This window comes from Magnolia sinica, chromosome 13 (assembly GCF_029962835.1).
Source record: "Magnolia sinica isolate HGM2019 chromosome 13, MsV1, whole genome shotgun sequence".
In the NCBI taxonomy this organism is placed as follows: domain Eukaryota; kingdom Viridiplantae; phylum Streptophyta; class Magnoliopsida; order Magnoliales; family Magnoliaceae; genus Magnolia; species Magnolia sinica.
In genome coordinates, this window is record NC_080585.1 from 15,909,179 (window position 1) to 15,963,942 (window position 54,764).

Consider the following 54,764-nt stretch of genomic DNA (forward strand, 5'->3'; position numbering starts at 1 on the left):
GTCAAAATTGTTAGTGAGAGTTTAAGCATTTGTGGAGTAGTTGAATTCCACTTTTATTTAAGTAGCAGCTATGACCTTGCCATCTTCATCTCTAATGATGCCGGTAACATAACCCTGAATTCGAACACTAATTGAAGAATTCATTTTATACGATTTTATTATATAAGCTACATGTAAAAGGAAAAAGATTATGAGGATCCAATGCAGAAAGAAATAAAGGTGTTAGGTACACAGAGAAATAGTTTTTTTTTTTTTTTTTTCAAAGAAGAGGGGTATAAGCTTTTTATAGGTAAAATTTAGGCCATTAACATAAGATTCTATTAACATGCATTTTTCATTTAAAATCTAAATCATAAATGCTTAATTAGTTATATATTTTCAAATTACTTAAATATCCTTAGCATTATTTGAAATGCCTTTTCATGTACTTTTCTTATGCTCTTGTAAAATTAACTGCAGATGTAAAATCATGCATCTTTACAAATAATAGAGACACAGGTCCCAAGGTTTGTACAATGTGGCTGAACATCAAGAAATCACCATCTAGGATGCATCAAATAGCTGGCATGAGAGCCGTACACTTTATTGCATTGATATGAGCAAAATGCACGTCGTAGTGCATGTAATATATAACAGAATGCTTGACATGACATCTATTGTATTCTTGGGTTTATACCAAAACCTTCATCTATATGATGGGCTAAACCATGGATGCCTGCACCCCATGGTTCATTACATTCTCACGACTAATAGTCATTTTACCCATCCAATCCACATTCAAATCCACGTTTTGATTGATCACAATAACCCATTCATTCTCATTCATTTTCACCCATCTAAAACCCTAGATGATGTGATAATCCTAGGGTTGACAATTGAAGCCAAGATAATGAATTATTATCTAAAACTCATATGGCATCACACCCGAATCCAAACACTCATTTGCAATAATATCATAGCATGATTCAACCGTTGTGACACTTATACTATGATTTTTTTTCCTAATTTTCTTTTTTACCCGAAAATTCCTTACCGTTATAAAGCACTTCCCTCCTTTAACCTGCTGTATAACATTACTACTAACCATTGATTCCATATCTTTCTGTTTTTTCTTTTATCTTTTTTGCAGTCCCCATATATTATAGGGCTGGACCCAGGCATTGAAGCTGAGTAAATCATACTGAATGGGGGCCATGGTTTTGAAAATTTTCTATCGAGGCCCTACCTTAGCCCAATGTGACCCATTTATGGTTTGATCCGTGGGCTTCGGCCTGAAATTAAAGGACTGACTACCAAACAATTCAGGGCCAGGGCCAGAATATCAGCCCAGCTGTTAATAGCACCGGTTTGAGCTGACCCTGACCCTGACGCAGGGCGAACTGAACCATGGTCACTCATATTGCTTCAACAAGTATGCATTTTTATTTTATTTTTTAATTCATTAACTTAGCATTGTTATAGACTAAAATACAGTTAATAAAGAGTCAAAAGGAGGTGAATTTAGAGAAGGGCTCTTGCCAACCATGCCCAGCCACAACCTTTCTCGTGACCCACCTCTCCTTCTAAGCTTGCATGATGATGTCTACTGCCTTTCATTGATTCCTTCCTAGCAATGATGGTTGTGACTACTGACAGCAACCCTTCCCTTTTCTTTCAATTGCAAAACTCCTTCCTTTTACATGCATAGGAAGATTCCATTGCCCGAGGAGGTTAGAGAGAGAGAGAGCCACTTGATTCCATGTCCAAGCAGGATATTCCATCCACATGTCCCTGGACACTGCACACGTGTCAGCATCTTTTTGCCTCAATCCAAAACATCCAAATAGTGGAGAACATCACGGATCGGCTATAGCCCAAAAACCACACCAAACGGATAACCCTAACCGTCCGATCGGTGGCATAAAATGGACGGTCAAAAGTATAAGTTCCAATGATCCAAATTCAGTGAGAATCTTTCAGTTGATCTGGCTTGATGGGTGTGCCCCATATCCAGTTCCAGCCTCGATTGCAACTATTCAGATCGATTTACAAGTCTGCTGCACACATAACACCCGTGCGCATGAGTATGGATAGCCAAAGTAGACCAGAGTAACCTTAATCTTCACCTAAAAATGTACACTAGTTGACCTAAAAGAACCCCAAAAACCAGCTCAGTTTTGCTGGCATGGGTTGATGGTGTTTTGATATTGGAAAGCTCAAGGAGTGTATGGAGGTTTGAATGATAGTCCTTGGAGACCATGCAAAAGGCTCCTTTCTTCTATTCAAAAAGACCCTTTCTTTTGGGTTTTTTTGAAAGGAGAGTCTTGGGTCTGTGAGAGACTGAGAAGGTTTTAAAAGGTGTAGTAGATATCTTTTCAATTTCTTTTTCCTTTGTTTGTAGAGCAAATGACGAACATTCTACGTGTATGTTTCACTAATTTCAGACAATGCCTGATTATTGAATTCGATTATAATGTTTCTGTACACGTGCATCGCATTACACATCACCAACCCACTATACACACAATCCAAGGGTGGGGATTGGTCGGTAAAAGTATTATCCTTGTTGGTTTGACTAGTATTCTTGTCTATTTTTCAAATGCTAGAGGCTATTTTCGTCTTGTAAGTGGGACCAAGTCCACTTCTTCAACTGAGGTGTGCAGCAGACGAGCTATGTGGGGCACATCATGTTGGTTTTTTGATATCCAGCCCGTCCATCAGGTGTGTTGCCTCCTTTTACCCATATATATAAAATATTAGAATGAGATAAAACTAACGTGGGCCACGCCATGTGGAAACATTTGAAATTAATCCTAAAAGCTCTTAAGTACGAACGCTGGATGGCCCGCTTGTGTTCCGGTCAGGGTCTTATTCGGAGTCTCCCTTCATCCTTGTGAGACCCACCTAATGAACGGATGGATGAAATGTGCACACAATGGTGGAGCCCACATACAAACCTATGGTTGGCGTATCTTACCCATAATTCCCTGTCGTGTGGTCCACTTGGGTTGTAGATAATTCTGCACTTTTCTCTCTTCGAACTAACACAAATAAATACACCTGATGGATGGAGCAGATGTCACAAATACGACGCCATGGGACCCACAGAGCTCGGGTGTTATACCTACTGTATGCAGTAGGTGTAGGGGAGGATTCCATTTCCAGTTCATCGCATCTCACGCTTGTGTGGGTGCACGTGCATGTCCACCGACGAGTCGGTCGTTCTTGTGTGGACACAGACATCCAGCACACATACACGTATCATTCTTGTGCGGTACTGAATAGCCAACATACATGCATGAGCATGCACACATGCGGACGCACGTGCATACGCGGACAGACGTACATTTGTGCTAAATGATTAGAGGCCATGAGAGGAAGAGAATAAAAATTCCAGTACACGTTCTGATATTATTAAAGCAAGATAGGATCCTTCTCCAATCAGATCATGTAAATTCAAGAGTAAGTATTGCCTTGGGCCCACTGGATCACGATAGATTTTTTTTTCTTTTTGCATTAAGTGACACGTGGCAGATGTTGCAATTAATCCAGACTGCCCATCCAACCGTTCCTTAGCATGAATTGACCCTATTGAAAATCAAACGAAATAAACAACCCTATCCATTTAGACAGTTGCCTTCAAATGGACGACTTAGATCAAAATGGATTCGACGGGTGACTTTTAATGAACAGGATGATCCTTTCAATGCGATTTCCAGGCAAGGGCCGAAAACAAGCTAGTACCAATCAGATGGACGGACCGGATCAACAACCCAACTTGCCACGTGTGCACTGGCCGACTTCCTTTCCCGATCTGGTCTGAGGCCTTACATTCGTTGATTTAGTCAGAGGAGATGGATGACTCTTGTTAGAAATGGTAGCTGAAATGTTTTGACTCGGCAACCCATACTGACTCGTTCCAGTCCTGAGTTGAGTCCGAGTCAACTCAGACGAGTCAGATGATCCGTGGATCGAATCTCCTCTAATTGCTGCATCCATCTTAAAATAAAGAGACCTAGCTTGCCATGGAATCACCTACTACAAGTAGGGGTGTACACGGGTCGGGCCGAGTCGAACTGGGCTCAACCCGGCCAGGCCCGTTCAACAGCCACACCAGGCCCGAACCCGGCCCAGCCTGGTCACCGGGCCAACATCTCCAGCCCGAACCCGGCCCAGCAGCAATCGGGCCAAGTACGGGCCAATCAGATATTCAAATAAATTTGTTTATTCATGGGTTTCGTGTGTTTGACGGTTCTCAAGACGCGAAGTACACAATTTTCAACTGAGTTTTAAGTACCTGCGTAGCATCCATCATTCTGTACAGAGTATCAAAGTTCTCGTTTTTAAAGCTTCATGTCACACATCGACCATCAAGACACCTTTTCGCAGGGGAGTTATTTGATGCTCTGGCAAAGTATAACACTCTATACAAAGGCACTCAAAAAGTGTAAACATACCGTGCTTTAATTAAAATCAAATTATGAAACTCATCCTCTAATATCTGGGCTCAAAATCAGATGGTTTAAATAATCCCCACCTTTGATTCGTAGACAGATGCCTGTAAAGAAGTACAATTGGACATTTTAATTTTTAACAGTCCAATAAATGCTTACAATTCCAATAGTTTGAAAATAAAGAAAAGCTGTAACTTTTTATACTAATAAATCTAAACTAAATTCTATAATTTGAACAGTTTGATTTTAATTATTTATGTGAAAAGTATGTAATTCTAACTGCCTGTGTATCATACATCACACTACACTAGAGTATCGTAGTTTTTCTCTTTCCACAATTACACGCAAAGGGCCTAGCCTCATTGTCGAGTACAGGCCAAGTCGGGTCGGGTTTCGGACCGAGTCGGGCCGAACTGGGACCTATCCGAACTCGGCCCAAACTCAATTCGGGCTGAGAAAATTGGCCCGTCCTGACCCGAACTTAGTTCCGGGTCGGGCCGAGTCGAGCTTTTTCGGGCCGAGTCGAGCGAGCTAACCGGGCTAGCCCGGTTTGTGTACACCCCTAACTACAAGCTTGTAAATGACTTGAACCCAAGCCCATCACATGGGCCAAGCTAATAGGTCCAAGCCCAGTCCAAAATCTGATCCGGATAACCAGACCTTACATGTATATGTATTATGCCATTCCAATCCTTGGTTAATCTAAAGCATGCATCTTGAACACAAATGATTGGTTGTCTTTTTCATCATGCATGTGGGGCCCATTTGATCAACAGATGGATTAGGAACATTCAAGTGGGAATTAGTGATTTTATCAATTTTTAAGCCGTATCAGATAAGGCATTGGCCAAACCAATTTTTAAAGCTCAAGGTTGAGCCTGATGTACTAGGTTGATGTTGATGCACTCAAGGTAGGCTTCTGCCTCGGGCCTTATCCTAATCCGGCCCATTACCATCATAATCATCATAGATAAAATTCCATTCTTAGTAACTTGATTCTATTCAGGAAATTTTACAAAGAATGATGCAGGACAATTAACCACTTATTCTAAAAATTCGAATTGATAGAGCATGACGAATTAATCCCTTTATCTCATAGTAAAGTCTCAAATTCATGGGTTAAGTCTTTGGTCGAACCCTCCTCATGGGCCCCAAATCCATGAGATCCACCTCACACAGGCCCTAAATCCATAGGTTATATGGGCCACCCACCCCGAGTGTACCCCTGCATCCCAAGGGCCACCCCACTTAAGCCCGGTGTGAAAATGCCCCTGCATTAAAGAACTATCTAGCTAATATAGAATTTATACTCTGGTGCCAATTTCATAAAGGTTTTCAAACCTCATTAATCGATATTATTATTATTCCACTACCGTCGTTACATTTTTTCAATGGTCAGTTGGGTGAAAGTGCATGCAGGGGGCATAGGTGTGCAGGATAACAATCACTCTCAAAACTATTTCCCTTGACATGGCGCACCTGATCACGAATTATCCTGAATTAATTCCCAAGCCAAAAACTTTGTATGACAGCTAATGGTCTTACATAAACATCTCAGTGGGCCCTGTCAAAATCAAGAGCAACATCCCATTTCATTCCTTTTTTTACTATCTACACTTAGCGTTGGATGCCCTGTCTTATTTTTGAAGTGGCCCACCATGATATTCATGTAAGATCTTAACCATGCAACCAATGGTTCAATGAATCTCTCAAAAGCAACAATAAGATATTGACCTTGGCTCAAGGGCAACTAACAAAGTTCCCAAAGCTTTTAAGTAACACGTGGGATGCCCAACTATCAATTTGGACCGTTCATTCAACAGTACCATTAGGAGAAAGCCATAGTGATCCCGGCCCTACGAAATAGGCCAAACTGTTTCAACGGTCCATTTTTACAATCCATAGATTGCATGTTTAGAATTGTCAAACCAATGTACTGTTTGGAATTGTAAGCAATACAAAGTGGGATCTATTAAATAGAGGGTTCAAGAAGAAGATTGAACCCATTCTATTCTTTTTTCCTCCGCTCAATCTTGACCGTCCATTTTCTATGTTATTGATTGGATGCTTAGAATCATAAGATTGGCATGATTTGCAACATAGCCAATTATGGTATATAATTGTGTGAAAGAATGGGTAGTCAAGATTGATGATTGGATATCCCACATGTCACTTTATTTACACACACACACACACACACACACACACACGGAAACACTCACTTGCGAACCAGTTCGTACATACTATATACGAACTTTTTTGAGAACCCATCATACGTGATGTGGATCTAAATCTGAACCGTTCATGTGAAGCAGCACCTCGTGAAACCCCCCGGGACCAAGTTTTAATTTGATCTAAAACTTTGATGGGCCATAAAAATGAAAACAGTTTCCTCCCTTGATTTACATTTCTCTTTGCTAAGGCCCACCAGAATGTTAGATCAGGGTGAAAATTTTTCATATAGGGTTTCATGGGATTCCGCATCACATGGACCGTTCAAATTAGACACCCATGACACGTGTGCAAAGGTGCGCACGTGCGTAGGTGCGCAGGGGAGCATGACTCATATATATATATATATATAGAGAGGAAAAGGTACTATGCTCGACCTCACCATAAGCTCCTATGAGGTCAAGCTGTGTGGGCCCCACCGTGATGCGTGTTGACCATCAACACCGTGCATTTGATGAATCCCCTCTAAATTATAGGATATCCCAAAAATCAACCGTATACGGAACTCAGGTGGGCCATGCCATCTAAAAACATGTGAAGACACCGTTAAAACATATAAAAGCACTTGGTGAGGCTTGCCGGATTTTTAAATGCTACTGAAACTTGGTCTGAACCCTCATCCAAGTGGGACACACATAATGGATGGGCTAGATTTTCAAATCACATCTCGGTGGGCCCAAAAAATGATTATGAATGTTTTAATGGTGCACGGCCCCTCCCCACATCTGTATGTGGTGTGGCCCACACAAGTCACGGATTGACTCCGTCCCATGAGGTCGAGCTGTGTGGGCCCCACTGTGATGCATTTCGACATCTACCCCATCAATCAGATGCACCATTCCATCGTGGGCCTAGGTCTTAAAAATCAAGTCAATCCGTGACTTGTGTGGGCCACACCACATACAGAAGTGGGGAGGGGCCGTGCACCATTTAAACATTCATAATATTTTTTGGGCCCACCAAGATGTGGTTTGCAAATCCAGCCCATCCATTATGTGTGTCCCACTTGCATGAGGGTTCAGACCAAGTTTCAGCAGCATTCAAAACTCATGTGGTCTCACCAAGTGCTTTTATATGTTTTAACGGTTTCTTCACATGATTTTAGATGGTGTGGCCCACCTGAGTTCTGTATACGGCTGATTTTTGGGATATCCCATAATTCAGAGGGGACTCATCAAATGCACGGTGTTGATGGTCGACACGTATCACGGTGGAGCCCACACAGCTCGACCTCACGGGAGCTTATCGTGAGGTTGAGAGCATAGTACCTTTTCCCTCTATATATATATATATATATATATATATATATATAAGTCATAGTCCATCCATGACTTAGGTGGCCCACATCCATGACTTAGGTGGGCCACATCACAGAAAACAAATGAGAGTGGATACCTAACCATTGAAACTTTCATGATTGTTTGTAAGGGCCCACTGAGATGTGGTTCGGACATCATTCCTTCTATTACACATGTTTCCCTTGGACAAGGGGTCATACCAAGTTTCAGCCGCATCCAAAAATCATGTTTTAACAGTGAGCGTAAGATGGTGTAACCCACCTGAATTCCGGATACAGCTGATTTTTGGGATATCCCATAACTTGGAGTGGACCCACCAAATACACAGTGTAGATGTCTAACATAGATCACAGTGGGGCCCACCAAGCTCAACATGTAGTACCATTTCCCATAAACCCATATATAGTGAACAATCGATTGGGCCGTAGAGCCCCATGTATTGTGTTTCTCATATCCATTCCGACCATTGGCTTCATCACCCCATGTTAGACCTACAACTCAAAAATCAGATGAATCCGTACTTCAAATGAGCCACACAAAGGGAAACAATTGATAGAGAGACGCACCACTATGATTCCTCTCTTCTTAGAAGAAAGACAATCAAAGAACTCCTAATCAAGGTCCCTGACAATTAGATTATATCTTTTGATAGAGATAGAGATTAGATTTTGCAACCTATCAATGCATGGTTACATCAGCCTCAAGCACTGTCATCCCTCATAAGAAAGGAAGAAAAGAACAAAAGAAAAGAAAAGAAACTGAAAATGACATACATTTGTAGTGTATGCATTAATATGGAGAAAGTAAATAGAGATGAATGAATGTGTGAGGATTAAACACAATCATGAGATTCCCATTAGTAAAGAGATGTTAAAACCACATCTTTCAACCCTATAAAACAAACCCCAACATTTGGTTGTGGCCGTCTCACCATTGATTGGTTGTCACTCAAATTTTCTTCTTCTTCTTCTTTTTCTTTTTCTTTTCTTTTTTAAAGTTAAGTCTATTACACCTTCTTTTTTTTCTTTTTCTTTTTTTCAATTTTTACACCATTAGAGTATAAAGAAAGTTTTCCATATTAAGCTATGAGACATGACATGGTTGTATTATTAGCTCTATAATAAAAGCTGATTGAAAGTGAATTATGATTAATGGGTCAGGTCCAGCTTAGGAAATGCAATATTTTGAATAGGCCCGTAATCTGGCTCAGCCCAAACAGTTTAAAATCTAGGCTAAACAACCATCAACCAACCCGAGCAACTGAATCAAATTACGATACACGTTTGGTTAAAATCTTGTAAACTTTGGACTGTATATTTGAGATTTTGGTTCATATGACTGTGGCCCATGCTTCCATATGGGAAAACCTTAGTGTATGTTAGGATCTACTGTGGGTGGCCCATGCACGAAAAATCGTCGGATTTTAAGATCGTAGCCATAAAATATTTGTCCTTTGATTGGAAGAATGCAAATTGTCATGCTTAACTTTATTTGTGAGCTTTGCTCATCACATGGGCGTGCAGTTAAGCTCATGTACCCAGCCCGTCAAACATGTGCCAGCATGGTATATAGGTGTGAGATCAAATCCATCCATCAGGCTGCTCCAACCTCCCGTGTGTTTTCCCAAAAATAAATCCAGTTCCCTCAGCATGTGGATTGTAATATTTAAAACAGGTGAATGTGTTAGAAAATTTTAGTTGTGTTTTTTAAAACTATGCGTTTGTTTTGCAAACTGCAGCTCATATGACCAATGGATCAACCTAATTCTTAGATTAAGGCATTAAGATGGTGGCTTCTTTTGGACAGTCGAATTGGATTGAAAAAACTAATAAAAAAAATGTGAACCAAATTTTTTTTATAATAAAATTTTTGGAGAATTACCAAGTCAAGAAATATAAAAACCAACAACCAAACACTCCCAAAACATAATCGATTCAAATTCTTATCATGTGATTGACTCTAACTTCCATGTCATGATTGTTGTGGAAAAACACTCTCACACAACTGATGCAGAGAAAAGAAAACTACAAAAGGAGAAAAGAATAAAAAATATAGAAAAAAAACTCAATTATCAAAACATAAAAAAGAGATAAAAGGCACAAAGGTATACATGGTTTAACAATATGCTTATATTCATGGGCCAACAGCACAGCACAGAGGTTTCTTCTTCACTAAATAAGAGAAAACAAAAATATAAATCCCACATCTCCTACACTACCAATGTACAAGAAATCTTTCGCCTAAAATTTTGCAAAAGATAATGCAACTTTACTTATATTCCTCCTTACACACACACACACATGGGGGTTCCTTTTCTTAGGCATCATCAATATTCTCATGCTTGAAAACTAACTTTTTTATTAGTATGAGTACTTTCAATAATAGCTACTCAAATATTACCATTAACTAGCTAGGTAACGAGAGTTCCAAGAGAAATTTTACACAAAATAAATTTCTCCCTTGCAATAGACTCCGTAGCATATCTATTGTATTGTCTTCGGTGTGAATTTTTTGTCATGAGATTTGTTAACGTTCCATCACATCATGAACAAAGTAATAATAAACATTAATGTGTCATAGTTCCTGCAGGGTGGAAACAATGAACGTAGTCCATAGATTTTTCTTCCTTCGCTACATTTCGCTCAAATGATTAAAGGGAGATAGTGCATCAAGAAGTTGTTTGTAATGAACAATTTGATCCTCTTCTTAGGGATCCCAAATGAGGGAACCCTTGGAGAGTTGTCAACTCCAACTATTAAGCCCTTACTCAATTCCTCGTCGAATCTGGAATTGCAGGCGGGAGATGATGGAAGTCTTTAATGGTTAGATTCTCCTCAGCATGAAGCTCTCACTAGAGTTCCTCATTTTGGGTTACTCAATTATTCTTAATATTTTCTAAATAGCTCGAGTGTGAATACCAATTTCTTAACCAAATGTACCTAACTGTCACAATGTATCACCACCACTTTCTAATGAATTTTCAATTCTTCCATCAACCTCTTTAATCAAGTACCTTCCTTACATGCTTATATAGTTTACATGTTTTCTACTTTTGTAGTAAGTAAATTCCACCACCAACTACAATCTTGACATCCAATTAGTAACAATGCTAGTTAAAAAGAAAACATAATTTGTAATAGATCTTTTATCATAATTTTTTGCATAATTTGCATTCACGAACTCAATCAACTTTAAGTCTATAATAAATAAACGTTTCGAAAGTACTATTTAAGTAACGAAGAATTCACTTCGCAATAGTCCAATGATCTTTTACCCGCAGTCCAATGATCTTTACTCAAATTCATTGTATATTTATTGAATGCCTCCATTGCTTATGCAATGTCTAGTCTAATCCATGATATGCCAAACATAAAGTTTACCACCACCGATAAATATAATACTTGAAACATAGTCTTCTTCACTTCTATGTTAAGATTGATTTGAAAATAACTTGCAACTAATTAAAAAAATGCAGTGCTAACTGGATTGAATTTTTTTAAATTGAAGCGGCAAATAACACTTTCAACATAACCCTCCTAAGATTTCAAGACTTTCTTATTCCCCATATTTCTAAATATGCTCATTTTGAGAATTTGATTAAAGATATCCAAATACTTGGTATCGAATTTCTTAACCAAACATGGTTTTAATGTTATAATAATCTCTACTAATCATGATTCATATCTTTAATATGTTTGTCCTAAGATCGACTTTAGTTTGCATTTGAATTCATTGAGTTGGGCTGCTAGCTGAGCATATCATTAAAATGTTGATTTTCCTTGGCCTTGCTGGTCCCATTGACAGTCTATATGTGCTGTGGACAGTTGCAAAAATAGGATTTCAGGTAGGTCCATCTAATGAGCTCTGTACCGCACATGTACAGCATGTGCAGTGCTATTTTTGCTGGATGTGCAGATGCAAATAGCATTCTGCTTAAAACAGTCATTGGAAACTTCTTAATTACGGTGGACCGGCCAGTTGGGCTGTCAGGTGGGGCCTATCTCGGACAGTCTGCGACATCAGTTGTAGCCTATCTCTCCCGTGCTTGGATAAAATCTGGGTGTTTATGAGATTCACAGTTATATTGAGGCCCAGTTGAAAAACGAGCTGGAGAAGGACCATTATCTATTGGGAAGGCTATCGTTCCAATCAGGCTATTGTGGGCCCATTGCAATCCCAACTTCAATCCATAAACAATACTTGTTGTGACCACACAAACAGCTGTGGAGACCGTTGTACTGCAGCCCCCAACTTGCAGATACTGTGGGTTCAGCTGTCCCACCCGTGTATGAGGCCTCAATTCTCAGGTGGTGTGAGAAGTGGCCGTTTTCATGGACGATTCATATTTCAAGGGATGGATGACATGGCTAATCGTAATTGTTGGAGGGTCCCCTTGGGTCCCATCCTGATTTTTCCATACCCCCTAAATTACCCTTGAAAACGGACCTTTGACCGATCATTACTCAAATGGGGATTTATGTGATACTGGTGAATAAGATGGTTGGCACGTGGCATACATCAATTCAAATCCAACCATCCAAATGATTAACGGTCATTTGTCTGTAAAAATTGAACTGTTGAGCAACCGTCCATTAAATGCCCATCAATCAACCAGCTATAAACTCAAATGTGTGAATTTTCAGTTCACAAGCCATCTAAATTGGGACCCATGATTTGAACGGTTTGATTTGAGTTACCAATATAAGACGTGTACAATTTCTCAGCGCCTGATTATCAAGCATTACGTGCTGTCAAGGGTTCGAGTACCCATAGGTGGTGAAATCCCACCGGCGTGAGTGTGTGGGGTTGAGTGTGCGTGGGTTAAAAAAAAAAAAAAGACGAAGGGCATTGCGTGCTGTCATAATCACGTACAGTTGCAGCCAAAGTGATGTTTGGATCGGCATGATTTTCATTCCGGTGATCTTCACCCTTGGATCGGACTTTTGAACGGATTTGATGGATTGGATGCATTACACTGTATATCTCTTCTATGGTAGAGATTTGCTAAGCCCACGCGTGTGTAAGGCGAACCATCCACACGCCACCATACGTGCCAGCGTGCCAGACTCGTGCAACATGGAAGCTGTCCATCAGGAGGGTTTGATATTGTAGATGCCCTCCATTGGATATCAACTTGGTCATCTCATTCGGTGGCCCACTGTCAGAAACCAAAGTTTTTCAGCCACACGTTTGTATTGTAAATTGTGCCCAACTGAGCAACGCACTAACCTAATTCTTGGTCCATGATAATAATAATTTTAAAAAAAAAAAAAATTAGTGGGACCCTCATGATGGATGGATCAGATCTTCTTCGTATGTGCCGCGCCAGCACAGTAGGTTCAACACACATGAACTGCCTTGTGCACCTGTGCGGGCATGGCACTCTAGATGGTTGGATGATCAGAACCGTGCACGTTCTGGATTCTATGCCGTACATGCGACTGTAGGAAACTGACGCTGAACAGATGACTCTGAAATAAGGTATTCAATGGTCATATTCGACTTGAGAAATCAAAGGTCACGATCATCACGGATGCATGATGGTGTCTATGGTTTCTTTGTAATATTAGCAACGGACAATGGACGTTTTAAATCATCGAATCATCTCCGCATGTGAATAAACAACACATGCTCTGAGTCGACAGACGCAAAACCATCCTTCTTCCAGTACTCTTTTCCACCCCATTTTCTTGCGCGAAAATGGGAGCTTTTAACACTGTATCGTTACAAGAACATGCAGCGACTGAGCGAAGATGAATCAGAAGCCGGATGCAGATATCGAGATCAAAGAAGGGAAGAGATTAATCTTCTACAGCTGGGTCCTAACACACCTAACACACTCAACTAAAGTCACTATTAACTGTCATTTTCTATGTCGGCCATGGATTGAAAATCGGTTTGCACCCATCGTATCAGTCACCACCGAAATTAGATCATATTGACCCATTCACCCCATATTAGACAATTTGGAGCCAGTACAGCTATTTTTGGTCGTAGCGGTGGGCAATACATGCCAATTAGACCATATTCAACGCCTTGATGTCAGCCATGTGACAATGTAACATCTCCGTTGCATTTTGAAACCAGCTATCTCCTCTAAGAGCCCATTGGGACCCACACGCTGGTATGGTCGGATTATCTGATAGTACCCGGAAGACACATTTCCAATGATCAATCAGATAATTTCTGCATTTGGATGCAGACGGCGGCCCCATGGGATGACACGACCGATTTTGTTTTCTTGTTTTCAAGTGAATCATACTCAGGATGGCATGTAGGAATGCCCAAAATCACTTAGTGGAACCCATGGCCTACCTCAACTGTTCAACGTGTCGATTACAATACAAATGAAAACACAAGCACCCACCAGTCTTTAGGGTGATCAATAGTGGTTGGAAGAGAACCTTGCGCCCGCCACCATTATTCAACAGACAAGGATGGGACTACACATTCATGATTTTCGGGCTTAAACCTATCCATAGTGGAGCCCACAAATGCAGTGGACTGATTTAACACACTACCACACATATGATAGAAGCATTTGTAAGCACAGTCAATCAAGGCATCCTTTCTTAACTAAATGGATATTATATAGAAGATCCAAGTGTTTCAGTGCACCCTCCTAAGAAAATGGCAATGCATGTCTCTTAAGGCAAATTGAATGGTGCAATGTTGTACATGGGTGGGGTCCATATAAGTCAGGTGATCAGCCAGGATTACATTGACAGTTTCTACAACCATGAATACATTTTCATACGGAAACCCCTGGGCAATCCAATACATTGACAGTTTCTAAGGCCACTAATACATTTGATTCTTCACAAACTATGTCAATAAATGCTCAGTGAGATTGTTCAGTATATTCAGGCAATTGGTTTGTGTAAGGACCCACAGTCCAGTGATCTAAAACATTGCTACAACCGATTTGTGATGGCCCATGCAGCAAACATCCCCTGGAACATCATAGCCATAGATTACTTGGAAAGGAAATGCTGCTGAATCTTCTTTCTTAACCTATTTTTGTTGGACACCTATTGAGAAGTCAGGGAGTTCTCCATCTAAAAGAATTTTGGTGATTTTTAAAAAAAAAAAAAAATTTTACGCGCACACACTCACACCGTAGGGGGATTTCACCACCTATGGATACTCGAACCCTTGGCCAGGTGTCACTCAGTGGGTCCATAATAACAACAGTTTGGATCACTAAATAATGGGGCCCACTAGTACAAAATGAAACCAAATCATTAGCATAAAATCTCTCTGAACAATTTTAGAGCCCTCTTTAAGGGTGTTTGGTTGCACCAAATATCACGACTCTTAAATGAACTTCCAAAAGATATAAAATATAGTACTTAATGCATGATTTGCTTTTATTAGTTGTAAAATAGTGAGAGGATGGTGTATCAATGTTATCCCATTCATCCATGCACTCAAGAGGATTTTACTTCTAATAAAATGGTAAAAGATGTCTACACTCCACGCATTACTACTTGCTAGCAAATAGATTTGCTAGGGATCCGCACCACATGCATCCTACACTATTTCATAGAGCTAGATTCCCTTAGCAACAACTCGACAATAGTGGTGATTCATCCTCTTCACATGTGGCAATGGTGTGTACAGTTGTCCAGACAATCCAAAATGTGGGTCCTGCGGCAGATGTATCATATATCTAAAATCACACTCCTCACGTAATCCTAACCATCCAATTAATGCCCTATCAAATGGATGGTTAAAAGCAAAATAGAGTGATCCGCATTCAAAGGGAAATATCAAACAGTTAACATTACCTTCTCAATGTCATGGTCATCATCCTCATCATCTAAGCATCATCCCAATTACTTGGGGCTGGCTGCATGAATCCTCCTCCCCCATTCCACTCTAGCAAGGGCCATACTGTCGGTTAGACCATAGGTCATCAAGTCCTTTCCTACTGCCTCCATCAACATCCTTTCGGTCCTTCCCAGCCCTTTTAGAACCTTCAACTTGTACCAACTCACTCCTAACTAGCACAGTTTTTGGTCTCCATTGCACATGACTGAACCATCCAAGTCTACTTTCCCTGATCTCATTACCTATTGGTGCTAGTCCTAAGCTCCCTTGAATCCATTCATTTCTAATTCTATCCTTCCCGGGCTTGTCACTCATCCATCTCAACATCCTCATTTATGCTTTACTCAGTTCTATGAACATATTCTTCCTTAACTGCCCAACATTGTCCCACAAAGCATGGCTAGTCTTATAGCCATCCTACAAAACTTCCATTTCAGTTTGAGAACATTATCTTTTCCATGTCCTGTTCAATTACCCAGTTCAATGTTTCATTATGCTCCATTCACAGCTGGGTCAGCGATTTGGAATGTCTGGATCGTGGTACAACTATTATGCCAAGTGTGCAGTTGAAAAGTCAGCACCACCTTTTATAGGTTGCAAGACTGACACAGGAGTCTAGCCCTACTTCATAACATAGACACGAGATTCATACACACAACAGACAAATACCAGATTTCAGAATGAAAGCAACCTTGTATTTCAACCCAAAGAAATCCAGTGCAGGCATCAAAAGTAGAAGAAGGCATTTCAAGGGGTTCCCATTTTCAAAAGCATAAGAGAAAGTGAAAGGTTTTAGAAATTTTGTTTTACTTGTCTCTGTTTCAGGGTAGGTGCGTCTCAGACAAAAGACCAGTTGACGAACATGAAAGCAATGCAGTGGGCATTGTCTTCCTCGTTCAACACTTTCCAAGCCACAGCTCTCTCATATGAGATAGGCCTTCCCATGCTTGATACACAGATTCCTCCTTGAAGACATGTGAAACCCTGCCACAGCAAATCAAACAAAACAAAAAACCAACATTAAGAGGTCTGTTGAAAAATGATTTTCAAAAATTTTTCACAGGTTGGAGGATTCTGACTTTGAACAGAGAAAAAAGAGAGCCCTGCCAGATACCTACTCAATAGTAGTCTGAATCCAGCTTCATGTGTGAGATCCGGGCCATTCAACAGGCAATTTTCACCGTGCAGGTGATGTGGCATGGCGGAGGGCCACACATGCATGTCAAAATTGGTGCTCCAGTGATCACTCCTTTTCAGGCATCCATATTTTTTTATATGCATATGGTGCACCAGATTACAGGACTGCTTGTTTTAGGCCAGGACGTGATGGGTCCAAATTCCATGTGTCACCCAAAAGATCAGGGCTCTAAATCATACTTCCACAAGGAGCCATTGCATTTCATTGATGTTGGCTTTGCTGGTTGGGAGCCACACAGTCCCAACATTTTGGAGAATGGATCATGGGTCCCATGAGAAAGGTGAACTGCTTCATCCAAAAGAAATATTTTTCCTCTGCATCTAGAGGAAGAGCAGAGCACAGAACCATTGTGATTTCATTGGATCAGGTGCCAAATGCCAACACCATTTGAATAAATGGTAAAACGAAAAAAAAAAAAATCCAACTTTCCCTCAGTGGGGGGATGAATTTGACTTTAGTGGGGGATATACAAGATACTAATCATCTTATTTAAGTTATCTATATCTCTCCTTTTTTTGTTTTTCACATACTTCTTTTTCTTAATTTATCAAGAGCAGTGGAGATTGACCTGCTGCATTATCTGCGGGAACTCAGTGTAGAGAGCTTTTCGTCCATGGTCGTCAAATATCTTATCGAGGGTTATGTCTTGCAGGGCAACCAAGGTCGTCTCAAGCATGTCAAGACCCGCCTGATTTGCAAATATGAAAACGGGCAATGCCTGCATGAATTTTAAAAAGAAATTAAGATTATCAGGGAGAATAAAATCAAGAGCCAGCTGGGTCCCAGCCTGGGTAAATGAGGGCTGATGTCAGGCAGGCATACAGTTTGCAACTTTCTCCATGCTACCTTGGAGGCCAGCCACAAAAACTGGACAAGGGTACGATCAGTGTTTGAATAGCAAATAGCATGTAGCATTCACCCTTCTGAATCACCCTTTCAAAGCATGAGGGGTAAGCTGCATAGTGTGTAGCTTGCTTGCACTTTGTTGCACAAATATCATGAAATTTCATGATACTTTGCACAAATTACTGATTAATAATGAAATTTCATGACATTTGGTGCAACCAAACATAGCCTAAAATAATTGGGAAAATAGAGCAAAGATTAAGTATAAAGATGAAGGAAGATCAAAGAACTGATTTGAAATCAGTATTGAAATTAAGATTATCAGGGAGAATAAAATCAAGAGCCAGCTGGGTCCCAGCCTGGGTAAAGGAGGGCTGATGTCAGGCAGGCATACAGTTTGCAACTTTCTCCATGCTACCTTGGAGGCCAACCACAAAAGCTGGACAAGGGTACGATCAGTATTTGAATAGCAAATAGCAAGTAGCATTCACCCTTCTGAATCACCCTTTCGAAGCATGAGGGGTAAGCCGCATAGCGTGTAGCTTACTTGTGCTTTGTTGCACAAATATCATGAAATTTCATGATATTTTGCACAAATTACTGATTAAGAATGAAATTTCATGACATTTGGTGCAACCAAACATAGCCTAAAATAATTGGGAAAATGGAGCAAAGATTAAAGATAAAGATGAAGGAAAGGTCAAAGAACTGATTTGAAAATCAGTGTTTGAATAGCAAATAGCATGTAGCATTCACCCTTCTGAATCACCCTTTCAAAGCGTGAGGTGTGAGCTGCATGGTGTGTAGCTTTCTTGTGCCTTGTTGCACAGATATCATGAAATTTCATGATATTTAGCACAAATTACAGATAAATAATGAAATTTCATGATATTTTTGAACAAATTACTGATTAATAATGAAATTTCATGACATTTGGTACAACCAAACATAGCCTAAAATAATTGGAAAAATAGAGCAAAGATGAAGTATAAAGATAAAGGAAAGACAGATTTGATTTGAAACTATTAGTTGTATTATTTTTTACTAAAATCAATGAAAAGAATTACTAATTTTAATTGAAAATAGACAAATGTCAAAAACATTAAAAACACTAATTGAATTTAATATTTTATCAAAAAATATCTTCTAGTGTAAGCTAAGTAGCGTTTAGGTAGGTTGTGTTGCGTGTAGCATAGGTTTCTTGGCAACTTAAGCTATTTTCATAAGCTACATAGCCTTAAGGCTATCCTACACTATGTAATAGCATAAGCTGCACTCTAAATGCCATAAGCTATTTAAAACACTGGGTACAATGATATACGAAAATCAAGTACAATGTGTAATTAAGGAGACTGCCTGGGCAGGCACAGGTGTTTTCCTCACATGGTTGCACACCATATTTAACACAGGTAGGGGAATGTCTTTTATACAAGAAATTTTATTGAAAACAGCTGTGCAAACCTTCAAAGAGCAGCACATGATTGCATCTGAGTGATGCCAAAGTTCTTTTAGAACAGATTCACTCCCATCTCTACCAGGCTTGAGTAGTTCCACTCCCAGATGGCACCTAAGTAACAAGAATCCAGATCAGCATAAACGCAAGAAAATAAATTAGTGAAGCAATTATTTTGGCATAGATTTTCTCTAGCAATGTCCAGTACAGTTGGATTTCAGAAAAGACATAGGTGATGCATGCATGTTAGGATCAAAATGCAACCAGGTCACCCCCACACCAATACAAGATTCCACCATACAACAGCATTGAATGACACATGACTATATAAATGAATAATCCTACAATCCTTTAGTCAAGGAAATGCAAAATATCGTCAGTTATCAGTCTACACAATTGATGTATATAGTTCAATGATCATGAGTATAGTCTGATGGGCACCACCATGGATGGACCATGTTCAAAAATCACCAAGTTAGGACGATATGCAATTTGTGGCCTTCAGATAGAAGTTTTGGAAAAGGAATAACACAATGGTCCACATTCAGCTGAAAAAAATGTCCACCCATAGGTGGCTAGGATCTTCAAATCTGAGAGATTATTGGGTCATTGAGCACCTAGAAGTTTTAGAAGTTAATTAGTGAATGGTCCAAATTCGGAGGGAAAAATTGGATGGTTAATATTATCTTCTCAGTACAAATTTTCATTCATGCTCCATCCAAAGTTGGGTCAGCAATTTGGACTGGCTGGATCACTGTGCAATTATGCAGTGTATCTTGCAAGATTCACCACCATTTTTTAAATGGTGCAAAACTAGCATACGAATCTGCCTCTATAAATAATTATTTGCCATTAGAGTTGTCTAAGGAGGTAGAGTCGGTATCACAAGGGTGGAGGGGGCTCCTACACCTCATCATTGTCCTCATTGGTGGACACCTCATCATTGTCCTCATTGGTGGATAGCTTTAGGCCTCATTTGGCAGACGCTGAAAAATGAGTTCATCTCATTTTAGTTAATAGTGGATCTCCAAACACAATGAGTTCGTCTCATTTTATTTATCAGTACTTGTCTATTGGAGATCAAGATCTCTAATGCATCATCACTGTTAACTAAAATAAGATGAACTCATTTTTAGGTGTCTACCAAACAGGACCTCAGAGTCTCAAGGTTTTTTAAGTTCAAAATCAATTAATGTAAAAGATTGTGTACTTGTATGTAAAGTGAAGCACATGTAACTATATACTACAAACCTACAAATTATACAACTTTACGGGAGAAAAGAAAACCTGTCTCCTACGCAAAGAGAAAAGGCAATTTGGGAATGTATCAAGAGTGAATTTTAGTTATGACCGGTTCTTATTAAAATAATGTATCAGCATCCAACGATACCCGATATGCTTGCGCTGATATGCTATACACATGGTTTGTACAAGTGAGCAATGTTCCAGTGATCCACACCATGGATATTTCCCAGATGTTTTTATTTGTCCTTTTTCCCCAATGGATGTGGACTATTCTTCTTTTTTTCGTTCTCTAGTCTTAACCATCTATTTGCAGGCCACCAACTTATGGGTTAGGATTGTCCCGTTGATGAGACTTTTGGGGCATGTTCCATCCATGGCGCAGGGACCATTGGACAGGCAGTCCCACTTGTACATACCAAAAACTCAAGAGGATACAATTCATATCTTTGGGTCAAGGATAATAGAGTTCTTTGAGTTTAGAATACAGATAAGAGGAGTTCAGACAACATACCTGTAGCTCCGACAGATCCAACGAGCAAGTGTGAGTGCTTCAGGTGTTCCCGGTGGTGGACGGAGACTGCCATGAGAGCCCAGGCGAGAGGGTGATAGTGCCAGTGCAACCCTTTGAACAGATGATATGATGCTACGAACATATTGCCGAGCCATGGCTGCCACATTTTCTTGCAGATGGTTCTCAAATGCAAATTGAAATGCTATTGTCATCACAGATCTCATGCCGCCAGAATTGCCAGAATAATCACCAGATACTCTATTTCCAGCAGGTCCAACCTCCAGAGCAGAAGCGAGATCCAATGTGCGATTTGGACTGGAGGAATCCTGCATCATTTTCACAGCAACGTGATTGAGGATCTCTGCACGAACAACAGGGAAAAAAGACTGCCAGCATTTTCTTGACAAATCATTGTTACATCACAAGCTCTAGACTTCTTCTTTTTTAAGGTACAAGATCTAGACATTCACATATATCACCAACCAAATATGCTATGATACTAGTGAATTCTAACTAAAGTATACTTACCACACCAGAGTCAAGAGGGATGATGCGGAAACCAGAAGGTAGCAGTGGCGCATCATCAGCAAAAGATGCATCTATGGGTGCAAAGACAAGTTCGGCACAGGTGCCAACAGCATTCTCATCCATCCCGCTGCACAGCTGCCAAAGGCCCAAAGCAGTAAACACAAGGGAACTAAGCCATTTGAATGATACAAATATTTGCAAGTTAGAACCTAACCATTAACCAATCAAAAGTGTTTAAAAACAAGTACGCACTAAAGCCAACTGTTACCGCCATCAATAGAGATGCTAACAAGTAGCTAAAGAAAGTAGGTAGCCTGAAGAACCCCAGGTGTTTCAGTAACAGAAAACAAAGACCAGCTTGGGATGTCCCGATCAAGGACATGTTTCATCAAGCGTTTTCATTTGTAAATTTTATTCAAAGCGTATTTATGCTGTTAAGGGGCTCTTTAATCTGTGAAAGGGTAAGACCTCATCTTCTAAGTTCCTCCATAATGGTTCTTACACATAGATTTCTTATTTAGCTATTCTATGTTTACAATGTTTAGTCCGGTTTTTCGAGTAACTCTCAACATGATTCAGGTTTTAGAAAAGAAACCAGGTTATCCCCCTTCAACTCCACCAGAGTTTCGGACCAACTCAAATTGTGGGCGATTTTTGAAGTAATTGAATGAGTATGTAATAGGACATTTTGGATAGACAAAGCATCCAACTTCTAAGGTTCCCCCCAACAAATAAATAAATAACAAAAAAAGGAGGGAAAAAAAAAAAAACAGGTAAGTGTTTATCTCGTCCAAACAGACCTAAAAACTGCATTTAGAAGAGCACGGCACAAGCTAAGAACACTTACTTGCAGGAGAAAAATGTCTCGAGGCATTATGGCTTCCTCCTGGCTATGTACAACATTTTCCAACTTAATGACCTCCAGTACCTGTTTACAGCAAAAACAGCAACAGTAAATATGTTTGTGTACATCAAATTGGAAGGATTTCAGTTGCACATCTCATATAAAAATGCTTACGAATGCCAGGGGCCATAAACTAGGAATAAGCAATCACATGGATGAGCATAACTAGAAACAAAAATAGCTTGCCTCTTCATGCTCAATCGTGTGAGCCAGTGGAAGGATAACCTGGCCTCCAAAACCACCAACTCGAGACCCGACTAAACCACAGGGGCCAGCTTTAACAGCCGCAGCCGAGTAAACATCAATGTTGTTATCAGCCCATTCAGATCGGTGCTCCCGCAAAAATCGGAGGAGCACAGCAGGGGGTACATTCTGCAAGAAAAGAACAAGGCAGATGAAAGTAACAAAATAAGAGCGGTCTGAAAGATAGGAAATGGAAACATAGCAAGCAAGGAAATACGAAGAAAAAAGATAAGAGAACCATACAAGAACTTTAATGCTGAACATTTTATGAAAGTGAATATATAGAAGGTTAATAGAAAAGTAGGTGACTAATTTAAGAGATGTCAGTTGTTAGGTTTATTGCACGTGCAGATAGCTTTATAACTCTGCGCAAGCCCATTAAAGAGTATCCTAAGGAATGGAATGCATCTCATATCCTAAAACAAGCAGACTTTGTAAAGCCCTGCCTAATTGGCATTTAGCGGCACCAATTAGATAAAACCTCCAATTTTTTGGAAAACACATCTTTGAACCATTACATTTTGAGAGACCTCTGAGGAAAAGGGCAGCTGTCATCATGTAAAGAAACAGAACAGATATATTGGTTTGGCTAAAAATGCAATAAGTAACAACTATTATCCATGAAAGCAATGGAAATTGGCGTGGATCAGCCAGAAAAGTTACCCTTCTAGCCAATCAGACATTAAATTAGTTCTGGATTAGATCAATGATTCGACTATGTTTCAGCCTGGCTAAATAACAGCAACCGACAGAAAGAAAGAGAGACATTTCCATATCATGTATTGCACAGCCTTCAAAACCATCTGGTATCGAGAAAAAAGAAAAGAGCAAGTCACGGAAACTGAATTTCAAGCTTTCTTTGATTGAAGAAAACTTGCTTTATTTTTCAAGTTTTTTTTAATTATTAGATGGGTATAAACATCACTTCAAATTATCAAATACATCCCATCTGGTTGGTTTCTGTTGATTTCAGGCAGCTTTTGTCAATTAAAAAATGCAGAAATTTCCTTTAAGCATTCACCAATTTGCATTTTCGTACTCTATGAGACTACATCCAACAACATGTGACGACTTAGGTATCCCGACCTGCAAAAGCATTGATGCCTTGGCGCACAGGACAGCATTACTCATGGCTGGAAATCCATTTGCGAAGCCAACATTTACACCCATCATCTTGGCAGGAGAAGAGGAGTTCACAAGGATGGTGACATCATCCATTCCATCGGTTCCCATCATCGACCATCCCTCATCAGTAAACCCATTATGTGCTTCATTGAAGCCCCTGCAAGCTCTCACCTATCAGGCTCCAAAATCAGAACATCCACAAATAAAATTCAATACAAAATGGTCACCTGCTCAGCCTCTGACTAAGTGCTCTCAGAGCTGCAGGTCGCCTGCCCCAGCTGGTGACAGTGGAAGGAGAAACCTCTTGTGAGATTTGCCTAAGCTGGCGTAAAGCCTGAACAAAACATCCAGAAACAGAAGAGCAGTTGGGTTATGAGACATTAATAGTCTCCAACTCTATCCTATCATTCCAATAGCCTCCTTGTGCTTGTAATAATCCTCTTCTGATGAACCCAAATGAAATAAGAATAGAAGGCCCATGGTGAAAGGAAATTTTCAAATTTTAGGAAATGGAAGATTGGTTCTAACCGCCATTGTCATCTTCTGAGCAAGCACCGTAGATGATTCATAAAGTGGGCGTAACACTTCAGGTACACTCCATGGCTGGTTCACAACATCAACAACTAAAATTCTAAGCATCGGTGGGTAGAATTTTTTACTCGCTTTTTTTTTTGTGATAATTAATAAGCATCATTCAATTAAGACACCAATACAGGTTAAATACCTCCAAATCCATATGATCGACAATGTGTATCATTGACCCGCCTCCTTCACAAGGCCTTATGAGGTACCCACTCGGCAGCATTTCTGCTCTCACAAAAGGATGCACAGGTTGCATGCTTGGACCACCCTGAGTGCTGCTAAGAGATCTCTCACAGACCTAACAAGTTCACAGTAAACATGAGACTATCAATTCAAATTCATAGCAAAGCTGCATGATTAAGAACTTTGAAAATGGATCCAAATCTGTTCTCCTATAGCATGGAGACTCACAAGAAACGTACCACAAGGCTGCCATCTTCCAAAACCGAAGTGTAGCGCAGCAACCAGAAGTCGCGCGCTGGTGCCAACGTTGTCGGGGCATAGAGCTGCAATTCAGTAACCAAAGATTGAGACCCACACTAATTAGATGTTTCACAAGTATTCCACTACATATGGTAAGCCCACAGAAACCACTACCTACCTGCATATAGAGCAGCTCAATGGTTCCACCATTGCTGGTGGGCAGCACGTTTATAACATCCACAGATCGGCAATCTCGAAACCATGATGGGCGATCTTTGAGGATTTCTGCAACCTGAAATCAACTTAAAAGTAAGCCTTGCATCTAGCTCAACAATTAGCATTCAGTATACAAAAAAGGAAGGAAGGGATGCACAGAATTGAGAAGAACTTACCCTTGTAGGCTCCAGACCTACTAGGCCACAAGCACGTGCTGCCACTCCAGTGCAACCATGTGAAATAGCAACGATTCCAATGGAATCCGGACCAGGCTAAAGAACCCAAGTTACAGAAGAATTAAGATGGCATCATTCAATTCGTGTCAAGAACAAGAAAATCAAATGAAAATACTTCCATTTAAATATTTCAAGACAAAGGAATATCATTTTCGGTGCTTCCTTTCCTTTTTTATATTTTCAAACAGAACTAAACAGTCAACACATTGATTAACAGGCAAGAAACAGAGATGGATAACCTTCATCCCAGGCATTTGGACCCACTCCACAGCAGTTCCAGTCGCCTTTGATAGAAACTCTGTTAAAGTTTCCTCCGCAATGGACAAAAGTCTACAGAAAATGCAACACAACCTCATAAGCAATTCAGCAAAACCCATGTAAGTAAGGAAAACACTGGCTATTTTGACATACCCTGCAGGACTAGCATCCCTTGGCGGATGCTGCGGCGTCAAATGGTGCTGAGTGCTCGTCACCACCGACTCGCAGCTGGTGTCAGTAGTAGCCAGCGTAGTCTGCAAGTGGACAAACCAATTTCAAAAACAACAAACAAGATAAGAAGGAGATGCTAAATAAATAAATAAATAAATAAATTCCCATACATTCTGAGTCTGTTGGCGAAAATAGCCATTCTCGTATACCAGCTGTGACACCTGCTTTTGCAACCGATCATTCTCCTCCATTAAAAGCTTGTTCATTGCAGTCAGCTTCCTATTTACAGCCTGGAGGCGTGATGCCTCTTTTCGCTGCTTCTCTCTGCATCTGAAGAGTTTTACAAGCAGATACTTCAAACATCAGAATCTATTGACAACAAGAGAAAGAGGGGGGAAAAAAAGTGATCTTGTTTTTACAATACCTTCGGTTCTGAAACCAGACTTTTATCTGCTTTGGCTCTATATTGGAGAGAATAGGGCACTCTCTGATCAGCTGCTGTCGGCGGATCGAGCTCGGTTTCGGGCATTCGTGATAGAGCCTCTCAAGGGCCTCGACCTGTTCAGGGGTATATCGGACATATTTCCCAGGGTCCATTCCCGCTTTCAGTTCCTTACACGGAGTTACAGCCATCATTCCGTCCCTATTGAAGAAGCTCAAATATCAGAATAAAAAACCACCAACTTTCACCTCTGCTCTTCAAAGATTCAAATTTCAACTTGCAACAGCTCGAATTCATGACTTGCCTCCATTGAAATCGATATAAAAGCTCTCTCAACCCAGGAAACGAAACCGCAGGCTTCAGACAAGAGGATAGAAACACGGGGACTGCGATTTTCTCTATCAGAAATTAAAGGCAGCATTGAAGATTGCAATATTCACTGATATTCCTATCAAACAACTCTTCAATTTTAATTCCTTTGGGGAAAAAAGAGTTCCGAAATTCCAACTCGTTCTCTCCTACTCTTGAGCTGAGAAACAAAAGATGAATGAGATTTTTATCACGAAATTTGAAGATTTGAAGTTTTTTTATCCTTGCTTTTTTTCTACTGGAGATGCAGGATCACAGGCCCGAAAGAGCAGAATCGGTGTCTCTTTTCCTCCTTTAACCCCAAAACAAAGCCGAAAAGCATCCGCAGCTGCTATTTCCCGATCTCCAAAGCGATACGGATGGAAAAAAATAAAGCGAGAAAAGGAAAAGCAAAGGAGAGGAGGTTTTCACACCAGAGTTTTCTCGATATTTGAAGCTTTTCTCTGACACGGACGAACCGGACGATTCGACTCGGCGATTCTCCGATACCTTCCAAATCTATTACCAGGACTGAAAAATGCGTCCTACGCTCGCATTTTCGATAATCCAAGCTCGATGCCAAGATTTCTCAAGATCGATAGCTCTTTATTCGTCCCAGCCTCATCCATCCCTACGACAGATCTTAGTCTTTTCAGGTATATTCGCGGGGATTTTTTTTCTAGGGCTCCGGAAACGAAAAGGAGATTCTCAGTAAAGGATAGAAGAGGAATCGGAATGGAATATGCATGGAATGAGAGAAGAAAATGCTCGATTCAAGACGAGATTTCGGCCACCACGATTCTTTGCAACTCGAATCGATTATCGATCTTCGATTTGTATAGAATCGACGGAAGATGCATGAATTCAAGTAAAAATCTCCGCCGAACAGCCGAATTTGAAGCGAAAGTAAAACCCCTTTTCTGTTCTCTTCTACTACTCTGCTCTTGCTGTTGCCGCTCTCGTTTTCTTTGATTTTTTTTCCGCTCAGCTCACACTACTGTTTAAAAACGCCGTAAGGGAGTTTATATAGATATTTACTTTGAGACGAAAATGCCCTCCATATGGCTCGTTATTAACATGAATGCCCTGGATCGGTGCATTGAAGGTCCGGAATGATGCTCTCGGGTTTGTTTCGCCTCCTCCGCGACAAACCATCCAGCGTGTATCGCCCAAATGGAGTGATAGAACCGTCCGTACTGCCGATTATAAAGCTATACAGTCCACGTTAAGAAACTTTTAGGGCCCGTTTAGCCGGGTGATTGGAAGGGATTGAATGGTATCAGGGTGGATGGCATGGATTTCAAGGTAATGATGGTATTGACAGTAGATTGTCAGTGGATTACTATATCGAGTCTGTTTGGCACGCCTAAACCTTCCCATCCCTTCCCATCCTGGGGTTAAGCCTTCCCATCCCTTTCAATCCCACGAACCAAACATGTCCCGGGCATATTTGAACGGATCAGGGTGGATTGGATGGGATTTAAAGGTAATGCTGGTGTTGACAGTGGATTGTCTTAAGATCCATGGGATTGCTATATCCCGGGATCAGGTCACCCAGTCCGTTTGGCACGCCCGGTGAATCCTCGAATTTAACTTCCAATCCCTTCCAATCCGCCCGGCCAAACGAGCCCTTACGCTAAGCCGATGGTTGCGACCATCACTCTCTGTATTAGATCCTATGCCTGGGCATTCAACTCAAAAAGGAAGGTCCCCCGTTCTTAGTCCTGGATTTGAAATCTTGTTTGGAGCTTAAGCCATATAGAATTGTATTTGGTCCAATTTAAAATTCACCATGGGTTTAGAATCAAGGGAAGAACGGGATTAACTGGGGTATCATATCATCGAGTTCAAGTAAGAGATTAGCCAGTATTATTATTTTTAAATTCAAAACCCACGGTATGGATGGCCAATGCTGATGCATGTGTTTTATCTAAGTTGACCATCCATATGCGGCCTTTCCACGTGAGTTGCATATAATATAAGTCATCAATTGTGAAATTTGATTTATTGATTACATTTGTAGGGTACTTATATAATTATTATATAATAAGTGTTAATTTCACTTAATGCAGCTTAATACCACCTAATCCCACATTCTTTCAAATAGGCCCTAAATTTATCTAAGATTTTCAACTTTATTATGTAGTATATGAGTTTTAAGAATTGTATTTAGAGGCCTTGCATGAGACTCCAAAGCTTTTTCCAATTTTTAAGCCTAACATGAGACTCTAAAGCTATTTTGAAATATATTGATAAGATAATGAATGCGATTAATTAAATGTTTTCTAAACATAATATAAACACATAAGGCATTACATCGAGCTCATTGTAAGATAGTCATGGTCCAAAATTAAATTAATTTTAAATATTTTTTAACTTATAAAAATAAATTTCTTTATTTCTTTTTTAGTGGTTTTCAATTTTGTTTAACGCATGACTTAGATGATAATTACGTGGAGGTTAATTTTTGTGATATTTTATTATCATATAATGAATACGAATGTCCAATTATATGAATGAATATGAATACCTTAAGAGATAAGGATATGGGCATAATAATTTGATAAAACTTTAAAATCCTAGATTTTGTAGGGAGGAACAACTCTTTATGGGAAAATAAATTATTTATAATGATAATGGGAATGTGTGTCACGCCCCGAATTCGGAAACCGGGCTCACAAAATTTTCGATTACCGAATCCGGTGCTGACAGCCTCCGTAGTACCCCATTCTTGGCTGCTAGCGTCCATACACCAGATTTCGATCCTATGATCCTAGAAGGAGGATTTTTTTTGTACATTTATCTCTTAATAAGCACAACCACAAGTATACCCAAATCATAAAGGCAACATCATCATAACATATCTATTAATATAATCATTTGAATAAATGCTGAAAGAAAAATACATATATCGAAAATCAAAGCTTCAGAGGTCCGCTACATGCTCCAAGCTCAACGCTACTGCAACCTAACGCCACCTGTACGCATTTATCGTGCATAAGCTTATAGAAAGCTTAGAGGGTGGTGTTGGTGTGTGCACAAAATAAGTGTCAGGTATTCAATAAAATGCCATAATCATACAATGTCGGAAATAAGCGGAAATACTGACAAGATCATGAATCATACGACATCAGAGTAATGCGAAAACATACTGATAGACGCATAAATACCATCGGCCTTATCCAGGCTATGCGATACAGAAATATAATAAAAAAAATATCATAAACTGATGAAGCAATGCAGATCAGTTATGCAATGCTGAGACAGCAAGCCAAATATCAGATGCTGATGATGCGATGCAATATGCAAATCCTGATGAGTCCACGAATACCGTCAGTCGTATCTAAGCCATATAAATACAGAAACATAGCAACCTAAAATGTCATATGTTGCGGATGTAATGCGTTATGCGGTGCGAATGTAATGGCCCTATTGGAGTGTGAAGTCGGGATGATGGTACGTAGTATCGCAGGCTATGGGGTCCATCACAAGGGACTTCTATCCAAACCAGTCTCATACTTAAATTTGAATAGTCAGACTCAATGTAGTAAACTCCTGATCTCAGGTTAATCGTGCGCCCAACCGAAATCCTGACCATGCGAAGGTACATAACAATTAGTTGCGCACTACCAGCCCGAGTGGATAGTGAATGAAACAAATACATGAGTATGCACTCCTACTCAATAAGTCCACATATCAGCAGGGTTCCTCTCTGAAAAATCACCGAGGTCTATTACACTCCAAACCAGATTATCGTCCCATCGCGCGCAACAAGATGAGTGGAAGAGACCTCATTATCCACCTACCAATATCGGGCCCGGCTCGTCGATAGCGGACCCATTCCTCGAGCTGGTCAGACTCAGCCTAGCATTGCCCCCTCCTCTTGGGCAGGTAAGGCCGTACCCCCTTCCAACAGACCACGACACAGTAGGAGACGCGGCCTAATGGTATATGGCCCTCATGCACTCATGCATCCACTCGGTCTAGACGTTGGAGCAACCTCTGGAACCAAGAGGATTCTGGAACTTTCACCCAAAGATATCTATAACACACCATGTAGAACAGATTTTCGGTGTCCCATCTGCCATCCACGAAATACCTGTGGAGGTTATGGCCCTAATGTCGCTAGGGCGTATGGTAGTTATGTCACATAAATGCGAGATGCATGTGTCACACAGTCCAATCATGCATCAATCTTATGCATGTCATGCTCTCATATAGGGCAACTCCGCCTATCAGGGAGCCCTATGAACAACCTGCCCTATGGCATATGCAATGGTCAATCACATCTCATAACAAACATGCAGATGATGCATATGGGCATGTATTCTGATGTTATGCTGTCACATACTCATAATCAGTATCAATAACTGGCATCAACAATCGGCCTCAACAATGTGGACATTTAACCAACATTGCCTCCATGGAATAGCCACATAGAGCCAAACATATAATGGGCCCACGGCCTCACACAAAGGCCTAATATACAACACGATGAGCCTTACTCAAGGGCCACATATGTCACGCCCCGAACTCGGAAACCGGGCTCACAAAATTCCCGATCGCCGAATCCGGCGCCGACAGCCTCCGTAGAACCCCATTTTCGGATCCCGGCACCCATTCACCAGGTTCCGATCCTGGGATACTACAAGGAGGATTTCAAGTCATCAGTCTGATTCATAATGAGCATAACAAAAGCATAACCCACAAACAATAACCACAAGAACACCACCACAAAATCCACTATGATCAAAAACTTTTGAGTACAATGCGGCAGAAAGGGGAAATACAATGCAACAAAAGAAACAAAACTCCAGAAGCTCGGCTGCACGCTCCAACTGTGGCTAGACTATGGCTGCGACTGCGTCCTGGCGTCACCTGCACGCATCAATCGTGCATAAGCTTATGGAAAGCTTAGAGGGTGGTGTAAGTGTGTGCGCAATATAAACGTACTCAAAATGCAAGGTCAGAGTGATGTGGAAACATGGTAATGAGCACATGAATGCAATCAGCCGTACCAAGGCTATGCGGTGCAAGATATGAATGCCATCGGCCAAAAACACGGCCATGCGATGTGAAATGCAACTCAAGCATGCCAATCCTCAACATGTATCGATAGTTCTCATTCGGGATAATCAGGGTTCAATACACTCCAAATGGCACTGTCGCTCTCCTAGCCGCACAGTCCAAATGAGCGTAAGAAACCTCACTATCCGCCTGACCAATAGTCTGCCAATACCTATCCGGCACGTCGATAGCGGACCCATTCGCGAGCTGGTCAAACTCAGCCTAGTATTGCCCCCTACCCTCGGGCGAGTAAGGCCACACTCCTTCCCAACCGACCACGACACAGTGGGAGACACGGCCTCCTGGTATTCGGCCTTCGTGCGCTCGTATATCCACTCGGTCTCGACGTTGGAGTCATCCTCTGGTACCATCGGGTTTAGGGACTTTCACCCAGGGACATCTATAGTGCCCGTATGCTAGAACCAAACATTTTCCGGTATCCAACCCAGCCATCCACGATGTGTCTGTGGAGGCTATGGCCCTGATGTCGCTAGGGCATATAGTAACTACAATCACACAAATGCAAGTGCATGAGTCACACTATCAGTCATGCAACAATCTCGTATATACCATGCACTTATATGAGGCAACTCCGCCTATCAGGGAGCCCATAAACAGTCTATCCAAAGGTGTATGCTATGATCAGTCATCCTCACATCAGGCATACATATGATGCGAATGATCATGAACCATGGATCTATACTAAACATGCATATAGGGATGGGCTCTGCGTATCACAGAAATGGGCAGACGGCCTGCAGAGTATAAGTATGAACCTATCAGTGGCCTTAAGGAGTGTGACAATGCGGACATTTAACCAACATTGTCCTTACAATGTGGACGTCAAACCAACATTGTTCCCAAGGCATAGCCCGCCATAAAGTACCATTACACAACCATAGGAAATCACACATTGCAATGGACTAATATACATCTCATTGGGCCTCGACCCATAGTTCTCAGATACATCAAATGGGCCATCTCATATGGGCCTTATATAAGTCAAGTGGGCCGCATTAGTGGGCCTTATGTACATTGCAATGGGCCATAACCCATGAGCCTTTGAAAACATCACAATGGGTCTCGTAACATGGCCCTTATATATATCAGAGTGGGCCTCGACATCGGGCCACCAATACGTCGAATGGGCCTAACCTCATGGGCCTTATATATATATCAAGGTGGGCCTCCCCAACGGCCAGAAATACATCAATATGGCTCCACCACATGGGCCAGGGCCCACCATAATATTTATTTGAAATCCAACCTATTCATAAGGTCACTTGGACCTTGGGTAAGGCCCACTGAAATGTTCATTTGAAATCCAACTTATTCATAAGGTCACACGGGCAAGGGAGGAGGGGAACAACAAAATTTTCAGCTTGATCTGAAAACTTCTGTGGACCATAAAGGGTTTCCAATGGTAGAGTTCAATTCACACTGTTTCTTGTGATGTGGGCCGCCCGAGCGCTGGATTGGCCTGATTTTTGAGGGGGGTCCATATCAAATAATGGCCCACCAAATGGACGATGTGGATACAAAATATACATCATGGTGGGGCCCACGGATGGAGCCGTGGGTCCCTGCCTCTTGGCCGCCCGTCGCTGCTGCTGCTGCTGTTTTAAAATATTTTTTTTTTTTTTTTTTTTTTTTTTTTTGTTTTGGGGCCCACCGAGATGTGATTCACAATCCAGCCCATCCATTATGTGGGTCCCATTCAAATGACCGTACAGACCAAGTTTCAACGACATCCAAAACTCAGGTAGGCCCCACCAAGTGCTTTTATATGTTTAGACATGTCTTCATATTATTTCGGATGGTGTGGCCCACCTAAGTTCCATTTACTGCTGATTTTTGGGGTGGACGTGTATACTGAGGGGACCCGTCAAATGCACGGTGTTGATGTCCGAAACGCATCACGTGGGGCCCATAGCTGGGGCCGTGAGCCCCAGCCCGGTCGCCCGTCCGTCACCCGCTGGCAGGGCCTGCTGCATGCGCTGACAGCAGCAGCAGCTGCTAAGTGTGGTTTTTTTTTTTTTTTTTTGAAAACCAATTTTGCACGGTTTTCCTAGGGTAGGGCCCTCATCAGGTTGATCCGATCCCGCCACTGGTCCCTGTAAGTTGTTACCATCACTTAGAGTCCAATATTGGGATATTTCAGATATACAGGAGCTTCAGGGAGTAAATCAAGGGTAAAAACACTGGTTCCTATACCATGGCCCGCCAGGACACCAGATCAACCTCATTTTTCGGTTCAACGCCTTAAATTACCTTAGGGAGAGAATGGACGGCTTTGATTGTATAAAAACATCAAGGTGGGGCCTGCATGAGTGGCCCACCTCTCCCTTCCCTTTTTTTTTTTTTTTTTTATAATGCACACCCATTGCCTGTGCACACTCCCTTTACCAACGTCCAGCGTCCAGGGACGCTGGACGGCATACATAAGTGTATTATTGGGGTGGGTCCCACGTAGATGTGGCCCACCAACCTATATACATATAATATATATATATTATATTATATATATAATACATAATATATTATATAAAATATAACATATATATATTTATATATAAAGCATTTAGCCCACCTAGATAGTGGATGGTGTGGATCATCACCTGTAATAGAGTGGACCACACCGTCTGGTGTAGATGGACGGGGGAGATGTAACACATATTGGTGGGATCCACACCATTACAAAGAAAGAAAGAGGGAGAGATAGAGAGAGAGATACACGGTGAGATAGAGGAACCCCGCCACTATGGGCCCTCTTGATTAAATCACATACATCCAAATGGGTCCCACCAACAAGTGGGCCCTAAAATTTAAATTAATGGAAAAACACCCACCTTATCTTCCTTCTCCTAGCTCCCTTGGACTCCTTAGCTCCTTACCTTCACTTTTAATGGAGATTGATGAAGGATGAATGGTTGAGATTGGAGATGAGAGGGTGGGCCACACTTGAAGTTGAGAGAGGAGTGTTGGATGAGTGAAATTTCTCATGGGATTTGGAAAATTTGCTAGAGAATGAGAGGGAGAGATAGAAATAATGGGTGGAGGGATGGGTGGAGTGATGGTTGTAAGAAAGAAGTGATGAGGGGTATGGTTTAGTTTGAAATTGGTGGAGAAGAGGGATGGTTGAAGTTGAAAATGAGAAAAAGAGGAATGGTGAGGTGGAAAGATGGTGGACTTTTGGAAAAAGAGGGAATGGGTGAAGTACTTTGAGGTATGGTTGTTGCACTTGAGATAAGGTTGCATTTAATGATGATTGATGGGACTAATTGTGTAGAGATTCCCTCGAAATCCGCAACGCGCGGTATTTCTTCGGAATAAACGCTGATCGGCATCTTCTTACCTGGGTATCGGTTCGGTGCGCAAGTCACGGCGTTGGAACCGCGGCGACGACGCGGTCGCTATGATACAACTTTCGGATCAAGCCGACGTCGGTGCGCGGGACCTGGCTTAGAATCGTGCGCAAACACCGAATACGGTGCGAAGGTTGCCGGAATTTGACCGGAAGGACCGCGGAAGTTAATGAAATGGTACGGATTAGGACACGGGTCTTACAACATATATATAACAGGTGGACCCTGCTCATGGCCTAATACATATCACAATAGGCCTTGCCCATTGGCCATAAATACATCATAATGAGCCTTACCCATGGGCCATGAATACATTACAATGGGCCTTGCCCATGGGCCTCAAATACATGACATGTGGGCCCTACACATGGGTCTTGAATACATCAAATGGGCTATGCATCATGGGCCTAATACGTGTTACAATGGGCCTCAACTACGAGTCGCCTAAGTTCACAATCTCATAATGAAAAGAACATACTCAAAGCTATTGCAGATCTACTGTAATTTGAGTCACAATAAACCATTAAAAACTAAAAGTATTCCTTAATAATCAAACTAAAATTCACAAGAATTCAATAACCATGAATCAAAGCAAAGCTAACAACCCAATCACACTACAAGCTTCACCTCTTAGCCCTAGCTAAGAGTTTTAGCCTAGCAACATGATTAGGCTACACCTTAAAAGAAAGAAAAAATAAAATAGAAAAATAAAAATAAAAACCTTACAAACTCTACTCTCCCTCTTGTGCACGTCCAAGGATTTCCCTAGATCTGAATGCCTTCTCCCCACGTCCAAAACCTTCTTTTATAGCTGCTGAAGGCGGTGGAGGGTTGTCGCAGCCATAGCGAAAGCTTTTTCGCAGTCAAGTTCGGAGCTTCAAAACTTCCTACTTTCCTCGCTCAATTTCTAAAGAAACACCGTCCCTTAAGACGTTTTTGAGCCCTCTACATGATAGACAGTTCATATCTGCCATATGATAAAAGATGGTGGGCCACAACCGCCTGGAAAAGTCAGTTTTCGCGGATCTGCGAAAGCTTTCGCACTGCTTCGCTGTCGTGACCGGTGGGCCCCACAGAGGTGTTTCCAGGAAAATTCACCCCATCCATTGCATTCATGACGAAATTTCAGTTAAGAACGGATGGTTTTGAACGTCCATTGACACGGCCCAAAGAAGAAATCACAATAAAAATAATTTTGAACGTCACAGAACCACCTGTTTGTGGCCTCTGTATCACACACGTGTGCATGCATGGGTGTAAAATTTCAGTAAGGTTTTGTATTATTCGAGCCAATCTACAAGATGGACGGCTCGAATTTTCCGTACGGGTGACGTGTGGGTCCCACAGAGGTCCGCAAAAACGGCCAGTGGCCGTTCATTACGCAGCTGAAAACAACAAGTGCCATTTCTATTTTGGAAACTGGTCAGGCGCAGGCGGGCGCTGTTTGGATTTGGAAGGCGGCATGGTGCTCAGCGTACATACAATGTACATGATATACGTGCACCATATGCAGGGCCCACTATGATGCTTATCAGAAATCTGCACCATCCATCCTTTTTCTCATATTCTTGAAGTCGTCAAGGACAATTTTGAAGCATATCCAAATAGCAAGTGAGCCCCATTTAGTGAATTAAGGGGTTGATCTGTCCGTTGGCCCACTTCCAGAGATCTTCAATTGTTAAAATTTAATATGTACGGTTAATTTATGGCTCTCATCATATGTATGAAGTCTTCTGTCAATCGGATGGTGGGAACCATGTGATCTTACATTCTGGACCAATTTCGGGCCAGTTGAGCTTCAGTTTCTCTATTTTCCTGGATATCTGGCGTGCACTTCCGTCGATCTCGGTCCCCTGGAGTCCGTCCCTTGCCTTGGTGATTCTAGAACATCAATTCTATGCATTTAACATCTTTTTCAGTCCAAGCTCGTAAATACACCCTGCATCACAAATACGATTAAAATGAATCATTAAGTAATGTCATGTTCGTAAATCCAGGTAGTAACTGGGGTCTAATATGCAATATTTGACCCTCAACACATGTACATCATATAGGTCACGATAATTGGCCTTGACAATTGAAATCGGCCTCGACAATCGATGTCGGCCTTAACAATCGGAATCAGCCTATACAATCGGCCTTTGACAAATCAGAGTCGGCCTCGATAATCAGAATTAGAATCGCCTCGACAATCGGAGTCGGAATTAACAATCAGCATCGACATCGATAATTGAAATCGGCAAATCGTCCACGACAATCGAAATCAACAATCGGCCACGACAATCGGAATTGGCAAATCGGTTAATCGGAATCGATCGATAATCGAAATCGGCAAATCGATTACATCAATCGAAAATTGGCAATCGATCATGATAATCAGCCTCGATCGCTAATCGACAATCAACCACGATAATCGGGATCGATCAATAATTGAAATCGGCAAAACGGTCACGTCAATCGGAATCGGCAATCGGTCATGATAAACTGCCTTGATCGTTAATCAGCAATCGACCACGACAATCGGAATCGATCAATAATTGGAATCGGCAAATCGGTCACGTCAATCGAAATCGGCAATCTGCCACGATAATCGGAATCAATCGATAATCAGAATCCGCAAATCGGTCACATCAATCGGAATCGGTAATCGGCCACGACAATCGGAATCGATTGATAATCGGAATCGGTAAACCGGTCACGGCAATCAGCCACGACAATCAGGATCAATCAATAATCGAAATCGACAAATTGGTCACGTCAATCGAAATCGGCAATCTGCCACGATAATCAGAATCAATCGATAATCAGAATCCGCAAATCGGTCACATCAATCGGAATCGGTAATCGGCCACGACAATCGGAATCGATCGATAATCGGAATCGGTAAATTGGTCACGGCAATCAGCCACGACAATCAGGATCAATCAATAATCGAAATCGGCAAATTGGTCACGTCAATCGGAATCGGCAATCAGCCACGGCAATGGCACCTATAATCAACAGATAAACAAAGCGGTGTCCATAAATGATCAGTCAATCAACCATAGTATAAAGATCGGCACTCGGCCGTGGTTATATTGAATTCGATAGCACAGAGTCATCCGTCTACGGCAAATGGGGCCCACTTATTTGGGTTAACCCACTAAGGGAATGATGAGAATGGGCCTAACAAGGCCTAAGGGAATGTCACAATGTGGACATTCAACTATCATTGCCTATCAATGTGGACATCTAATCAACATTGCTTCCAAGGAGTGGTCTACATAGGGCCAAACATATAGTAGCCCATGGCCTCAAGTGCAATCACGATGGGCCTCATTTACGTCACATAGGCCTCGTCATATTGGGCCAACATACATCTCATCGGGCCTCGAATACATCAAGTGGGCCACACATAATGAGCCTAATACATATCACAATGGGTCTTGCACCTGGGCCTTAAATATATCATACGAGCCTCATCGCACGGGCCTCAATACTAGGCCTCATATATCGAGTGGGCCTCATTACATGGTCTTAACAATACAAACGGGCGGGCCCCGCCCATGGGCCAAAATTCATCATGATGGGTCGCACCAATGGGCTTCATGTATATCAAATCGGGCTGCACCAATGGGCCTCATCTATATCAAATCGGGCCGCGCCAGTGGGCCTCATGTATATCAAGGTGGGCCGCGCCAATGGGCCTCATGTATATCAAGGTGGGCCCCTCGTGTATAGCACGGACGGTATGGATATAAAACATATACATCAAAGGGGACCCACAGAGCTTGCTGTGGTCACAAACAACAGCGGTATAAGAGGGTGGTCCCCACCGTCCAGATGGACAGTGGATGATGTGGATCATCAACGTGGGGTCCACGTCCAGGTGGTCTGAACGGCGTGGATATACAACACATACATCACATGTGGGCTCCACAAATAGACGATGTTGATAAGGTACATGCATCATAGTGCATCCTACCATCCAGCAATCTGGACCGTGGAGATAAAAACACATATATCATGGTGAGTTATCCACTGGTGGATGGCTGGATAAAACACATATACAAACAAGGTGGGCCCCACCCCTCACACGTGCAACACGTGTGGGGTGGGCCCACAACTGCCTAAACAAATAGACAGCGTGGATATAAATACATCAGCTATGGGTTCCACCGTCTAGCAACTGCTGGACGGTGCAAGATAAAGCTCATACATCAAGGTGGTCCCACACCTCCCGTCCAGATGGACGGTGTGGGATGAAACATACATCATGGTGCCCCTCACGGCACCATCCAGATGGATGGTGCAGATAACACATTGCATCATGGTGGCCTGCACAGCACCGTCCAGATGGACGGTGCAGATCAAACCCATACCACGTGATCGGATGCACAGAACTTACTGCGCTGATACAGCAGCTGTCGCGTGTGGGGTCCACAGAGATGGACGGCCTGGAGTAAAACACATGCATCTGGGTGGTGCCTGCAAAGGCTTAAACCGTGGACGTCATCATCTCCACTAGTTCCTGCTATGTGGTCCACGTGAGGTCTGGATCTCCTCACCCAGGCCATAAAATGATCTTGAGAGATAGATGGACGGTGTAGATATGATACATACCTCATGATAGAGGCCCACAGACCCTGCTGACGTCCATCCCAGCAGGTGGGATTTCCACCGTCCAGATATCTGGACGGTGCAGATTTAAATATAAATCATGGTGGGTCCACGTATGGACGGCTGTCCACCACAATCATATAAAATCTAATATATATTGTATTTTAATTTTATATATAAACAATAATATATATAATATATAATAATATATATTATATAACCATCTAGCATCCAGCGTCCAGCAATGGACGACTGGATGTATTCGGTGGAGACATCACGAGGGTGTGGCCCACCACCTGATATAATATATTATATTATATATATATATATGTATAATATAACATAATATAATATAATATATTATAATATTATAAAAAAATCAGAGAGTTCCCAGCGTCTGGGCTAACGGTGTGGATTTAAACCACATGTGCTGGTGGGTCCCACCGTCCATATTACTGGACGGTGAAGTTGTAACATCAATGCATCAAGGTGGGTCCCACCCCACACGTGTCACACGTGTGGGGTGGGCCCCATGGCCTGTCCAAAATAGGTAGACGGCATGGATGTACAGATATCACGGTAGGTTCCATAGCACCGTCCAGAGATCTCTGGACGGTGAGGTTATAAAAATATTTTCATCAAGGTGGGTCCCACCACCTGCACGTGTGACACGTGCAAGGTTGGCCACTCATGGATGGATGGTGAGATCTAACACATAAATCATGGTCCCACGGCTGCTGGACAGTTGTCCAGCAGCGTCTACCAGATGGACGGTGTAGGGCAACATATACATTAAGGTGGTTTCCCATACGGACAACAAAACGGACGGCTTATAGCATGTCGGTCCCACATCCAACAAGATCAGCACCGTCCAGACATGGTGCGGAGAAATCAGCATCGTCCATCATGGTGGACCATCACATGAGAGAGAGAGAGATCGGTGGGATAGAGGGAGGGACCCACCACTATGGGCCCTCCCTATATGATGCATACATCAAGTGGGTCCCAAATCTTGTGGACTCTACATCAAAATCAAAAGAAGTGAACACCCACCTTAGGATCTTCTTCTTCATTCTTCCACCAACGCGTTGTAGAGCTTCAAGAGAACAAGATTCAACGGTTGAGATCGATTTTAGAGGTTGGGATTGGGTGATAAGAAGGTGGGCCACACATGGCTTCTCCATGGAAGCCATGAATGATTCTTCTCTCAGGGTTGCTTGGGAGAATGAGAGAGAATGAGAGAGAGAGATGATGGGAGAGGAGTGATGAGAGAGAGGGATGGTGAGTGATGGGTAGGTGTACTTGGTTGTAACAGAGTGTTGATTTTAGGGGAGGGGTGGTTGTACTTCGGGATAGGGTGTGAGGTGGTGGGAGTACTTTGATTGATTGATGGATTGATGTGACATTTCGTAGAGATTCTTTCGAAATTGTAACGTGTGGTATTTTTTTCGAACTGGACGCAGGCTCACGTCTCTTGGCCCGGGTATCGCCTTGGCGCACGAGACGCAGCATCGGAACCGCAGCGACGACGCGGTCGCTAGGGTGCAAGTCTCGGATCAAGCTAACTCTTAAATACGGGATACGACTTAAGATCACGCGCAAATGTCGATAACAGATCGCGGGTCGCCGGAATTCGACCGGAAGGACCGCGGAAGCCTATGGAACGGTACAGTATAGGATACGGGTCTTACAATGTGGACATTTGAAATCATTAAACCATCTCATTATGTGGTAATACGTAGCATCACATATTCATCCTAGGCCATTCACATAGGTAAAAAGAACTTAATAATCCCACCGTCAAACTTATTTTTCTCAAATAGCGACGCAGGATCATTAGCATCAATTGCTTTCAAGGGGTCCATGTGGAGGAATGATTTGATAAGCAGAACCATGCCTAATATCTATGCTAAAACATTATCATGAAATAATCCACATTATACATATATAGTCGAAGATAATTAAAAAAATCTTAATATAATCCAATAAATATATATATACACATGCCATTAATAGTCTAATGAGCCACATAAAGTCTAACATCGGTATAAGCTACTTGTACCATAAGAGTAGTGTAATGCGTTTTCAACAATAAAATTTTATAATTTTTTAATCTATGACTCCCCGAACGTTATTATTTTATTAAAAATGCATTGCATTAACTTATATATGATTAATTCTTACTATTTTAATATATTTTGTGACAAAAGAGCTATGTATGTATTGAAGGAACCTATGGGTGATGGATTCTCCTTCTATGAAATTAACATTTGGAAAACTTGAAGTTAGGATATGAAATATTAATGCATCAGGTCAGAATAACATTCATCTAAGATCTTTAATGTTTAATCATAATTGTCATTTAATTATTTTAAGTATATATAATTTTACATGCCAATTTTTTACAATAGGTATAAACGAGATTTTTATGCAATTAATTAATTGTTCTTGTGTGTATGGTATCTAATTGGGAAGCTCCAATCAGGATTTTAAACTTGATGCATCAAGTCACAACAATGGCTATCTAAAGTGTTTAATGATGTCAGTGGCAATTGTTGCTTAATTGCTTTAAATATATCTAATCTCAGATACTGATTATTTTATAGCAATGTAGATGAAAATATTTCATGCAACTTTATGTGTATGAGCTAAGTGTTTGTATGGCATGTAACCCAGCCAATAACATTATCAACTTAAATTAGGATGTCATATAAAATAATAGATAATTACTTAATATTAAAAACAAAAAATCATGTCATCGCCAAAAAATAGGATGTCATATAAAACAATGGACAACTACCTAACATACGAAACATAAAATCATGTCAATTCAATCATCATCACTATATAAAAAATAATTGACGATCCCCAAAAGCAGATAAATAAGTTTTATACCTATAGTTTATACAAATATGAATAATTTTTGTAAATTAAGTTTAATCAGCAGTACATAATTATATATAAAGAATTGTGAACATACATGAAGCATTATGATTCTGAAATTTGATGTGAATGGATGTATAAGAAAAAGAAAAAACGAAAAATCATGTCCTCACCAAAAAATAGAATGTCATATAAAACAATAAACAACTACCTAATATTAAAAAAAAAACAAAAAAATAATGTCAATCCAATCATCATCACCCCATGGAAAATAATGGATGACCACCAAAAGCACATAATTAAGTTTTGTACCTATAGTTTATATAGACATGAATATGTTTTATAGATTAAGTTTAATCTATAGTAGTTAAAAAAAAAATGAATACACATAAAGTATTGTGATTTTGAATTTTGAGGAAAATTAATGTATTTTAAATCTAAGTGGCTAATTTTTTGCTTTTAACAACATTAAATTTGGCCATAAATGAAATTAAAGGTATTCAAATAACATCTTTTAATGTGTTTTGAAATCTCAGCAAAATGTTATGATTTTAATGTAATTTTGAAAAGGCCAAGCTATCTGTCCTAGAGGGGGAGTGAATAGGACAATGCCAAATAAAACTTAAAACAGCGGAATTGAAAAGAATATGATAGCCAAAGTAAAGCACAATGCAGGAAAGTAAAATAACCTCAAAATTCAGATCTTGAGAGGTTGATACAAATGTTATTCTAAGGACAACCTTACACCAAAAACCAGAGTTTATGGTAGGACAACCTTATTTCTAGAAAGATCTTTGTATCAAATCTCAAATCGAGGAGGAATATAGAAACAAATACAAACTGAATTGAAATAAATTGTAATAAAAAATGTATTGTTCTAGGGACAGCCATACACCATAAAAATGGCAGGGTAACCTTGCTGGAACAACTTTCAAAAGAAATTAAATATCAAGCTGATAAAGAAATAACAGAAAATAAATTCTAAACTATTACAACATTCTCACAATGCTTGAATTAAATGATTACAACATTCACCACCATACATACATCCCACAAAAGAATAATTAAAGATCAGAAGAATAAACCATTCAACCACAACACAAGGGATTATAGTGGTTCGCCTGTGTGTTCACCAACTGTTAAACAATAGCCACACAAAATGCTACTCCACTCCTAATATCCTCACACAGGGGATATTAGCGTTCACTAACAAAATAGATTTTCCCAGGTTCACCCAAAACCTTCACAATTGTGTCTTTGTCTGTGAGCTTACACAATTAAAAAAACTCCACTTCTGAGTTTTCCTGGCTCTCCTCAGATAACCAATACAACAAGATTTTTCTGACAAATCTTGAAAGAAACCAAAACAAAAAGGAATTTACAATTAAATGTAAAATACCTGATTATCTCCTTCGATGTAGCAGCTCGGTAGAACCAAATCAGAGTAGATGATTGAATGTCCAAGTTCAATGTCTAGTACTCAATTACAATGGTTCTAATTCTAATAGATTTTAAATTAAACCGAATAGGGCTTGCCTTAATTGATTTTGATTCCAAAGAAAGGGAATAATAATTCCTCTTATCAAATCAGATTGGAATAGCAGAAATAAAATCAATTAAAATAAAGCTAAGGAAAGAGAATATTAAATAAACACACTTAGCTTAGATGGAGCACAGAATTATCTCTCAAAAGTTCGACGAAGATTGGCTTGAATAGATTAATTAATTCGATCATTTCTTCTGAGATTCGTGCACTATTTATAGGTGAGAAGATCGTGTCTTCGACTGGTCTAGAGAGCTCTTCGACTAGTCGAAGCAATAACAGATATTTGAAAAATCCGGCGGGATATGCTTTGACCGTTTTACGACTGGTCGAAGGTCTCCTACGACTGGTCATAGGTCACCTACGACTGGTCGTAGGTCTCCTTCGACTGGTCGTAGGTCCTGAAAAGCTTCTTTGGATTTTGAGTTGAAGATTTTCGACTGGTCGTAGATGCAATCGACAATGTTCCTACGACTGGTCGAATAGATTCCTGGACTAGTCGAAGTCTAACAGATTTCATCCGGAATTTGTAACAAACTCACGACTGATCGAGGAATTTCTTAGACTGGTCGTAGCAACTCTAGGACTAGTCGAAGAAGGCCTAGGACTAGTCGAAGAACAGACCAATCACATGTAAAATAAACATTCGGTTTATGTATCCGAAATGACCTACTTCTAAGGTCAACCTATGGTCAGTCAAACCTCAACCATGAAGTAAGGACATTGAAATACTAGGAACTAGTGACCTTGAAGTATGAGCCTTGAAGTTTTGATGTAGATCAATCTTGAAATCTTGATGCAGCTCAATCTTGAAAATGTACAAACTGCCTTGAACTCTTCAGCTTGAGTCTTGTCTTGTGAGCTTTGCTTGTTGTGAGCTTAGCTTGTTCATGAATGTTGATCCTTGAGAGAGCTTCACTTATGCAAGTTATATATAACATAACAGTGATTTTGGCACCACAAATTTGACAACAGACAGGGATATAAACTATAGCACTTACAAATTTAAATGATTATATATATATATATATGTATGTTTTGAAATCTCAGCAAAATGTTATGATTTTAATGTAATTTAAATGATTATATATATATATAGCTGCTTTCTAAAGGCGGAAGAGTCCCACGTGTGACAAATGTGTCACTAGGCTACTAATTAATTATACACGTGGCACACTAATGATATCCTAAAATACTTGAATTATTGGCCACAGTACAAAAATCACACCAATAAAATGATCTAACCCATCCAAATATTAGACATATAAACGGACGGTTAAAAAATTAGTTTTGTGATCTTTATATTTATGGCTCATCCAATACTCAAAATTTCATACTTTTTGCTAAAGTATATATTCTAATAGGCTTATTATAATCATTCTATCAAATATTACATATATATACTAACTTGGTACATAAAAGTTGATTTAGTTAATCAAATTCAGGTCTAGTAAATATATTGAAGAATTTAAATGCATTATAAATACAAGCTCCCAGACTAAATATTTGGATTCCAACGTATTTCAAACAAACATAATTGATGATTCAAAATTACATTAATTAGAATGTATTTGTGATTTAGATTCCAATGCATTCCCAATCCAAGTTCCCAAACGGACCAATAGAGTAACATGTGTAATTGTATCAGTTAAATATTTTTTTCTACCTAGAAATGATCGCTTGAGAGACTAGATTCCACCCCAAATTGGGGGATGCCAACCATTTCACGTGTATTAGATCCAAATCGTATACTAAATGTGTTGTGTTTTAAACCTACTAACTCATGCATTTGTTCATATCCACGCAGTTATAAGCATCTAGGGCTTAGGTTCGAATCATGAACTTTTCAAACCAAACCATCATGCCAGCCACATTCAATAAGTTTGCATTGGTTAGGCCTAAGTTCAACTCATTAACAACACTTCATATTTGCAGATTGTAATTAGAGGTGGGCATCGAGCCAAGTCGGACTAGATTGGGTCCAACTCGACTCGGTCCGAAATTTTCAATGAACTTGATCTGATCCGAGACTGAGTCCGGGTCATCTGACTCAATCCGATTTATTGCACTGCTAGCCTAACTTGAACTGAGTCCAACTTGGTCATGAAAACCGAGTCGGCTCGAGTTGGGTATGGTTCGAATTGAGTCTTTAGTTTTATTTTTATTTTTTTAATTAAAAAATAAAAATAAAAAATGATTTTCACCGTTAAAAAAATCGTAAGGCCCACCATAATGTTTATTTTCCATCCAATCTATTAATAAGGTCACAACTACCTGGATGAAGAGGAAAAACAAATTTCATATTGATCCGAAACTTCTGTGACTCTTAAAAGAGTTTCAATGGTAGACGTTCAAACCCCCACTGCTTTTTTGCAGTGTGTGTCCACTTGATCTTTAGATCTGTCTTATTTTTTGTCTCAAGCCTTAAGACGATCTCGCCAAATGGATGAACAGTTTGGATATAACACATACCTCATGATGGGACCCACATAACTTGCTGACGTCAATACACAGCTGGTGTGTGGTACACCTGTCACTTCCTGACGTCATGTCAATACACAGTGTCAGGAGTCAAAAGACTCAAAACTCGGTGCTCAAGGCCTGAGAGGAGACAGATTGGCTACTCCCCCTACCACCAGCCAATGGCTAGTAGTCGGTGCTCTGTGGACCCCGCCATGATGTATTTATTTCATCCATGTTGTCCATCTATTTTTCTAGATGATGTTATGGTATTAAACAAAAAATGAGGTATATCCCAATCTTAAGTGGACAACATTAAAGGAAACAGTTTTGAATGAACGATGTGTAGATAGGATCAGATCAGATCCTGAATCGGATCGGTTTAGATTGGCTACTGACCCGAACTCGACTCATTATGCGGTCGAATTTGAGTGGGCCTACTCAATCCGACCCGATCTTGGCCTTCGGTTTGGGTTTGATTGGATCCAATCGGTTCGGTCGGGTCAGATTCGTCGGTTTGAGTCGAATCCTGCCCAACTCTAATCATAATGGTTGAAGAAATCTCAAATTGGTTGAGTTGATGAGGGACACGTGTAGTTAATGGTGTGTTTGGTTGTAGCAAAAATCACATGAATTTATGATATTTCATGATTAATAATCTAAAGGAAAAATGGTTTTTTGGTCCACACCAGGTCATGAATATTATTACATATATATTTATAATTATATAATACTAAGGGTGTGTTCAGATAACTATCTGCTAAAATACGTGCATGTAAATTAGTTATAACACTAATTAATATCAAATATTGTCTCCAATGAATCATGGTATTTTGGCTTAGGGTGTGTTTGATTTTCTAAGCCAACTGTAAATACACTGCAAATGGGCTTATTTCTTTTAGAAATTGCGGCATTGATACCTCTGCTTAGATTTGACAATTACTTTTTAAGCTAAAAATCTGAGGACACTACGAAATATATTTGGGGCCCACCTAGATGTATGTGGCTTATCCACACCGTTCATTTGTTATGCCAGCTAAATTTATGGCTTGACTAAAAAAATGAGGCTGATACAAAGCTCAAGTGGACCACACCACAGGATTTAGGGAATCGAACATCTACCGTTAAAAACTTATTAAATCACATCAACACATAAAATACATTTATTCTTAAGTATTACTAGAAGATTTTTACTTACAATTTGTAATGATTGCTAATTCATTTACCTCTTTTTTATAAATTTGTAATGGCTGATGTTTTACATTTGTTTACCATGGAAAATAATAATTTAAATAGGCCTTAAATCTATTAATTTTAAAAATTAATGCTATTTTTATGATTGTTTACTTTATCATACTCCAGCGCCAAAATACTAATAGGGATGCCTTTTACTGTCGTAACAATGTAATGCATGAAATTGCCTTGGTTACTTAGGGAGCAGATTAGGTGAGACCCTGGCCTCACCTAAGACAGTGCAGCCTTTACTATGGGCCCACCTTGATGTGTGTACTCCGTGTCCACACCGTCCATCTGTTTTTCAAGATAGTTTTTAGGGCATTATGCAAAAAAATGAAGCAGATCCATTTATCAGGCAGACCATACCATAGGAAACAATGATGATTAATCATTAATGGGCCACAAAAGTTTTGGATTAAGCTGATGTTGTTTTTCCCTTTATCCATGCTTACGTGACCTTATCACCATTGTTTCTTATGGTATGGTCCACCTGATAAGTGAATCTCCTTTATTTTTTGGATAATGCCCTAAAATAATATGTAACAAAGGATGAACGGTGTGCATACAGAATACACACGTCAAGGTGGGTCCCACGTCTTGGGCGTGGCTGGGTTCTCAGCTATTCCGCTCCCCGTTATTTCACCACCTGAACAAAACAAGCTCAAGAACCATTTTTAGCTGTTTGGTCGAGTATGGAAAATCGCAATTACTGGAAAACCTACCTTCTGCGTTCTTACATGTGCAATCTGGTACGGCATCAAATGCATTCTCGGCAGTCCTTCCTGAACAAGCTCATTCACATTACTGTGGCGACAGTTGGTAGATCCAGACATCGCACGCGCTGGATCCTGCCATGAATGGCTCACTTGTACGGACATGTTCTTTTTTACTCTGAATGTCCATTTCAAAGCAATTAATAAGACGGCATGGATTGTTTCTAGTACGCAACGTTTGATTTATGGCCCACGGATGTACGGTTGAAAAGAAATAAAACATCAATACACATTCAACAGCCGAGATTTTTATAGCACGCTCCATCTATGGTGGGACTCAACAGACCAATGGTCTGGATTAAAAATCCATAGCCATAGGCCCACTTGTAATAATTAACACTCGTGTACGTTGTGCGAGATGCAAGCCGCTCAGTATTCCCTAATTCATCGTTCAAAGACGCGCAGGTTTTTAGTAATTTAAACAGCACCTCTGAGAAGGGTACGTCCGTAATATTAAGGATGAATAGTGGCATTTTGGTTAGGTTGGATATTCATGCGTAAGCGAGCATCCGAAACTAAAAAGAGAAGAATGGGGTGGAGAGGGTTGCGTGGGTCAGAGAGGACAGAATTATGAGTGTTTTGCATGCGCCTCGATTTCTCGTTTTTAAACATCATCATCACCTTTGGTCACATCATCATCAACCTGCCATCATCCATCAACATACATGATTTTTGTACCATACATAGATACATACATGATTGGATGGACTCTTATGTCATGCATGCAATTGGCATAAAAAAGATAGGACTTGGAACCTTGCATTTGGAGCTTTGCAAACCGCTAAGTGCTAAGCGACACAAACCTTGCGAGACATAACAGCCATTGCATCAGGTGGGCCACACATGTACGAAGACAGATAACTGTATGTCACAAGTAGAGGATGATGCTGTAGTTGCCGAATGGGAGCGGATTAGGTGCGGCCCCGACCTTACCCAAGGCGTTGCAGTGGGGTCCACCTTTATGTATGTATTCTATATCCACCCCGCCCATCTGTTTTTTGATATGATTTTAGGACATAAGCCCAAAAATGAAGAAGATCCAAATCTCAGTTGGACCATCTCATAGGGAATAGTGTTTTTTTACTATTAAAAACTTCTCGTGGGCCAAAAAAGTTATGGATCAATCTGTTATTTATTTTTTTCCTTCATCCAGGTTTTTGTGACTTTATCAACGGGTTGGATGGAAAATAAACATTACAATGGAACTCGGGAAGTTTTTAATGGAAGTGCGTTTAATCACCACCGTTTCCTACGGTATGATCCGTCGACAAAACTGATGGACAGCCTGTATATAGAATACATACATCAAAGTGGGCCCCCGGCAAGGATCACACCTTCTCGGGTAAGGCCAGGGGCGATCTAATCCACTCCCTTGCCGAATATCTTAAAACGCCACTTGCTTATGGACGCGGATTGCGTCTTACCCTGCTGTCTCCGGCCACGAACGGACAGTTCTATGGGTGGGCCAACAGCGATGTATACGTATATCCACACGGTCTATCTATTTTCGAACATGATTTTAAGATATTCGTACAAAAATGAGTTAGTTCCGACGCTCAAATGGACCACACAGAATAATAAGCTTGATTGCATTAAATGTACATGGCATTAAATACGAGCTGCATTAAATGCGACAGTCTGGTCTCGTTGGATCTAACTCATTTATGCGTACATACCTTAACATGATACGATAGAAGGGATGAACGGTGTAGATAAACAGATACATCACCGTGGCCACGCCCACATAACCACCCGTTCGTGGCTAGAGACAGGCAGGTGTAGGACCCAATCCGCGTCCCTCGCTTATAACGCGAGCCGCACCAAGACTTCGAGGTAGCACGGTTTTACATTGTTTAGTTGTATTCGGGCCTACAAGTCTTTATCTGCACGATGATCATGAGAAGTGTTATGGTAATTCCGAATCAAGCTGCATCGAGGTTAACTCTAGTACTAATGAGCAAGGCTTCAGACTTATCAGCGTCCGTGGTAAGGTGAACATCCTACACGGTAGCTCATGTAAAACTACAAAGCCGACCCAAGACTCAGAAGGAGTCATTGCACATCATACGAGCTAGATTTCGGAGCAGCAACAACACATCCGACTCGATTATGTCGACTCAAAATGCAGGAAAGGATCACCTACCCATCCAGTGTTCCTTCAAGCCGAGCCAATAATCCGCTTATCCACGGGCTCGGGTCGACAAGTAAGATCCAAACCATGAAGTCGGCTTGGATGAGAACTTGGTTAGCAATAGCACTAACGCACACCCCCAGTAATGCACGACTGAGTAAAGTTCATAGCACGATCTCCGGGTAACCGTCGACAACTGCGCGCGCGTAGCCCATGCATAGTGGCGATGACCGTGTTGAAATTATCGGACACGTTCATTGCAACCCTCAATATAAATACAGATAATTTCTACTTATACAGGTATGCAAGATCTCACATCCTCACTCTACTCTATACCGCTTAGACCCTGTTTCGCTAGCCTGACTTAAGCATCGAAGGGTCCTCTGCTTGAGACAGGGTCTCCTTTACTTGTTGATTTGTGCAGGACCAGGGTTCGTTCCGAGTACTCAAGGCTCGATATAGGTTGATCCAGATTTTGACATCAACAAGAAGACGAGCAGATTTCATACACGATATGATGTGCCCCTTAAAAGGTATAAAAGAATGTAATTATTCTCCTAGAGGGTTGGATTTACCAACATGGGACTGGAATCCTCTAAAATAGTAAGTGCGCAGGTCAACTAGATCTGGCAGGCCCATTGTATTGTATACGTAAAATCCACTGGATCTATCAATTTCTATCCTTGATTTTTGTTCACGGGTCCAAATATCACCTAATCCACAGTTCAGATGGGACACACCACATGGAACAATGAGGATGTGATGCCAAACATAGGCTTGTATGTGGGTCCACCATGATTGATATCTTTGATCGGATTTGTTAATCAAATGTAAGTCACTAAAGATAAAGAACGATACAAAAATCAGCCTAATACGTAAAGAGAAAAAGGTTCCTAAGACGCTGAAATTAGGAAGATACGAGGGCAGATCGGCAACATCTGACAAGCATACCGTGTTCGGGTCACGCGACCTGAGTTGAGACCTTGTTGGAGGAGATAGAGCCACATTTTACTAACGACATCATGAAATCTCCACTTCCGTCGATATTCTAAATGCCGCAAATCACTCCATACTCTGAAATCAGAAATTATACTGAGCATTTGGAATCTAAGTTTATTTTGGGAGAAATTTTACTGGTGTGGCTCATCTAAGTTTTTATGCCAAAATTATCTAATTCACATACAATCTAAATGATGGATGGATTGCGTAAAACATGCTATTTGAACTATTCTGATCATGTCAACTGTGTCCATCTAGCCTCATCATAGGTGTTTGAGACAAAAAAAATGTGACGCTACCATGTGTTGCTGATACGCATGGAAAACGTTTTCAGCTATCAGGATTGTTAGCTATTGCTTGAATGGACAGAGGCTACTGATATTTAGTGATTGGACAGCCCATCCACTTACCGTGATTTCTGGCGTCTAATGTGGAACTTTGCTCTAGTTATTCTTTTTGCAGGCCATTGATCTGATGGTCAATAACATAAGGTGAAAACAACATCACACCAACCGTTCCATCTCTGGACTCATGCTAGCTTTGACCATGCGGCACAAGCATGGAATATGTGCAAGATCTAGGCCATTCATGCAGATGGGCCATCCACTCATCCGGTATGCCAAACCAGTCTAACAGGTTGGATAGTTAGAAAAACTAACAATGGTATACTTCTGGCCCAGTTGATAAGTGGACTGGCCTGTCCTCAACCAAGAATGGCCTACGACTTTCATACGTGTGCCTCCCCTTCTCCATCTTACTGGTGCGAGTAGTGTTGATCTCTAGTTTAGTGCTAGAGCAACTCAATCGCATCACGGCAGATTCCTCCACTCATTTTAGGGTTAGGTTTTTCCAATTTCCATTCATATCAAGGGAGGCTGTCCGATACTGTAAGTAGAATGTGATGGGTACACATGCTGCGATGGTCTGATGATGATTAGAACCACCGACAATGTGGATGCTACCATAAATAAGCTATGATCCATTACTCGTTCTTTAAGGAGGATCATTAAAGCTGTGTAAATTTAGGGGTGTTTGATTTTTCAAATTTGCTGTAAATGAGGTAAGATATGAAGATCAGAGAGCATTTTTGCATAAAAAATCAGTCTGAAAAGGGTTTACTTAAATTTGTGGGCCTCATAACTATGTATGAATTTATCCATGTTATCAATCTCTTTTATAAAGTATTTTAATGCGTGAGCTAAAAAATGAAGCAGATCCAAAGCTTTAGTGGACCACACCACACAAAACAGTGATCTAAAAGACATCCACCAATGAATTTATTTATTTTTTCCTTTCTATGAGCCACATTAATGTTTATTTATTATCTAACTTACTTATAAGATCAAATAGAAATAGATAAAGAGAAAACACAAATATATGAAACCTTTATTCCCTTGAGAAGTTTTCAAGGATAGGCATTTAAATCCTATAATTGCCTCAGACGTGGTCCACTTGAGCTTTAATTCTATCTCAGTTTTCATTTCATACTCTAAAATGAACTTGCAGAAGGTAGAGATGACGTGGATTAGTAACATACATGACGGTCGGCCCTATAAATTTTTTATATTCAGTCTTGGCTTATTGGGTTTAGAGACAAAATAAGTGTTGTTATTTACAAAAATAAATAATCATTACTTATATTCAAGTATATATATAATTTATTGAAAAAATCTAACACCCTTAAGGAGTTCATATAAATAATAATAAATTTCCTATCAATTTGACATTTGTGATAATTTGGATTGTAAAGAAAATTGTTCTAATTATTAGATTTTTTATTTTGGATATAAGGAACTTTTTTCTAAAAATTAGTTCTCCACTAAATAAATATTAATAATTGTTTAGATCATCAAAAAAACATATATTTAATTAAAATTATGGATTCTAGGCTCTACTTATAAGACTTTTTCACTTGCTATCTATCCATATGCAAGAATTTTACTTGCCAACTAAACAGCACTTTTATAAATCCATCAAACACTGTACATCATGGATTCATTCTATTCAAGTAGTTCATTTTCTTTGATTTAAGGAGTTGAAAAGTATCTATTTAAATAGATTTTTTTTTTTTTTTTTAAAGTGCTATACATCTAATCATCTATGCATGATGATTAGAATCATCCATCCAAAACAAGTTTTTTCTTAACGGTGCCCCACATAAAATGGTACCCATCCACAACTGGCAATCCAATCATCAGGCCCTGCGCATCAACGGTAGAGTCGAACGGCAATCCCATCTCATCCACAGCTTGATGTCCCCTCAAATCAAACCGCTCAAATCAACGATTTCTATTTTAATAAGTCTAATTAGAAATCTAATAGTCAGTGGACATGGAATAGCCGTTAAAATAGAATTCCACGAACTGACATCCATTAATCAAATACTGGAATCATTCACTTAATCTAATTTATATTTATTGTTCATCTACATTGGATCCCATGATCTGAACGGTGTATCTTAAGCCTACAAGCTTGCCACTTATATAATTCCCAAGTGCGTGCACATAAATTACTATACTCCGTGTATCTACTCTTATAAAATTGCTAGTGGAGAGAGTAGTGGAGGTGACCCGGACCGGCGCACGACGGTGGAAAACGCGAAACATGAGTCAAGCTCGCAACACAAGTCAAGCTTCTGTGAGACAATGACACGTGTCCCATGCTTTATTAGCCGCGTGCTAGACACGAGGACGCCACGTCATGAGCCACACATGTGGACCCGTTGAATGGCAAAGGGAGCGTGTGTACTCCTTTCATATTACAACTGGTGGGACTCGGGCAACGTAAGGATTGAAGATGGCCCGAAAATCAGGCTAGCCAGATAGGGAGGCGTAAGGGAAAAAAAAACAATAGCCAGCCAGAGCGTGCACGTGGGGATACGTGAACGAGATCAACGCCATCCATGATGTAAGGTGCCTCATATTCAACCTAGATTTCAAAAATCAGCCTTAACCAATACTCAGCCAGGCCACACCGGATGGAAAAGTTAGGATAAGATGCCCACCATTGATTGAGTGCATGGCCCACTATGGTTTATATACACCATCTAATATGTTCATCTTATGCAAACCATCAGGATGAAGGGATACACAAAAAATCATTCTGTTCTCAATCGCAGCTGGGCAACATGGGAACACCATGTCTTAGGCATGATTTTACACTGGTTCTTATGGTGAGGCCCAC

The 54,764-nt window shown here is 40.6% G+C and overlaps 1 protein-coding gene across 3 annotated transcripts; it reads right to left on the bottom strand.

The window, feature by feature from the left end:
• Positions 1-16,469: 16,469 nt before the first annotated feature.
• On the bottom strand, positions 16,470-27,530 carry LOC131222962 (homeobox-leucine zipper protein ATHB-15-like). 3 transcript variants are annotated; one of them, XM_058218225.1, is made up of 19 exons: positions 26,960-27,530; positions 26,160-26,378; positions 25,906-26,065; positions 25,718-25,818; positions 25,546-25,636; positions 25,247-25,342; positions 25,033-25,146; positions 24,854-24,937; positions 24,574-24,729; positions 24,378-24,452; positions 24,077-24,183; positions 23,811-24,006; positions 22,668-22,853; positions 22,425-22,505; positions 21,578-21,712; positions 21,050-21,375; positions 19,302-19,407; positions 17,563-17,712; positions 16,470-16,780 (listed from the first exon to the last, which is right to left on the bottom strand). In XM_058218225.1, the coding sequence occupies exons 2-19, from the start codon at positions 26,369-26,371 to the stop codon at positions 16,634-16,636; spliced, it is 2,523 nt and encodes an 840-aa protein (XP_058074208.1). In that variant the 5' UTR covers positions 26,372-26,378; positions 26,960-27,530; the 3' UTR covers positions 16,470-16,633. The 3 variants fall into 3 exon arrangements, with proteins under 3 accessions (XP_058074208.1, XP_058074207.1, XP_058074206.1); XM_058218224.1 differs by having other exon boundaries at positions 26,160-26,706; XM_058218223.1 differs by having other exon boundaries at positions 26,160-27,530.
• Between the last annotated feature and the right edge of the window lie 27,234 nt (positions 27,531-54,764).

Bases quoted from the DNA above. Each gene is read 5' to 3' on its own strand.
- LOC131222962 (XM_058218225.1), bottom strand. From the start codon at position 26,371: ATGATGGCTGTAACTCCGTGTAAGGAACTGAAAGCGGGAATGGACCCT. The intron at 25,147-25,246 runs GTAAGTTCTTCT...AGTTGATTTCAG, and splicing joins TAGGTCTGGAGCCTACAAGG to GTTGCAGAAATCCTCAAAGA. The intron at 16,781-17,562 runs GTCAATCTCCAC...TTGCTGTGGCAG, and splicing joins TCCCGCAGATAATGCAGCAG to GGTTTCACATGTCTTCAAGG.